The following is a 72,089-nucleotide window of genomic DNA, read 5'->3' as shown; positions in this document are numbered from 1 at the left end:
AAGGGCCTCCCAGTCTCTTTTCCAGCGATGAAAGTCTCGCCTGATGCCAGTGAACTTGGGGAGGGGGGTTGGCTTTAGCCTAATGGCTGTTGGGTAGCTGATGGAAGCTGCACTTACACTTCTTTCAACATCTTCTTTAGCTTTTGCTCCAATGAACCATGCTTTTCTGGACATTAACTTGGGAATGATGCTTTCAAGCTCCCTCACACGCAGTTGGAAGTCTTTCTGCTCGGCGGGAGGGGCCCAACACTTCCACTGTGTGTGCAGCTCCTTTGCTCTCTTAATCAATCTTTCCATGTAATCAAACAAAAAGTCAAAGGCCTCTTTGCTTCCATCAGGTTCAAGGGACATCACAGTCTTTACTTTCTTCTCTGCAGCCTCTACTGCCATCGTCACTTCTTCTTCTCCGAAGTTAGCCCAGAGTGTCCTTTGAATGAGGTCCCTCAGCTCTTTCAGTTTCATCTCACACCCGTCCGCAGTTTTCACAATATCGGCCTTTTGCTGTTCGCTCAAACCGGGAACTTCATCAGGGTCCTCCTCCAGCTCCATCTCTGCAAGGTACTGGGTCTCCACATCCTCATTTGCTTCCATGACTTTGCTGGACTCAATTATAAGGGTCTTGAAACTGTCTCTGAGCTCCTCTTCAGACATTATGGCATGCATCCGGACAATGTTGTTGGCCAGCCTGGAGAATTGCCGCTTTGCAGACATCCTCTTGGCTTTGAGCTGCTCCAATGACTGTGAGTCGGCCATCTTCCCTTCCCACCAGGATTCAATTGGCGTGAGCTGATACTCAGCGTGTTACCAGGCCTCTGGATTTCCAGGCCTGGTCAGTTGCTGTTCAGGATACTCCGGTCTGCACACCGGTTTTTCACTGTCAAGTGGCCCACACTTTTGTGGGGTTAAACTGCAGCTCCCCACTTGAAAGGCGCTTGGACAAAAGGACTTGAACTGGACTTCACTCAGTGATCATGACTGGGTTTTTTTCCTTGTCTTTGTTTTATTTTTGATCATCTTCAGCCAAACACAGCCAACAGCCAACACAGGTGAAAAACCTTAAAATAAACACAAATAGATGGTCAAACTCTAAACCATAATTAAGCAATATAACCCAAAATCAAATACTTAATTTTTAAATACTAAGTCAGGATGACTTAGCCAAATAGCTTTCAACCCTGGTAAGTACACACAAACATTTTTCCCGATTTCTTTTTTAGCTTTTACTTTTTTAAAACACACCACATAATTTACCACAATTTCACTATAATGTTTAGCATAACCATAACCCATATCAATTTTACATATTAATTTCCAAAGCCACCCAGATGTGAGCTGTAGCCCCATATTCAAATGTCCAAAGGCTCACCGGCTCCTTCTTTTGTTTCGTTTACCAAGCTTTCCGCTGCAGTCCTGCCCTTTGGAAATGCTGCCTTGTCCAAATCATAGCAGGGTACCGTGAGCTCCAAACCTCTCCCTCTTAATTAACCCCACCTGGTGCTCTCAACAGCCTGCCTCCTTCTGTGTGGCTGAGACACACCCAGGCAGAGAGGGTGCGGCTGGAAGGGTTTTTGTGAACAACAACCTCAAACTCCACACCAGGTCTACAGAGCAGTATGCATCATTGCACGACTGTATGGATGTCAGGCATGGACTATATACAGCCATCATCTGAGAAGCCTGGAGACCTTCCAAGTGAGATGCCTCCAGAAGATCCTTGGCATCACATGGAAGGACAAAGTGACGCACACAAAGAAGTGATGGAGAGGGCAAGCAGCCGTTGCGTGGAGTCCATCATGGCCCAACGTCAACTCAGGTGATGGGGCACGTCATTCGAATGCCCAGCCATAGACTCACACGCAGAATCCTCTATGGTCAGTTACACTGGTTCTGGTGGGCAGAAGAAACAGTTCAAAGACCAAATGAAGACCACTGTCAAGTTATGTCAATGTTCCACCCAGTTCTTGCTTAAACTTGAAAAAAGCCTGGTCTGAAGAATGCAAACTCCAACCTTCATTTAGTTTTCCTTTAATTGGGTTTACATTCCTTTTAGGTCCCAATTAAGGTTGTAATGTTGATTGTATTTCAGGTTGAAAACCTTTAAACAAGTACAGAAAATAAAGAATGTAAAAATAGACATCTGTCCCATCGTACTTCACACTAAACGTTTGTGTATTATTGTAATTCAAAATAAACATTTGTCTGGTCTGATATTTCAAAATAAACATTTATCTAAATTGACATACCGTATTTATTCTAATTATCGCCCATATTCTAATAATCGCCCAGTGTGTGTTAGCGATGACATAAATAAAAAACATTGATACCTCTAATTATCGCCCATGCTGCTAAAAATACCCCCCCCCCCCCCCCAAAAAAAACTTACGTTTTCCTCTGCGACCGCATGCCGACATCTTTGCGCAAGTTTAAATATGACTGATTTGACAGCACGTCGAATGTCCCTTTTAAATTGTTTTTCTCCATAAACTATATATTTGCTGGGTATTTCAATACCTCCCCCGACTGTCCATGTTCCTTGGCTGGCTCCTTTTGCCAGTAACTTACAGCCTCAATTCGCGTTCTTTGTTGTTGAAGTTGTGATGTACACGGATCGTCTGGCGCTTCAGCCTGCTTGCTTTCTGCGACTTGGATTTTGTTCTCTTCATCGCTATATTATAATACAATTACACTCGTCACTCCGCTACAATATCCTCAAACAATTACTATCGGGGCGTGCACTCGAACAAGACGATCGCGATAACATGACGTGCACAACATGTGATGTGCGACGGTAACGTGTCGCATCGATGGAGCGTCAACTGACGCACCCTGCTGTTAGAGGTAGATCTAAACAGCCGCTGTTCTAGTGTTAAGAACACCAGTGAGATGCAGGTATTGCATACTACATAAGGAAAATATACATATTTTCGCCCATTTCAGTGCCCCTTGGCGATCGGACTAAAAGTGTTCTCTATTAATCGCCCACCCCCCTGTTGGACATGAACCTTCTCTATATGGTACTTAAACTTTGAAACAAGTACTCAAACTTCACATTTCAACTTAATTTGACCATTCAAATCGATAGTTACTCAACAATCAATACATGTCCATTTCATACCAGTTGCGTCTTGACCGTGAGCTGAGTGATGTTTTGTTGTCAAGTCAAGTTTATTTGTATAGCCCTAAATCACAAGCAGTGTCAAAGGGCTTCACATAGATAAAAATTGACAATTATTCTGAAAGTATCCCCTGATCTTAAGCTCCCAAAAGGGCAGGGGAAAACTCACAAAAACCCTACCAGGGGAAAGTGAGAAACCTTGAGAAGGGACCACAGATGAACGGATCCCCCTTTCAGGGTCATCAGGCTGCAATAGATGCAGAGATGGCACAAATAATACATATTATGAAAATAAATGAAAAGTGGATGTCCAAGTCAAAGCGAAGAGCCGCCGGAGGTGCCCTCGATTGTCCTGGTAGTGTCTTTGAGGAGGGTGAGCTGCAGTACCTTCATCCTGAATTGGTCCACGAGAATCCAGATAGCCGCTGTCAGCTTTGGTGCCACCTAACCAACTCCTCAGCCGGGGAGGGGTGGGGGGAGGGTGGGTGGGGAGAGTGAGCGAAAACAAACTCCAGCCGAATCGGCCACTACAGGTTAATTAAAGGCCATATCATAAAAATGTGTCTTTAAACGTGTCTTAAATGTTTCTAGTGAGGTAGCAGTTCTAATATCCATTGGTAGGGCATTCCAAAGCTCTGGAACCCGAATAAAAAATGCTCTAGACCAGGGGTCACCAACATGGTGCCCGCGGGCACCAGGTCGCCCGTGAGGACCGCATGAGTCGCCCGCAGGACTGTTCTAAAATTAGCTCAAATAGCGGCACTTGTCAGTGAGCTGCATCTATTTATTTTACAGTCAAATCTCGGTTTTTGAACGTCCCAGTCCTCGAAAAAATCGGAATTCGAACAAAAAATTCGAGATTTTTTTTGCTTCGGTTGTTGAACAAAATTCGGAGGTCGAACCTCGCAAGATGAGCCGGGAGGACCCGAGAAAACCCAACCACGCGGCCCAGATGCCGACTGACTCCGTTGTTGTTGTATTTTCGTTACTTTGAGGATTATATAACCCCTAATCATGCCTCCAAAGAAAGCACGTGGGAGCAATAAAGCCATCCTAAAACACAAAGACGCTCCTAAAGCAATGCGACAGTGAACGCCCGGCGCGCTGCGGTTGCGCGATCGGACCAAATTAAGCTCCCTGCGCACTGCGGGCCACTTAAATTTTGGAAAGTCCATTAGGACTTTAAAAATATTTGCTAAATTTTAGCGACCGCTCTGTCACAATAATGCGACCAGCGCGGTGCAGTTGCGGGGTCGGCGGCGCGCTACGGTTGCGCGTTCGGCGGTGCGCTGCAGTTGCGCGATCGGACAAAATTAAGCTCCATGCGCACTGAGGGTCCACTTAAATTTTGGAAAGTACATCAGGACTTTAAAAATATTTTCTAAAATTCAGCAATGGCTTGGTCACAATAATGCGACCAGCGCGGTACGGGTTGCGCGGTCGGCGGCACACTACGGTTGCGCGTTCGGCGGTGCGCTGCAGTTGCGCGATCGAACAAAATTAAGCTCCCTGCGCACTTAGGTCCACTTAAATTTTGGAAAGTACATCAGGACTGTAAAAATATTTTTTAAATTTCAGCGACGGCTTGGTCACAATAATGTGACCAGCGCGGTACAGTTGGGCGGTGGGCCACGCGCTACGGTCTCGCGTTCAGCGGTGTGCTGCAGTTGCGCGATTGGACAAATATGCGCAAATGAAAAAATGCTTTAAAAAAGCGTGTTTATTTTTGTCTTGAAACGGATTCATTTATTTTCCATTATTTGTGATGGGAAAAATTCGGCCGATTCGCTTCTCGAACCACCTTCTGGAACAAATTGTGGTCGAAAACCAAGGTTTGACTGCATTTTTGCTATTCTTGTTAAAATCACACTTACATGTGAACTGGAAATGACAATAATAACACATAGTGAAAGCCAAATTGAGCAAATTGGCTATTTCAGAAGTGTGTGTCAAACTGGTAGCCCTTTGCCTTAATCAGTACTCAGGAAGTAGCTCTCGGTTTAAGAAAGGTTGGTGACCCCTGCTCTAGACCCTGCAGACATTTTCTTGGCCCTCGGTGTCACTAAAAGACAAGCGTTTTGCGAGCGAAGGTTACGAGACGGAACATAAGGAACAACTAGGTCGACGAGATATGAAGGCGCTAAGCCATGCAGTGATTTATAAGTTAATAGAAGAACCTTGAAGTCACATCTTAAATGGACCGGGAGCCAATGTAAGTTGGCTAATATTGGGGTAATGTGATCAAATTTTCTTGTCCGTGAGAGCAGCCTCGCAGCAGCATTTTGTACTAACTGTAGACTTTTGATGCTGGACTTAGGAAGACCAGAGAATAATGCATTACAGTAGTCCAGGCGCGACGTGACGAACGCATGTATAATAGTTTCTGCATCACCGGTCGAGAGGATCGGACGAGTCTTAGCAATATTACGAAGGTGAAAAAACGCAATTCTGGTTATATTCTTAATGTGCTTTTGAAAGGAGAGCGTTTGGTCAAATATTACCCCGAGATTAGTTACAGTATCGCTCTGAGTGATAGTACGGTTATCTATAGTTATAGTGGTTTCCTTAAATAAGTGTTGATAACGAGTTGGACCAATTATCAACATCTCAGTTTTATCTGGGTTAAGACGAAGGAAGTTGAGAGACATCCATTGCTTGATCTCCGCAAGGCACGCCTCAAGATTACAACAGTCCCGCGGATCTGTCATCGATAACGGCATATATAATTGGGTGTCATCTGCGTAACATTGAAAACTAATATTATATTTACGTATTATGTCCCCGAGCGGAATCATATAAATATTAAATAGAATTGGTCCGAGTACCGATCCCTGTGGGACACCACACGTAACATTATAGAGCTCAGAGGACGTATTGCCATGGACCACTCTGTGCGTCCTCTCTGATAGATAGGAATAGAACCAGCCTAGTGCTGACCCTGAACTACCAACACAATTTTTAAGATGCCCTAATAAAATATCGAAGTCTACAGTGTCGAAGGCAGCACTAAGATCGAGTAGTAACAATACAGATGAAGTGTTGTCTGTTCCAGTGCTACCAAACATTTCTCCTTTGTTCACTGCTCTCCATGCCATGCAGGCTACAGGACAGGAAGTATATAGGTAGTTCCAGGGTTCAAGGGTTGGACTGCATTGTCTGACAGTTTAATCTTTTGCTGCCCCCTGCAGGTTGGGAGGTTTGGAGCTGCAAGTTGCCTGTTTGAGTGCCTGTTTGAGTGAATGTGGCCTCTGAGTTGACACAACAACCACCCTGAAGAGATGCCAGATAAACCCCTCTTCACCGGAGGAACTCGCTTCCTGCCGAGACCTCTGGCGTTCCCATTCCTCACAGGGAGTGGATCATATGGAGGAACAGCGCACACATCTTCGTGCAGCAAAGCGTCCGAAGAGGCATGCCCACCAAGCCACCCCTGCTCCCCCCAGCACCTCCTTCACATGCCCGGTCTGTAACCGCACCTGTGGATCCAGGATCGGACTGTTCAAACATCAGGAGACTCACAAATAAAAGAAGATGGTCATCATCATATCGATGGACAACCATAAAGCAAGTGTGTGTGTGTGTGTGTGTGCATGTGTGTGTGCGGTATTGAGTATGCTTTATTTTGTTTTTGTCTGTCTGTAGTTGTTGATATGTGCAAAGGGCTGTTATTATACGTAATGTGTTTGTGTTCAATAAATGTTTAAAAAAAAACTTTAATAGTAATGGGGATGTCAAAGCTTAAGAGCGAAATGTGAATGTGACGCGCAGGGTTAAGTAGTGCCGCTCTTGCTACGGGGCAGGCAGCACACTCTGTCATGACTCGTCACCGGGTGCTTTAATATGTCTGTTACCATGGTTTCTGTTCGCGTCGCCCTTCCCCTCCTGTGTTACCTCACAATCAATGGAATTACAGTCACCTGCCTCTTGTTACCTGTTGTGTATTTAAGTCCTGTCGGCCCCTCACTCCCTGTCGGATCATTGATGTCTTCACGTCTGATGTCTTTAAATGTCAGTAAAGTTATGTTTGCCAGTTCCTGTCTGTCTGTTCCCCCTCATCTTCCCTTCCAACTCCCTTTTTCCTCAATAAACCCTGGTCCAAGCTGCAGATGGTCGCCCTGCTCCATTCGATCTGCGACAGAATCATCCGACCACATCAGCGACCAGCACCTGGACCAACCTCCTCCAACAGCTCCCGCCGCGACGCCGGATCCATGTCCGTCTTCCGGCGCTTGTTACAGCGCCATCGGCTCCGCTGCCGACGTCGGACTTCGCTACAGCGACACCGGCTCAGCTGCCGCCATCGGAGTCCCTCCCGGCACCATCGGCTCCGCGGCCGCCATCGGAGTCCCTCCCGGCACCATCGGCTCCGCGGCCGCCATCGGACTTCGCTCCCACGACGCCAGACCCGCGGCCGCCATCGGAGTGCCTCCCGGCGGCATCAGACTTGCGGTCGCCATCGGGCTCCACCCCAGCGTTGCCAGACTTCAAGCCAGCTGCGCCGGACCCGCGATCGTCCCTGGCCCCACTCCCACTGCTGCAGCGCATGGTGACTCTTGCCGCTGCGCACAGTTCCGCCTTCCGAATGCCGCTGATCGCGGTCCGGACTTCAAAATGCCGCCGATTGCGGCTCTGACTTTCCGTGTTTCCGCCGAACCCGGTTCCGTTCCCCGAGTTTCCGCCGAGTGCGGTTCTGTCCCCGAGTTGCCACCGTTTGCGGTTCTGTCCCGGGGTTGCCGCCGTTTGTGGTTCTGTCCCCGACTTGCTGCCGTTTGCGGTTCTGTCCCCGAGTTGCCGCCGTTTGTGGTTCTGTCCCCCGAGTTGCCGCCGTTTGCGGTTCTGTACCCGGAGTTGCCGCTGATTGCGGTTCTGTACCCCAAGTTGCCGCCGATTGCGGTTTTGTCCCCCGAGTAGCCGCCGATTGCAGTTCTGTCCTTCGAGTTGCCGCCAATTGCGGTTCTGTCCCCCGAGTCGCTGCCGATTGCAGTTCTATCGCCTGAGTTGCCGCCGATTGCGATTCTGTCCCCCGCCACAGACAAGTGAGGTCAATTGGACTGGTGCGCTTCCCCCCCCCGCCCACCTGCTCGCCACGTGGGGGTTTCGGTTTTTGGGACGTCGGGAGCCGTCCCTTGTGGGGGGGGTGTACTGTCACGACTTGTCACCGGGTGCTTTAATATGTCTGTTACCATGGTTTCTGTTCACGTTGCCCCTCCTCTCCTGTGTTGCCTCACAATCAATGTAATTACAGTCACCTGCCTCTTGTTACCTGTTGAGTATTTAAGTCCTGTCTTCCCCTCACTCAGATCATTGATGTCTTCACGTCTGATGTCTTTTGTCTCGCGTCTCTGTCGGTTAGTTCGGTTTCTGTTGGCCAGACCGTCGGTCAGGCAGTAAAGTTATGTTAGTTTGCCAGTTCCTGTCTGTCTGTTCCCCTCATCCTGATGAGTTCATGAAATTTTTTGCTCAAAAGATTGAAATCATTAGAGATGAGATCAAGAATACCATTCCAATGGCTCAGTCGAGACCGCCGATTACCGGCGCTTATGATCATGCAATAACCTTCTCAAATTTTAAAATCGTGTCCCTTGAAAGGCTTACACAATTGGTTAGTGCGGCTAAACAAACAACCTGTTTAGTCGACCTGCTTCCAGCCAAACGACTTAAAGAATTATTTCAAATTTTAGGACCGCCCATCATTAATCTGTCTGTCTCCTCTGGGATAGTGCCAACAGCCTTTAAAACCGCTATCATTAAATCGTTACTTAAGCGACCAAATCTTGACCCGGACTGTCTCAGCAATTATAAGCCAGTTTCAAACCTCCCATTCATAGCAAAACTTCTTGAAAAAGTAGTAGCGCAGCAGCTTATTGATTACATGGTCGCCAATAATCGATATGAATATTTTCAGTCTGGTTTTAGAGCTAATTGTACTGATCTCCCTGTGCGTTATGTTGGATTCAGAGCGTCTTGCTCCATTTATTTCTATTCAGTGTTAAACACGAGTGAAACTGCAAGTGAAACAACAAACACACTTAGTTTCTTCTATGAGTATTCTTCTTATCTTATAAACAATAATTAAGTTATCCAATAAAACAATCATAACTTACAGCCGTTGATTCCGTGAGCATAAGGAGAGGAGAAAGATTCGCTTAGATGACACGAGTAACGCTAACGTCTCTCAACTCATCAGTTGTCAAGTAATTTCAACAAAAACATGCGCAGCTTCCGGTGCATTTCAAAATACATTTCCGGTTTGCCTCCGAACGACAAATAACCATTGTGTATGCTTCTTTACATAGAAAACATTTCTTACATCATGAAAACAATTCTGAGGGCAGAACACTCCCCGTCTGGCATGTAATGCCACTAACCTTTGAAACTACTTTCCTTTTTTTCAGTCCACTTTTAATCCGCCTTTTCCATGAGAAGGACCACTTCAGAAATGAGCCGCAGGTAAGTTTTCGAGGTGCCTTGGGATGATGTCCTCACCTCAACCTTCCGGACCTTTCCATCGCTGCTCTTGGAGGTGGATATGAGCTACCTTTGCATCCGGCCTGTACGTGTGAGATTGAAGGGGAGCCTTTTTCTTGAGAAGCTGAATGGGAGGGGTGTTTGTGATTGGGTGGGGGTTTGTGACAGGGGGCAACGTTATAGGTGTCAAAGTTGGCTGGAAGAGAGTCGCATATAATTTGAGAAACAATAGCTCAGCCAAAGTTATCTGAAAGCGAGAGACGCATGTAATTTGGCAAACATTACTTTAGAGGATCAAGGGGGTTTTGTTGAGAAAATCACACTGTTACAAGTCACAAGTTATCTCTAATGTAATTTGACAAACAATAGTGGAGTCGGCATTACTGGGTCCAAGGATATGCGGTAGAGACTGTTTGAACCGTTTAATTTTGGAGGGAGACAGACGAAGGCCTCTGTTTTTTATGAAGGCTGTCTAAGTTTAAAACATATCCTGATTTTTTTTAAAAAAAAAACACGTGATACACAGAGGTGTGGTTTGAGAGAAGGGCCGGACCTGTTGTTCGTATATTTACGCGAGAGTATCGTGCTGATAGTTCATAGAAAAAAGAGCTAAAGCTGTGGTGTTAAACTGCAAACCTGAAGCTCAAATCATGATAGCAGAAACGCCGGTCAGTATCCATCTTTGCCGCAGAGGCCCCGATGGTTTGCTAGATGCCCCTAGGAAGAAACAAATGTATCTAAGACGTATGCAACAAAGGCCTACAAAAACTTGAGCGGAGCTGGCAGCTAACACCAGAGACTCTATGGGGATTTAAATTTTTTTACGAGACTGGTGAGTTGTCTTTCTTTATGAGAAACCAAGAGAGCTCTGGATCAAACAACAACAACAACTATGAGCAGACCGGCGCGTATGGTTCGTTGAACTCGAATGACTGGGCTGTCTTAAATCAACTCTTGCCAGAGGTTTTGACTGAATTTCTCAAGGAATACGGGTTAGAAGGTGAGCTGAATGCAACTTGGATTTCAAAAATCACAGCCGGCGGGAGATGTTTTTTCCGGCTGAAAGTTTCTCCTCAAACTGTTGATGGGGCAGAAGATGGAGAGCTAATCGATTTAATGTTTCTAAAACTTAAAGTGTTCAACAGTGAATGCGGCCTTTTCCAGACAATTTTGAATATACCATTGACAGAATGGTATGAAAAGATGCAAGCTTATGGTGAGAGTATTACGGGGCTTTTTCTATCAAGCCGTGTCTGGACAAATGTCGTCAGAGTGAAACGTAAACTGGCTTGAGATTAACCCTTACTAAAAAATTAAGTTTAAACCCCTGGCCCTCTTCAACACACAAGACTCTGTTCCTCCTCCTACCCCCTCCTAGCCTCCATCTTTTTCTCACCTGCAGTCAGTGAAAGCTGGGGGGTGATAGTCATTAGCATAACTATCTAAATTGTATATGAGCAGGCCTCCAGACGTCTCTTTCACACACGCACAAGGGAGAAAGAAGATGGCTCAGAAAATGCTTGCCAGAAGACTTTTACCGCGTTTTGTGCCTATGGAACATGGGCCTGACATCACATTCTGGTCCACCCCTGACAACTCTGATGCCGAGCCAGATGATGCTGACGAGATGAACGCAGCTTTCGTCGCGTCGCCACGAGCGACCGCGGCTGCTGAACAACTGGAACCAACACCAGCGCGGTCTGAGACATGGGCGGAAAGGTTTGAGATTCTTCCACTACCTACACCCGACCCGAGCGAATGCATGTCACCGATCTGCCTCGACGATCTGCAACCCGATTCTCTCTATGGAGCTTTGTCATCAACTTTTGACGTGTTTGAAACCCCTGAAACCTCGGGGCAGCAACAGCAGGAGGAGCAGCAGAGGCCACAACAGCATGAACCGTGGTCCTCGTCACGAGCCATCGAATTGTTTGATGACGCCTGCGCACGCTATCCTGAAAATGGCATGGATTTGCCCAGCTTGTCTGCTGCTGACATTAGAGTCTTACTCGGAGAGGCAGAAACGCACCTGCCCAGTGATTTTGAGGAGGGTGATGACCCTCAGCTGGCCCTTGAGTTTGGGGTCGTTCCTTTGATGAGCTCGACGCCTGGGAAAATCAACACACAGCAGGGCTCAGAGTATAATATGAGTGTCGAGCCGCTTAAATGGTTTGTGATTGAAGACTACACGCGCCTGAAGCTGATGGTGGTTCATCTTTTGTATGATGCGTTGATTAAGCATGCTAAATCTAAGTGTGACGGATGTGCTCTTGATGATCTCAGCCAGATGCATCATACGTGCCTGTATGTTGAGGATCGAAACTTTTATTTCTACGCGAATTATGAAGCAGTGACGGCTGAGTTGCGTAATGCTGACTTCCTCCACACGTTGTCGACAATGTTTTTCTATTTTAAAACCTCTGCATCCCTTATAAACATTCGCAATTCTGTTTCTGCCATTCTACATGACCTAGCTCACGAGTGCAAGATCTTTACACGGCTCCGTGCGATAAAACAAGAAGCGCGTGACACTGTTCTGAGTAGCAACGAAGTCGCTCTATTATTTAGAACGTTTGGAAAAACACAATGGGAGGTTTTGTGAAAAAAATGTGGAGACAATTGAAGGCTTTCCTAACAGTACTTTTAGATTTAACAGGGGGGCATCTAAAAAAGTTTAAAACTCTAATAGGGTCCAAAGTAACACCATCTATGTTATCTTCATTCATGCGTTATGTTAATACTTAGGATTTATAGAAAAACATTTTTTTTTACCATGTTTTTATTTTTACCATGTTTTATACTTGTTTCTGTTTATTAGTAATGTTTTTTTAAGAACTAGTTTGATTTTTTTCTGTAATAAACTATTGTGACCGGGAAAGTGACTGTTTCTCTGTGTTTATTCAATGGCGAGAGATGTCTTCAGAGACTCTATTATTGTGCTAAGAATCCTGCTAGTTTTGGGGGGAGAGACACGCCTACACAGAAGAAAAAAAAGCCAAATCGAAAGCGAGAGTCCGCCCAAAGCAGCAGTGCGTTCGGACCTCTCATCTCGCGCGTTTACTAACTTCTCGACTTAATTCCCCGCTAAAAATTTGAAATAATGCCCACGCTGGAAGACCTGTCCAAGGAAAACTTCAAAAGGTTTGTTAAGGCTCTGGTGGACCGCCGCGGTAACATAAAGGTGGCGAAAAACAAGGTGCAAGATAAGAACTTTATGGACGTAACCGAGGTGCTGGTGTCCACTTTCACCGAGGACAAAGCTCCAGCCGTGGTCTCCGAATTGCTCATCTCCATTAAGTGCGCCGTCGAGGCCGAAAACCTCGGTGAATAATCGGCGTGTGAGTCAGTGTGCGTGTGTGAGGACAAAGGGGGGCAGCTAAAGAAGTTTAAAACTCTAATGGGGTCCAAAGTAACACCTGATTTTTTTCCTGTAATAAACTATTGTGACCGGAAAAGTGACTGTCTCTCTGTGTTTATTCAATTCAAAATTGCGATATCATACCTGTTTGTTTTATTAACAGCGTCACAATCTTATATCCGTCAGAACTTACCTAACAATGGGTGGGGTGAGATGTCTTGAAAAGCTCTATTATTGTGCTAAGAATCCAGCTAGTTTTGGGGGAGAGAGACGCCTACATAGAGCAGCGATTATTAGCTGTAAAAACACTAACATTAAAAAAGTAAAAGCTTTTTTATCCGATCAGGACGCGTACACTTTACACAAACCAGACAGAATAACTTTTCCTAGAAATAAAGTTTTTGTTCGAGGTCCTATGAGACAATTCCAAGCAGATTTATGCGATATGCAATCACTAGCACGCTACAACGATGGATATAAATATTTACGAACCGTAATCGATATCTTCTCGAAACGTGCATATGTACGCGTTTTGAAAGCTAAAACAGGTACACAGGTCACCAAAACATTTGAAGATATCCTAGCAGTTAGCGGTTCACCATTACGCCTTCAAACAGATAAAGGGGCAGAGTTTTTTAACAAACATTTTCAGAAATTAATGCGAAAGCACAATATTACACATTTTTCCACCGTCTCAGACACTAAAGCGCAAACGATCGAAAGGTTCAACAAAACGTTAAAAACGCGGATGTGGAGGTATTTCACAGCTAAGAACACACAACGATACGTGGATGTAATTCAGGATTTTATTGTCAGTTATAACGACAGTTTTCACAGCAGTATAAAAATGACACCTAACGCTGTAAACGAAGAGAATAAGAATATCGTTTTCACTAACCTCTACGCAAAAAATCCTTTTCGACGGGGGTACAAGTTCCGGTTCGCATCGTGTGACACTGTGCGAATTTCCAAAATAAAAGGGAATTTTGAAAAAGGTTATTTACAAAGTAACACGGATGAAATTTTCAGAATAAGACAGCGTCTCCACCGCGTTCCTTCCGTCTATAAAATATCGGACTTGGATGGTATGCCTGTAGAAGGCAGCTTTTACGAAGCGGAATTACAGAAAGTAAAAATAAAAAAAAATAAAATTTTTTGCATACAGAAAATTCTTAAATCACGCACCGTGTCAGGTAAAAGCGAGTCCCTCCTCCACTGGGTGGGCTGGCCAGCCAAATTCGACAGTTGGGTACGCACAAAGAGTATTAAAAACATCTGACGATCTCTAGAACGGCCATTCTGTGGAAATTACAAGATGGGTGAACACCAGAGAGAATTCTACGTCACATTAGCGTCAAACGCCAGTGTACATCTTTTTAGCCAAAATACGCTCACAGAATTCAAAACGGAACTGGCTCAACATATCGATTTAAAAGGTTCGTGGGAGGTCGGTTTATGTGGGATTTCATACATCAACTCAATACCCACCATTCCTGACAAAAAACGGAACTTCTACCTAAAACAACCTAAAAATCCGCCCCCTAGAGGTGATACGTTTCAAGACGACTCAGAAACTCGACATATGCTTAAAACAAAGGGAGGTGTTTATCAAAATCATGACTCGTTAGCTTTGGACATTCAAACTCTATTAACTAAAGCGAGTAACAAAAAGATTGACGTCCGATTTGATCAACACAAACAGAAGTTCATGTTTTCGGGCGAGGAAGGATTGAGAATTATGTTCAAGAGCCCCCTGGCGTACATTGTCGGAATGAATCCCGAGCATTGGCTGTCACTCAAACCGGAAGGCGTAAACGCACAACGTCCTGCCGACAGACGAGCCGGATCATATTTCATGTTCATCTACACTGATATCATACATCATCAGACAGTTGGTGACGCGTACGCCCCAATGCTTCGAACTCTGCCTCGGGAAGGTGACTATGGTGACGTTGTAAACAAAACTTTTAATCCGGTTTACTATTTAGATGTGTGCAGAAGCCATATTGAAACCATTTCGGTTTACCTGCGATCAGACCAGAACAACCCGCTAGATTTCGAATACGGGAAGGTCATTCTCACTCTGCATTTTAGATCGAAATAATAATAAATTTAAAAAATAAATAAATAAATAAAAATAAATAAAATGACGTCATCGTCAATGCATCCTGATTTGTATCGTTTTGTTGATTATTATGAAACACAAGCGGGGGGCTCGTTTCAAGGTTACGCAGGGGCGCCTATGCAGTACGGACGAGGGATAGGGTCTATTTTTGCAAAATTATTTCGTTTCGTGATGCCTTTGTTTAAAAACGGGTTTAACTTGGCGAAGCCGCATCTTCAAGCCGCCGCTAAAAACATAGCAACGGATGTAGCGGGGCGCGTCATTCAAAGAATCCATCAGAAACAAGGCCCCGAGCAAGAAGGTTCCGGGCTTGCTGTATTGTCACGTGGGTGGGTCCATCCTGGGGGGCGGAGAAAAAGGAGCGTTAAAAGGAAAAGACGCTCCACCGGTCTCAGACCAGTCGTTAAAAAAAAAGTGAACTAGACGCAAGACAGATATTTTCTCTTAAAAAAATGGCCCTTCTACATTTTAAAAGTCAAGAGGCGACGTTATCAAGTCTTGATCTCTTTACGGCCCCTTTGACCCAATTCTCCATAGAAGATAGCTCATATGTCTAATTCCAGCCTTTGTCCGCGATTGTGGACCAGGGGCCCATAGAGTTTTTTATACCCGGGGACGCCTCAAAATATTTAGATTTATCCGACACTTTACTACATCTCCGTGCAAAGGTGACACGTAGGGATGGGACAAATATTCCACCTCAAGAACAAGTTGGCATCGTGAATTTTCCTATAAACACAATTTTTAGTCAATTAGATATTTCGTTGGGTGGACGGCTAATCTCACAATCTAGTGCCACGCACGCCTACAGATCCATCATCGAGCTGCTGTTAAACTTTTCAAACGATTCTTTGGAGTCACAATTCACAGCAGGAATGTTCGCAAAAGAGAGTAGGGTGTTAGAGATTTGTTCACTCAAACAATATCTTGCAAGAACCACACGGAGACAAGTAAGTCCTTTTTGACACCTGCAGGTGGAGAGTTCACTCACTCCAGAATGAAGTCTGAACCCTTGTTCCTGCGAGGGGATATTTATTAAGAGAAACAGAGTGGGGGTTGAGAGTAGGCAAATGGCCGAAGCCCCTGGCTGATCAAAGCACAGAGTGGGGGACAGAGTAGACAAATGGTCGAAGCCCCTGACTGATCAAAGCACAGCAGGGGGTCCTTCACGATGTTGTGTGAACAAAACACTTTGGTTGCTTCCTCTGCAGCTAGTCAATCAGTTCAAAAGATCTTAGCACTTTGTTCTACTACTTTTGTTAAGACAGGACAAGCGAGTTTAATTATTACAGGTTACATTCCAACATAATCATAGGATCAAACTAACCTGAAAACCCTAACATAGGGGGCGTCTGGACGCCATTTCTTTCGTAGAGGGCGTGGCTAACGCCGGTTTTGTGCGTCGCGCACAACAGATTGCCGGCTCACGTGAATTTCATTTTATGGGACCGCTTCATGGAGATATTTTCTTCTCCGAACGCCATCTATTGAATAATGTGGATCTGCGTCTAAAGTTAACTAGAGCTTCTGATGATTTCTGTCTCATGAGCGCTCCAGACAGCGATTCGTGTCTCAAAATACTAGGAGCATCCTTATTTGTGAAAAAAGTATCAATTTCACCGGCTGTAGCAATAGGTCACGCCGCCGCATTACAGAAAGGTAACGCACTTTATCCATTAACCAGAATCAATATGAAGACCTTCAGTATACCACAAAACTTGCGAATTTGTCATCAGGATAATCTCTTCCTCGGACATATCCCCAAGCAAATTGTAATCGCTCTAGTAAACCACAACAGTTTCATGGGACGGAGAGATTTAAACCCGTTTAATTTTTTGCATTATAACATAGAGTATTTAGCTCTCAGCCACGAAGGTCGACAGATACCTGGCAAAGCTTTTCAGCCCAATTTCGAAGCTGGGATATGTACACGTGAATTTCATAATTTATACACAGCAACAGGGCGTTTTCTGAAAGACCTACCTCTTTGTATCGATCAACAGGATTTTAGTCAGGGCTACTCACTTTTTGTTTTCAATTTAAGTCAGGTAGACGATTCTGGTGCGTTAACGCCGATTAATAGCGGGGTCCTGAGACTCGATTTGCGCTTCAGAACCCCAATACCACACACAGCCACTCTTATTGTATACGCTGCATACGATTCGCTTATCGAGATTAATGCTAAGAGGGAAGTATTGATGGACTATTATTAACGCTATGAACGGTCGTGAATTGGACATGATTATGACCCGGATGCAGAGAACCTTATTTGGAGGTGTTTTCGCATCGGATGAGTTAGCTGATGTCAGAGACCCGCCTCCAAAATATTACATCGTCAACACGCATCCAAGGCATCTACCCGGAGAGCACTGGCTGGCTTTGACTTTAGAAGCGAACGGTTCGGCCACATTCTTCGATCCTTTTGGTCTGCCACCGGACAGCCCGTACTACCCATCGAGTATATACAGATTTCTGAAGAAGCATTCTAAACGGGTCGACTATCAGAACGGGCAGTTGCAACACGAGCTCACAGACACCTGCGGTCAACATTGTGTGTATTATCTAAGTCAACGTGGGCGGGGCCTCACCTATCGCGAAGTGCTGACTCATTACAATTCGGATCCTCTCCATAACGACGCCATGGTTAGTGAGTTTGTCAAAAAATGTCGAAGGCCAGACCGGATGTGCGGCGGGCAAACATCATGTTCATTGCATAAATTTAAAAAATGTCATTGTCTGAAACCGTGTTAATGTTTTATAAAAATCTCTTTTATTCAATAAACATTGTTAAAGAGAGTTACAGAGTCATGTGTTTTTTTTTCACTAACAACAATAGAGTATCATCTAATAACTAACCCATTTTAGTATCGGCGATGTCCTTTTTCTTTTATTCATCACTCTTACATCTTCTACATAAGAAACATCCCCATCTTCAGCTGTAGCGTATTTCAAACGTTTAAAATCTGTGCGAGCCAAGGGGTTGGAGATGCTTGTTTCCGGCAAGTTTAATCGGACTAGCGTCCGAAGAAATTCACTCCATCCTACCGGTTTCTCGTTGATTTTTTTTCCCACTCGCACACAAATGTCTCAACAGATCGCTCATATGGGAGCCTTTGATAGTTTTTCCTCTAAAAACAAATTCACTTAACGGCGTCCAGCTTACATCTTCTGCCGACAGTCTTTTCAGCACATAGTTGGCATTGCGTCGGAAACGTGGACCTATGGCATCCAAGATATCCTTATAGCGTCTACCTGTCACCTCGATTGTGGTCTCATCTCCGGTCTTTCTTTCACCCCCCTCATTGGCTTCGTTGCGAATCGTAATAGGAATTTGCTCGGAGTCTTTTTGTTTGACCAGCCCTAAGTAACGCTGCATTAAGGTCTGATCAATTTTGATCTTTTCATATTGATTTAAATTTTTATTATCCAAAACCTGTTTCATCTCTTCATCCAAAGAATGCTCTGCTGTATCACGGATGGTCGGAGCGGGTCGATTCAGCCTCTCGAACTGATAAGGTGAAATCAGGAACATTTTCTGAGCCGTTTTCAAACTCATTTTATGATTTGCTCATAAAGCCACTAATGACACTTCCGAGAACAGGTGCGAAAGCGGCCAGTAATGGTAATATAAAACCACCTTTCTGAACTAACACAGCTCTTTTCTTCTTCAAAGTATTTTTCTTATCAGCCAAAAAGCGGATATTTTTCTTTTGCTTTTTAAGTCTCTTGTAAAGTTTTGATTTTAAGGGTACATGTCCTTTAAGAAGATTTAGAGCAATCTCACATAACGCTTTCACCAAACTACTAGGGCCTCTGAGTAGCAAATGCTTATGTTTGGCCGGTTTGGATGTAAACAGAGATTTGAGTAACGGTGCGTTTGTTTTTAAAAGCTTCGTCATTGTTTTATTGTTTGGGTATATAAACGACAGGCCACTGGTTATGTCGTACACCTGTACGTAGTCTATATTGTTCTGGGCATGAAGGTGTCAAATCTACCAGTAAATACCCATGCGGCTCTCTTGTAGCATCTTCAAAGCATTCCAGGAAAAACTTCCGGTTGCTGGGAGAAATTTGATTCGCCAGGACACTCACCTGCAGTTTATCGCGGGGGTTTTTGAACAAAATCAAATAATTACTGTTTAAACTAATAGTACGGCTAAATTTGCCCTGATGGAATACATTCTGCGTTAGCATTATAACGCTTAAATTTTTATGATGTCTATATTGGGTGAATATTCGGACCACTTCGGGGTTATCCGAAGCTTGGAAGATGACGTCATCCAAAATCAGTAGATGGTGCTGCTGTGGCGGGAACAGCTTCTCGTCATCAAAAGATTCAGGCAGCCCCTTGATAAAAACAATGTCTTTATTCAGGTTTTTGAGCTCATCGTACATTGGTTGATATGAAGTATAAACCCAGACAATATTATCAGGTTTTTTTCTTAGAACATGTTCAGGATTTTGCAATACATTTTTTACAAAGAAAGTCTTGCCACAACCTGAAGGCCCTGCTACTAAAGATGAAAAAGGAAGTTCTAATCTGGGGTCGAATTCAATCTGATTAAAAGCCATTTCCACACACAGACACACGTATGGATAGATAGAAATATCAGTAGCCAAACGGTTCAGTGGTGCCTCGCTCTAGCAGCCTTCTTTTATCGTACACCACACGAAGCCGCTTGGAAAATGACATGTTTCTGAGATGAAACCCTCTCTTATCGCGAACGATATTATGTTGAGGAGCGTATAGCACATCTGAGGTTGCACCTGCTGTATCGAGGTACCCTTGAACCAAACTGAGCATGCTATCGAGATTGATGCTGTGACCGCTTTCGTGACTTTGTGTGATGCCCTTTACCTTCATGACCGTCTGAGATGATCCTCGTGTTTTGTAAGCGTATGTTTTGGGGCCGGCTGAGACAAATTCTAAAATGCTGTCGAAAGCTCATATGTCAAATCACCCAGATAATCACCTAGAGGGAGAACACTTTCACCTGGCTTCACAGTGTACACGAGGCTGTCTGTATCTGTGTAAAGGACACGCCTCTGTAAAATTTCTAAATAGCTGTACATTTTTAGGCGTGCATAGGCTGTTGTGAAACACGCTGCAGCCACGTTTGATGTTTTTGAGGCGGGGATCTCATTGTTTATGTTGATACAATACTGCACAATTGAGAGCTTCTCATTGATAAAATGGAAGAATTTCACATTGTACAGACCTGAAAACAGAAGTTCAAAAAAATCCTCTGATTTTGTCACAATTTTTGTGTTTGTCATGTTGTCACGTTGCGCGAGTTTTCCCCACAGATTGTTAAGACAGAGTTTTGACACTTGCCTTTTGCCAGGGTTTACAGCAATTTTGGAAGGGTCGAGTTGGATACCCTGATGAATGGCATACCCTTCTATGTATCTTTCTCTGTCAGCCTGGTTGACCACGTGAGCCGGATAACCTGAAGATTCCTGTTTACCTTTTAGAAATGTTCGCATGTAATCACGGAAAATTGTGTCGCTCGTTCTTGTGTAATGCCACACTTCTGTAATTTCTGCAACCGTGTACCCGAGATCGAGTGCCTTAACAAATTCAGGGGTTGTCCAAACACCTGTCAACAATCTTTGCTCATCACTATGTGTACACGCCGTCTGTTGGTTGTTACACTCGGCGCATGTACGGCACAGTGTGAATACGAGTTTACCTTTAGCTGTTTTGAACGGTAGAACGGGAAAATGTAAACCACGGGGTGGGTTGACTGTGGCGCTGATGAAACCAAAATACGACCTAGGGTCTTTAAAATCACCGTGGATAATCGTTGGATGACCGATAGGGTAGGCGCCTGTACTGTTGATGAATATAATGACGTCACATCAACATACAACACACGCTCGTCTGGCTCTGCCGTGTATTTTAAAAGGAATGCGTTTGTTCGGCCCCCGAAAAGAGCCTACCTCGGTTTGAGCGGTGTAGGAAATTTGGTTTTTTTAAGGAATTCCTTCACCTCTATGTCCATCTTTTTCATTTGCAACCATTCATGCTCCCACATAATTACAAGGTACACATCCTGTCTAAGCTGTAGATCCTGAATTTTCTTTTGTGTTTTATCAAACCTCTCCTGAAAAGGGCGTTTGGTTGTCGGGCATATTTTAGAGAGGTCGAAGCATTCTGCGCAGCCGTGGTGATAACAACCAAAATACTCAAACACTATTTTTACGCCCCCGATTTCACAATAACCATCTACAAAGTAGTTGTCTATCCTAACTTCACCACCGTTCAATGCATGTCTAATTTGGATATTTTGGCTGTGCATGATCCATTGCATGTACTGAATAGAATCGTGCGAGAAAGCTTTGTGCTGACGCATATAGTTGTCTGATGGTGTAATGGCTAGTGTTTGAGGGGTTAGAAAATTAGCTCGAAAAACTTTCATGCACGCCGACGCAATTGTTACCGCATTGAATGGATCTGTTCCGGTGGCCTCGAAAAACTCACTCCTGAATTTTTCACACCCTTGCATTAGGAGATCAACATCATTCTCGCAGTAGGCTATTGCCTGTTTAGCAAAATCAAACACATTGCTAGCTTCTTTGGCATACCACTCGTCAAACTTTGATCGTTGGGAGGGTGACATTCGCTCGGTGCCGTAGTACGTGGGGTCAGGGTGCGACCCTACGTAGTTTAGATGCTCTAAAGAGCTGAATTTGTGTGGGAAGTAACCCTTTGATTTGTCTTCAAACCCCAGGGCCTTAGGCATTGCACTTAGAGGCATCGTCAAGAATGAGAGAGAGTCTATGAATCGTGATTTTGTGTCTAAATCGACAAATGATAGAACTTTACTCCCTTGCATCAGAATGTCAAGTTTGAGACCTAATTCAAGCATTCTCCTTATCAGTATGTATGAATCAAAACCTCTCGCATTATGTGCAACAAACGTAGTTTGTTTAAACCGTGGCCTTCGGAAAAATCTGAGAAATTCATCAACACAATCTGTGCCATACCAATGCTTCGCCAGTCTATTCGATTCGCAGCAGATGAGAAAAGGTTTGTGTAAACCGTCTGCGTCTACATAGGTTTCGAAATCGTAGTAGACTACATTTTTGCACGGTGGTTGAGGTTTGATGGGCTGAATGTAGCACATGTGGGGGTTCAGCAAGGCGTCATCTTGATTTAAGATCTCATCACACACTGTGCATTTTTTAACGGGGCAACGATGTTTAGCACCGGTACCATCAGCTTTCACATAATAGTGAAGACCACACTCCAAGCATTTTTTATATGAAGTGCAGTTGCTCACACGATTCATTGATCGAGACTCTTTATGTTTGATAAAGCATTCCTCATTACGACAAGATTTGTTACAGTCGGGGCAGATGACAGGTTTAAACCATCGCTGTTTACAGCATGGATCAAGACAAACGCCACAGTGTCCTGCACACTGGTGCTGTTGCCAATTCTCATGCCCTTTGTAACAATACCTGCAAAAGAATGCGTGGCCGACAAATGCCTCAATCGCTTTCACGCCGTAATAATGGCCCTCAAGGTTTAAGACAAATAAAGTGTCGTTATCTGTTTTGGGGTAACGCGTGTCGAAAAAGGTCATGGGGCGGCAGTCCTCTTTTCGATACATTACAGTTATTTTCCGTTTCAAACCACATCTTAAAAATGGCGCCAGCAAACCAAAATGGCGACAGTCAAAGATGGCGCCGTCACGACTGGCGCGATCTTGATGCCCCCAACCCGCTAAAGAATTTATGACCCCCAATAAAAAACGCCATAAATCTCAACATCAATAGATCATAAATGACCCCCTAACTCATTTACATATGAATAGACATCAAAGCCTGGTGCATTGAAATATTCTCTCATGGAATCTAATATTCTTTGTGCCACCCCAATCATGCGTTCCCACACACCTCTCGTGTGGGAAGCGTGTGGTGGGTTGAACTCCCACGTGCAGTCTTTGCTGTGGAGATAATTCAAAATCTTGTTCTGCTTTTCATGTGAGGGCCTCATCCCTAGTTCAGCACTAGCAGCCACAAAATTTGTCCCTCTGTCTGACCTGAGCTGCTTTGCTGGGCCCCTGACGGCAAAGAATCTCCATAGCGCATTTATGCAAATGGCAGTTTCCATCGATTCAATAATTTCAATGTGTACTCCTCTGGTGCACATGCATGTGAACAGAATGGCCCATCTTTTGCTGTGTGTTGGGTCACCACTGTCCACGGTCCATAGTCCACCTGCCTTGATGGCTCCCTTTGTGAATTGTCGCCCCTGGTGCTTTACCTCTGCATGATGGTGTTCCACAAGCAGCCTGGTGACCTGGTTTTGCTTCGGGAGGATGATTGGGTGTTTTATCTCTGAGTCGAGAGAAGCATGCCTGAGGCGCCCTCCGACCCGCAGCAGGCCCTCACACATGTAGGGGTCCAGATCTGACTTGAGTTAGAGACTTCTTTGTGTGCTTTAAGAGCAGCGTATTCATCTGGATATGCATCTCTTTGGACAGTCTCTAGTATGAGTCTCTTGGCTGCTGCAAGCTCCTCAGGAGTGCGAGGTCCGCTGCACTGATGCCAGCCTTTGCATGCATGCTGTGGTGTGTCTGTTGAGTCTGAGGTGGAGATTGACTTGTGAGAACGCATCTGATGTATCAGAAAGGAAACGGCTCTCAGCAAGGAGCTCCATTTTGAAAAATGCTGGAATCTTGAAGCGATAAGTGGCTTGGTTTCGATGTGCGTAAGTAAAGCTGTCACTTAAGGTCTAACCTCCACATCTTTTCCAGGCTCTATCAGATCGAACTGAATCTACGTGTCCAGCTTAGGAGACTTGTGAAGAAAGTCGGGTCCTACGAACCACATTGTGTCCATCAGCTGTGATGCAGGTACTGACCTGGTGGCTAAGTCAGCAGGGTTATGTTCCGATGGCACATAATGCCACTGCTCATTGTTTGGCGAATACGATGCACACAATTGTGCACGTACACAAAGAAGCGCCTTGAGTCGTTTTAGATGTATCCGAGGACCACCTTGCTGTCGGAGTAGAATTTCACAGCGTCTGGTTTGTGGTCCAGTTCACTAAAGATCAACTCTGCCAGCTCAACAGCCAGGACGGCACCACAGAGCTCGAGTCGTGGGATCGTAGCCTCCGGCTGGAGTGACAGTCTAGCCTTTCCCATCACAAATCCCACTTTGCAATGGCCCTCCTTACTGACTGCTCTTAAGTACGCAATCACCCCTATGGCCCAGTTAGATGCATCACAAAAAACACACAGTTCGGTGTACCTTGGCTCCGAGAGTGACATTGAAACATAGCAGCGGGGCACATGGAGGCTGCTCAGCTCTTTGAGTGATGATTCCCATGTTTCCCACATGCTCGCCTTTTCGTCAGGGAGTCGAGTGTCCCAATCCTGGACCCCACTGGACAGCTCTCGAAGCAGCAGCCTGCCTTTGATGGTCACCGGGGTGGCCAGACCCAGCGGGTCGAAGACGCTGTTGACAACTTTCTTAGCAGCACGCCGTAGTCCATAGATGGCTACTGCAGGCGATGGGCGGTTGCCGAAGACGTGTACCCGCATGCGGTACTCGAACCTCTTTAGACAGGTCATTGTCTTTGTGCCACAGAAATCTGAGGTAATCTCTGTGCTCATTCCTCACCAGGAATCTATAAAACATCTGCTGGATGTCCGCAGTGACAGCAATGAGATCTTTCCTGAAACGCAGCAGCACGCCAAGCAGCGTGTTATTCAGGTCGGGCCCTGTGAGAAGCACTGAGTTGAGGGAGAGGCCGTTCAGTTGGGCGCTTGAGTCAAACACAACCTGTATTTGCCCAGGCTTCTGGGGGTGGTACACACCAAAAAAGGGCAGGTACCAGCATTCTTTTGTGTCGTCAATGGATGAGGCAATCGCTGCATGATTGTTTTCAAAAAGCTTTTCCATGAAAGAGGAAAACTGCTCTTTCATCTCAGCGTTTTTTCTCAAAGTGCGCCGTAGAGAACTGAGACGAGACAGGGCTTGCGCTCTGTTATTTGGGAGCCAAGGTCAAGGTGACTTAAATGGTAGGGGAGCTACCCAGTTATTGCTTTCATCCTGGGCGACTTCTTTTTCCATAATTTTCGAGAAGAATTCGTCCTCAAAGGACACGGCACACTTGTTGTCGCTGTCTGTTCGTTGGAAAACAGTCTGCCCGAGCTGATCCTCGACTGGCAATGCTTTCAATGTATCAATGTAGTGTGGCTATGCTTGTCCTCCCCGCCGTAGCATGGTTTCTCTTTCACACAGATGCTGTTTTGGCAAGGAATGAGAAGTGACGGACGTCCATTTTGAAGCACATGAGTTTTGAAGACGCTCAGGGTTGGCTTGTGGGCGTTGTCCAGGCAGACTCCGCTTATAATGACCCAGCCTAAGTCCAGGCGCTGGGCAAAAGGTGCGTTATGAGGACCGTTGACTTGATCTCTCACTTTGTGTGCATGTATCATATCTCTCCCCAACAGGATCATCATCTCTGCATCAGGATGCAGCTTGGGAATGAGAGGAGCAAGATGTTTCAGGTGCGCATGTGTGAGGGTTACCTCTGGAGTTGGAATCTCAGATTTGTTATTCATTATTTCATTGCACTCAATGAGAGGTGGAAGGTCTAGGCACACACCTCCGTTCACTGCTTCGATCTGAAAGCCCGCCGCCTTCCTGCCGATCATCTCTGTGGAGCCGGCGCAGGTCTTCATTAGGTAAGGGGAGAGGCTGCTCTTGACTTTGAAAAGGTGGAAAAATTCAGCGGGCCAGTGAGCGGTTGCTCTGATCGTCAAGTATGATATGCATCTTGACAGAGCGATCTGGCTGTCCCCGAGGGAAGACGCGCACCAGGCACACCTTTGAGCATGAACGTGGGAGGTTGCCCTTGCCACAAACTTTAGTGCATCGTGACGTCATTTCGAGTGGGGAATTGCCTTGTGCCACTGTGTCTATTTGCGGAAGGGCCGATTGATCGGGAGGCAGGCAGAGAGGTGTCTGGGTGCATCGCAGAGCTGTGTCTTTGGCTGTCACACTCACCACATTTCAATGATGCCTGACAATCCTTGGCAAGGTGGTTTGGGGCGCAGCATTTAAAGCAGCGTTTATGTTCTTTAAGAATGTCTTTTCTTTCCTGTAATGTTTTTGCTCTAAATGATCTGCATTTTTCCAATGGGTGTGTTTTCTTGTGCACAGGGCAATAACGAGCCGGATCATTGTTTTCCTTTCCATCGTCCGTAGAGTTTAAGGTGTTTGCATCAGTGGTACCAGACACGTATGTTTTGCGCACAGATACAGCAGTCTTAAATTCACTTCGCTTGAATGGAGCTTTCTCACCTTGGCCGTACGGCTGGCTACTGATGGACAGGCTGAAATTTGGGTCGTTTCGAGCCTTGGCTTGGCCATACACAAAGTCCACAAAAAACGAAACGGGAGGGAAAGATGTCCTGTAGCGCTCCTTGTACTTTGAGCCTAGACCGAGCCATTTCTCCTGCAGGCCTGAAGGTAACTTCTCCACAATAGGCTTTATCCCACGAGGCGTGTCGAGGTATGCAAGGCCAGGAAGATATCCATCGTTTTTGGCTGCTAATAGCTCCATGAGGAGATCACTGAGCAATCTTAGCTTCGTGTTGTCTCTAGCAGACAGACGGGGAAAATCGTCCACTCTTTTGAACAGGGCATTTTCAATTATTTCTGGTGCGCCATAGCATTCATGCAGTCTATCCCAGGACAGTTGTAGAGCAGCTTTGGGCTTGGTGACATAAACAGCACAGATCCTCTTTACATGTTCAGACGAGTCTTTACCGAGCCTCTTCACCAAGAGGTACAGCTCCTCACTATATGATAAACCTGAGCCTTGTGTTGCATTTAGGAATGAGGACTGCCATGCCCTAAAATTCTCTGGCATGTCATCAAATTTTGTGAGGCCAGTAGTCACTAATTCTAGGCGAGCAAGAAACTTGGCAAAGTCTATGATGTGTGGAGGGCTGGCATGAGGAGGAGAATACCTTGTTGCATATGTGGACTGTCAGGTGGCTTTGGGGCAGATGTGTGCCTTGCTGCATGTAAAGGCTGAGTAGGGGTTCCGATGTCACTCTGAAGAGGCCTGAGGTTATCACGCAAAGGCCTGAAGTCATCCATGCGTGGTGATGTCGTAGGTGTGGGTGATGACTGTCGTAGGAGGCTGTACTCACAAGGTCTGACTGCACCATGAAATGGGAGGCCATAATACGGAGTGTTGATTGCCTCTTGGAACTGCTCCTTTTCCTCACATTCCTCATTCACTGATGGTCTGCAGACGTTGTGTGAGGACCTCTCCTCAGCTGCCGCAGGTGGTGGACTATGTGTGGGTTCGCGGCGCCAGACTCTACTGTAGGCTACAAGGGACTGCGCGTTGAGCTGTGTTTGGCTTTGCACATAATCTTCAGTGCGTTTTTGAGCCACATGTGCTGGCAAATGACATTTTATGCTTAGCACATCTTCATTTCCTGTAGCTGCAGCTGCTTCCAATACTTCTGCTCTCACCCGTGCCACTTCTGCTTCCTTTTCAATTTCTAATTCTTCTAAATCTATGTCTAGCCTAGCTCGTTGCCTTTTAATTTCCAACTGCTTCCTTGAATAGGCTACCTTGGTTGCCGCTGCTTCAGCCGAAGCTCTAGCTCTGGCAGCTGCCTCTAGAACGGAATTGTAGGATGACGAGCGCTTGGAGTGAGCACTAGCTCTCGATCGACTGTGGACTGATGACTTGGAAGATGAAGGTTGACGTGAATTCTCTTCAAAGTCCACCGTCTCCATGTCGATAACACTGGATACATCTTTGGCGGCCATTTTTGAATCTTTCGTTGTTTCCTCAACTCACTGTGGTACGGCTTTTCACTGTACTGATCTCCCTGTGCGTTATGTACTTCATGTATGTTGTCACAGTTCACCAGCCAGCCAAACTCATGTATAGAACACTTGAGCCAGGATTCAGAGCGTCTTGCTCCCTTTATTTCTATTCAGTGTTAAACACAACGAGTGAAACTGCAAGTGAAACAACAAACACACTTAGTTTCTTCTATGAGTATTCTTCTTATCTTATAAACAATAATTAAGTTATCCAATAAAACAATGATAATTTACAGCCGTTAATTCCGTGGGCATAAGGAGAGGAGAAAGATTCGCTTAGATGATTAGCTTAGAAGCCAAAATACGTCATCTGATGGCGCCGCGGATGGCTGCCACGGTGAGTCGCTCTCTGTTTCTTTGTCTTATTTTGTGTGTTTTCTGCGTCTTCTGCTGTCCATCCCGGATCACTTTTACTAGAGAAGCACTGTTAAACATCGGTCAGTCTTCTTCTGGTATTTTCTCTCCTGTTTTCTCTGATTCAGACTGTTTGTCGGAGATTTTAGCCGGAGCGGCGGTGCTATACAAGCTAGCGCGACGGCGGCGACGCGGAAAACGAGCCGGAGCCCTCGTAAAGCTGAGGCAGAGAGGGTTCCGTTCTGCCCTACCGTCAATTCATCTGGCGAATGTCCGCTCCCTGGCGAACAAGATGGACGAACTGCTGCTCCTCACTTCAAGGAACACGGACTTCAGCAGATCCGCCGCGCTGTGTTTTGTTGAAACGTGGCTTAGCGAACGAACCCCCCACCACGCCATGGAGTTAGCTGGGTTTCGGCTAACGCGTGCAGATCGCAGCGCGGAGCTCTCCGGAAAATCAAAGGGAGGGGTCTCTGTTTCTACATTAATGAACGTTGGTGTACTGATGTCATGGTGTTGAAAGAGTTTTGCAGCCCTCTCCTACAAACACTTTTCATAAACTGCCGGCCGTTCTATTCACCACGGGAGTTCTCCTCGATCGTCATGGCGGCTGTTTACATCCCACCACACGCACGTGCGAGTGAAGCCACGCAGATGCTGGCTGACCAGGTGACAGACATGGAGAAACTTCTACCAAATTCACTAATCATTGTTCTGGGTGATCTTAACAGGGCGAACCTCGCACACGAACTCCCCAGATACAGACAGCACATAACGTGTCCCACCAGAGGGGCACAGACACTGGACCACTGCTACACCGTAATTAAGGATGCATACCACTCTGTGGCTCGTGCAGCTTTAGGACTCTCGGACCACTGTCTAGTTCATCTGATCCCTGCCTACAGACAGAAACTAAAAACTTCTAAGCCTGTGGTGAGGACTGTCAGGAAGTGGACAGTGGAGTCAAGGCAGAACCTCCAAGCCTGCTTTGACTGCACCGATTGGAGAGTTTTCGAAGCTGCAGATTCAGACTTGCATGAACTCACTGACACTGTCACATCATACATCAGTTTTTGTGAGGATCTGTGTGTGCAGACTAAAACCTTCTGCACGTACAACAACGACAAACCTTGGTTTACACCGAACCTTAGGAGGCTGCGCAAAGTCAAGGAGGAGGCCTACAGGAGCGGCGACCGGGACCTGTTCAAGCAGACCAGAAACACACTGAACCGAGAGGTCAGGAAAGCCAGGAGGTGTTACGGGGAGAGCCTGGAGAGACACCTCTCTGCCAATCCTGATCCCTCAACAGTGTGGAAAGGCCTGCAGAGCATCACGGGCTTCAAGAAACGAACCCCCCGTCCTGTGGAGAGCCCAAGGCTCGCTAACCAGCTAAACAGGTTCTACTGCAGGTTTGATCGGTCCTCCCACACAACGGGACTTCCTGCAGCACGATCCACATACTCACCTCCCCCCACAACTGCTCTGTCCACACCTCCATCACCGTGGTCACCGACTCTCTCTCTTGCAGAGGCCGCGCCCGCACTCCAGATTCGCGAGGAGGAAGTGCGCCAGATGTTCCGAAGACAAAAGATCAGGAAGGCACCGGGCCCAGACGGCGTGTCACCTTCGTGCTTGAAAGTTTGCGCTGAGCAGCTGGCGCCCACCTTTGCACGGATCTTCAATCGTTCCCTGGAGCTGTGTGAGGTGCCCGCGTGCTTCAAGAGCTCCACCATCGTTCCAGTGGCCAAGAAGCCCGCCATCACAGGTCTGAATGACTATAGACCTGTTGCACTGACATCTGTGGTCATGAAATCTTTCGAGAGGTTAATGCTGAACCACCTGAAGGATGTCACGGGCCCCCTGCTGGACCCCCTCCAGTTTGCCTACCGGGCAAACAGGTCGGTGGATGATGCGGTCAACATGGGACTGCACTACATCCTGCAACACCTGGACACCCCAGGAAAGTACGCCAGGATCCTGTTTGTGGACTTCAGCTCGGCGTTCAACACCATCGCTCCTGACATCCTCCAACAGAAGCTCATCCAGCTCGCGGTGCCTGCCTCCACCTGTCAGTGGATCACCAGCTTCCTGACCAACAGGAGACAGCGTGTGAGGCTGGGGAGCATCACATCTGACACTCTGACTACCAACACTGGAGCCCCTCAGGGGTGCGTCCTCTCCCCACTGCTCTTCTCCCTCTACACCAACGATTTCTCCGCAAGTGGCTCTTCTGTGAAGCTCCTGAAGTATGCAGACGACACCACTCTCATCGGACTAATCCAGAACGGTGATGAGACTGCGTACAGACAGGAGGTGGAGCGGCTGGTCCACTGGTGCAGCCAAAACCACCTGGACCTGAACCCGCTCAAGACCGTGGAGATGACAGTGGACTTCAGGCGAGGCCCTTCACCACTTTCACCCCTCACTATCCGCAGTAATACTATTCTCTCATCAGACACCTTCAAGTTCCTGGGAACCACAATCTCTCGGGACCTGAAATGGACCGGCCACATAGACTCTGTCCGGAAGAAGGCCCAGCAGAGGCTGTACTTCCTGAGACAGCTGAAGAAGTTCAACCTGCCGCGGGAGCTGCTGAAAACCTTCTACACTGCCATCATCCAGTCTGTCCTCTGCACCTCCATCACTGTCTGGTTTGGATCGGCCTCCAAACAAGACAAGCACAGACTGCAACGGACAATAAGGACTGCAGAAAAGATAATTGGAATCAACCTCCCATCTATTCAAGACTTGTACCTGACCAGGACCAGGAAACGTGCAAGTAACATCTCAACAGACCCTTCGCACCCAGGTTGCAGCCTGTTTGAACTACTCCCCTCCGGACGCCGTTATAGAGCTCTGTACACTAAAACCAGCAGACACAGAGACAGCTTCTTCCCCCAGGCTGTCGCTCTGATGAACTCACACCACTCTTAGAGTCTCAGAGTCATTACTGTGCAATAACATCCTGCTTTCCACACCTTTTTTGTTTACACTGTTTGTACTATGTGTCCTCTCTGCATCCATTGCAGCCTGGTCATCCTAGAAGAGGGACCCACCCATCTGTGGACTTTTCTCAAGGTTTCTCATTTCCCATAGCTGGAGTTTTGAGTTTTTCCTTGCCCTCTTGGGAGTTTAAGATCTGGGGATGTTTGAGAATATCTTTCGTTCTTCACATGTGCTGAGTGTTGTTGTTAGTCACCTAAATGTTGAACAGAGGCTGTGATTTACCGAAGTCAAATTCCTTGTTTGGCACGCTCAAACATGGCGAATAAAAAAACTCTTGAATCTTGAATCTTGAATGACGCGAGTAACGCGAACGTCTCTCAACTCATCAGTTGTCAAGTCACTTCAACAAAAACATGCGCAGCTTCCGGTGCATTTCAAAATACATTTCCGGTTTGCTTCCGAACGACAAATAACCATTGTGTATGCTTCTTTACATAGAAAACATTTCTTACATCATGATGACAATGGATTCAAACACTTCATCGGCTCATGTTACTACTCGATCTTAGTGCTGCCTTCGACACTGTAGACTTCGATATTTAGGGCGTCTTAAAAGTTGTGTTGGTATTTCAGGGTCAGCACTCGGCTGGTTCTATTCCTATCTATCAGACAGGACGCACTGAGTGGTCCATGGCAATACGTCCTCTGAGCTCTATAATGTTACGTGTGGTGTCCCACAGGGATCGGTACTTGGATCAATTCTATTTAATATTTGTATGATTCCGCTTGGGGACATAATAAGTAAATATAATATTTGTTTTCAATGTTACGTGGATGACACCCAATTATATATGCCGTTATCGATGACAGATCCGCGGGACTGTTATAATCTTGAGGCGTGCCTTGCGGAGATCAAGCAATGGATGTCTCTCAACTTCCTTCGTCTTAACCCAGTGTAGTATTCTGTACTCACGCTAGGTACAAAATGTAAAAGTACGACGACATGCAAAACATCTTTTAATGAAGATTGCGGGAGGAGGAAAACATGCTGCATTCAGGAAGGCGTATGCTTCCAACATCCGGCTACGTCACTACGTGCTGCGTCATCTTAATGCTACGGACCAATCAGGCAAGACATTTGGTAGATACCCAATACGATAGGCTAACGTTACTGGACTGGCAGTCCGAACATATTCTAAGAGGATATTAGATCCCCCTTCTTAAATGTAAACAAATGTATTTCAGAATACAGTCCTTGTAGGACAAACAGTATACCAGCACACATAACCGATTGCTCTGAACATCACAGGTTAATCACATAGGCTAACTGTATAGCAAAATCAAAACTCAAGTTATATGCATTAATTAAACAGAACAGTGCACATGTTTGTCAAGTATCACTTAGCTTGTTCAATATCAGTGCATGCATATCAACAAATGCTTAGTAGTATACCTCATCACAAATGAATCTGGAACTATTTTACATTCAAAGCACTCAAAAGAACAGTGACAAGATTTTTTTTTTCCGAAGGGCAGCGATCCCCTTTTACATAGTATTACAAGTCCAGAACCCGTCTGGGCTTGACTTCCCGTCCATACCGTGTCTGGTAGGGAACAGTGTGAGGGACAGCCTCAGCTGCCTCTGAGGTGAGGGTAGCAATGCTGGGATCCAAGTCATTGTCCATGTTGTGTGTCTCTTTTGTTTCCAGGAGGTGACATCTATTTCGCCAATACTCATGTCCTTCAGCTGTGCGGACGTGGTATAATCTGTCAGTACCAGCTGGCTGGATAACGGTTGCTGGTTTCCAACAGCCACGCTCTTGCATTCTGATGCTTTGGCCCTCCTGCAGCGGTGACAGTGGTTTCGAAGATCTGTCGTAGTATCGTTTCTGATGCTGCTGCTGGTGTATTCTCCTGGCGTAAATCTCTGTATGGTTGACCACCTTGGGCTGGAGTTGCTGGTGGGTGCTGGGGAGGACTGAGCGTAAGCGTCGGCTCATAAGCAGCTGAGCTGGTGATCGGAGATTATCCACTGGGGTGTTTCGATACTCCAGGAGGCTCAAATAGGGGTGTCGAGGATCAGCTTTGGCCTTTTCCATGAGAGATTTACAGATGGAAACAGATTTCTCTGCAAGACCATTGCTCTGTAGAAAGAACGGTGAGCTTGTGAGGTGGGTGGACTCCCAGGCATTTGCGAAGGCCTCAAACTCTTTGCACTTGTACTGGGGTCCATTGCCCGATACTATAGTCTCTGGTACTCCGTGCCGGGCAAAGGCAGCTTTCATCTTGTGTATCACAGCAGAGGATGTTTAACTTGTCCAGCTCGAAGTATCTGCTGTAGTAGTCCACGGTGACTATGTAGTCGTCATTGTTCCAGGTGAAGAGGTCACCGGTGACTGTTTGCCATGGCCTGCCTGGGATTTTGTGGTTGATCAGGTGCTCTTTTGTGTTGGATGGTCTGTGCTCTAGACAGATGGGGCACTTTCCCACCATGTCCTCAATCTGTTTGTTCATCCCAGGCCAAAAGAGAATGTGACGCGCTCTCTGCTTGCACTTCTCTATGCCCATGTGACATGAATGCACCCGAGACAGCATCGTGCGCAGTGAGGTAGGTATGATGATTTTCTCACCTTTGAAGAGGATGACGTTCATCTGGGAGAGTTCATCTCGGTGGTTCCAGTAATCGGCTATGCTCTGAGGGCATCTTCTCCTCTCCTCAGGCCAGCCGTTCTGGATAGTGTCTCTTAGCGCCATGAGCTGAGTGTCTTTTCCAGTCTCGGCTCTGACCTGTTTCAGTCTGGCATCGGTGACTGGCAGGTTACTGTAGACTGTGTGAACCTGCATATCCATGCCTTCCCGCAGGCTGTCGTCCTTGTCAGACAGGGACTTCCTGGAGAGGGTGTTCGCCACAGGAATGTCTTTGCCTGGACGGTGGATGATGTTGAAGTCGTACCTCTGTAGCTCCTCTGTAGTCTTGGAGGCGCTGCGTTGAGAGGTTTCCGCATGATAGACTCCAATGGCTTGTGGTCACTTTCGATAATGACGTGGCAGTCATACACGTACTGGTCTTCCGACTGATTGCATGAACAGTTTGTGGGAATGTGTTGCCGCTAGCCATGGTTTTCAGCTGTGCCTGTGCCATATCATGCAACCTGGCAATGTCTATTGCTCTCTCTAGCGTTAGGGTGGAGCCTACATTCAGTAGCTTCTCTCTGATTTTGGGTGAGTAAATTCCAAAAACGAACCGGTCTCTCAGCATCTCCTCTCTATTTGCATAATTGCAATCTTGCACAAGCAGTCTCAACTCTGTCAAAAACTGTTCTAGTGGCTCATTTGCTGCCTGTTTCCTCTCGGAAAATGTGTAACGTGCAAAAATCTCATTCTTTTTCGGCATAACATATGCTTCAAAGCCATCATAGTATGTTTTCAGTACCTTCCGTTCACGTTCTGTGAGTGTCCAAGTGTAGTAGATATCTCTACCTTTGTCACCGACCCAGAGAAATAGGTAGCTGCACCACTCTTCCTCTTCTTTCGCCTTGAACGGACCAGAAAACATCAAAGAAACGCGGAGTTTGAACTTGCGCCATGCTTCGGGCAGATTGCTCGCATCCCAGTCCATGACTGGTGCAGGGACTCCAGCGATGTCCATCTTGTCCTTTCTTCTCTTCTATTATCTTCTTGTTTTACTCTTACACCATGTAGTATTCTGTACTCACACTAGGTACAAAATGTATGAGGACGACGACATGCAAAACTAATCTTTTAATGAAGATTGCGGGAGCAGGAAAACATGCTGCATTCAGGAAGGCGTATGCTTCCAACATCCGGCTACGTCACTACGTGCTGCGTCAGTTTAATGCTACGGACCAATCAGGCAAGACATTTGGTAGATACCCAATACGATAGGGTAACGTTATTGGACTGGCAGTCCGAACATATTCTAAGAGAATATTACGCCCAGATAAAACTGAGATGTTGATAATTGGTCCAACTCGTTATCAACACTTATTTAAGGAAACCACTATAACTATAGATAACCGTACTATCACTCAGAGCGATACTGTAACGAATCTGGGGGTAATATTTGACCAAACGCGCTCCTTTCAAAAGCACATTAAGAATATAACGAGAATTGCGCTTTTTCACCTTCGTAATATAGCTAAGATTCGTCCGATCCTCTCGACCGGTGATACGGAAACTATTATACATGCGTTCATCACGTCGCGCCTGGACTACTGTAATGCATTATTCTCTGGTCTTCCTAAGTCCAGCATCAAAAGTCTACAGTTAGTACAAAATGCTGCTGCAAGGCTGCTCTCACGGGCAAGAAAATTTGATCACATTACCCCAATATTAGCCAACTTACATTGGCTCCCGGTCCATTTAAGATGTGACTTCAAGGACTTCTATTAACCTATAAATCACTGCATGGCTTAGCGCCTTCATATCTCGTCGACCTAGTTGTTCCTCATGTTCTGTCTCGTGACCTCCGTTCGCAAAACGCTAGTCTTTTAGTGACACCGAGGGCCAAGAAAATGTCTGCAGGCTCTAGAGCATTTTCTATTTGGGCTCCAGAGCTTTGGAATGCCCTACCAATGGATATTAGAACTGCTACCTCACTAGAAACATTTAAGACACGTTTAAAGACACATTTCTATGATATGGCCTTTAATTAACCTGTAGTGGCCGATTCGGCTGGAGTTTGTTTTCGCTCCTTCTCCCCCCTCCCCCCACCCCTCCCCGGCTGGGGAGGTGGTTAGGTGGCACCCAAGCTGACAGTGGCTATCTGGATTCTCGTGGACCAATTCAGGATGAGGGAACTGCAGCTTACCCTCCTCGAAGACACTGCCAGGACAATCGAGGGCATCTCCGGCAGCTCTTCGCTTTGACTTGGACATCCAATTTTTCATTGATTTTCATATTATGTATTTTATGTGCCCTCTCTGCATCCATTGTTGCCTGGTGATCCTGAAAGGGGGATCTTTCCATCTGTGGTCCCTTCTCAAGGTTTCTCACTTTCCCCTGGTAGTTTTTTTTTTTAGTTTTTCCTTGCCCTTTTGGGAGCTTAAGATCAGGGGATGCTTTGAGAATAATTGTCAATTTTTTGTCTATGTGAAGCCCTTTGAGACTGCTTGTGATTTAGGGCTATACAAATAAACTTGACTTGACTTCAATCTTCCCTTCCCACTCCCTTTTTCCTCAATAAACCCTGGTCCAAGCTGCAGATGGTCGCCCTGCTCCATTCGATCCGTGACACACTCAAATGTCCAGGGTCCAGACTATGTACTTATGGTGGACTTCATGCAAAACACTACCGCTCTTTGTCCGTATGGCATCGCCATAATCAATGAAAACTGAATACTTCGCAGTGGTACTTCACCGTATGTATTCAAAAATTATTTTTTCACCACCCCAAAGATCGGTGGACTCCTCCTTTACCACAGTGAGAGAGCAAATTCCGGGAGCCGCCCCTGTCTAAAAATACTGAAATGACCGTGCGGCATATGTCTGCGTGTTTGCGGTTTAGACCAGTGCCATTGTTCATTCTCAGTTTCCCGCTCAAAAGGGTCCGATCAACTCACAACTCCTTTCTCGGTTTGACAAGGTGGTATGAATGCAGCAACATGGCAGCCGCAATATGGCAACGGTCCAGTGACACACTTTGCCATCCATCACAATTCCACTTTGTCTTCCATATGAACTAAATGCATAATTAAAGTAATACATGTGATTTTTTTTCTTTGATGGCGCCGCTTGACATGCAGCCTGTTACAGCAGCTCTGACCTTTCTTCCCTTCTTTTAGTGTTTTTCTATGTGTTATAGTGATTTTTTTGTTGTTTTCTCCTTCTCACATTATTGATTAGGCTAGTGCACAGCTATGGATGTTCACATTGTAACATTCATAGTTTGTTTCTTACTGATTTTGGAACTTTTTGGTGCGGCGTCGGGTGAGCCATCCATTCTCGGCTCTGTTGTCTACACCCGCAATAAGCTGTTAGCCTGGCGCTATACACCCCTTCCCTGCGGGTTGAGGCCGGAGATCCCCAAGGAGATACGGCCGCGGAGAAGAGGATGCCAAGCCGGAGTAAAGTACAGGCAGTGGAAGAGACGGTATAAACCGTGCTTGCCGTCGGTCATCATGGGGAATGTGAGATCTCTTCAAAGCAAGATGGAAGAGCTAATGGCGCTAGCCCGGACGCAGAGGGAATATCGCAAATGCAGTCTCGTGTTTCACGAAGACATGGCTGAACGATCTCTCGCTCGACTCACATCTCTCCCTGGACTGTTTTCGAGTGGTGCGGGCTGACAGGAGTGCTATGGAGAGCGGTAAGACGAGAGGAGGGAGACTCGCTGTGTTTGTGAACGATAGATGGTGTCATCCTGGACACGTCAGTGTTAAGGAGCAACTCTGCTCCAGTGACTTGGAGCGGTTGGTGGTTAGCATGCGACCATACTACCTCCCGAGGGAGTTTTCACATGTTATTGCCATAACTGTGTAGGTCCTTCCCTCAGCTGTCGCTGCTACTGCTACGAACCGGATCCACTCTATCGTTTCTAAGCTTCAGGCTCAACACACCCAATCTCTCCTCCTCATCTCAGGAGATTTCAATCATGCTTCCCTGGCCTCTTCCCTCCCCACCTTTACGCAATATGTCGACTGCCCCACCAGAAACAATAGAACTTTGGACCTGTTGTATGCTAATGTCAAGGATGCATACACCTCATACCCCCCTCCCCCCACTTGGTCGCTCGGATCACAACTTTGTCCATCTGATTCCAGACTACACCCCTGTGGTAAAACAGCGTCCACCTGAGAGGAGGTCTGTGATATTGTGGTATGAGGAATCTACTGCCAGGCTCAGAGACTGCTTTGAGAGTACAGACTGGGATGCTCTCTGTCGCCCCCATGGCAGTGACATTGACAGCGTGACTCACTGCATTACGGACTACATTAATTTCTGTGTGGAGACCACTGTGCCCTGCAAGTTGGTCCGGTGTTTTCCCAACAACAAACCCTGGGTGTCGTCCGAGATAAAGGCTCTGTTTAATGAGAAGAAGAGAGCCTTTGGTTCGAGGGACGTGGTGAAGCTGCGTAGAGTCCAGAGGGAACTCCGGCTGAAGATCAGGAAGGGGAAGGAGAACTACGGGAAGAGGCTGGAGAAGCAAATGGGGCTTAACAACGGCAGAAACATCTGGAGGAGTCTGCAATCCATCTCGGGCCATGGTAAAGGGGTTAATCGGAAACCAGCTGATGGGGACAAGGACCGGGCGGATGGACTCAATCTGTTCTTCAACAGATTTGATTCCGCCTCCCCCCAACCCCTTCACCCCGCTCCGCACCTCAGTCTGCCACCTTCAACACTCCAGCCCCTCCACCAGCTCACCAACCCCCTCTCACCGCCCCGAAGTCACTCTTCAGTCTTCACTCCATCACCCCAGTCTTCTAACACCCCCCTCTCTTTTACAGATCTTTAGGTGAGGAGTCACCTCAGAAAGATCAAGGCAGGGAAGGCCCCGGGCCCAGACAGCATCTGGCCGAGGCTGCTCAGGGACTGTGCGGACCAGCTGAGTGGCGTGGTCATGTACCTGTTCAACCTGAGCCTGAACAAAGTCCCAGCCCTGTGGAAGACCTCCTGCGTGGTCCCCATACCGAAGGTGCCGCGCCACAAGGAGCCTAACCACTTCAGGCCTATTACCTTGACTTCCCACCTGATGAAAACTATGGAGAGGCTCATCCTGGGTCACCTTCGTTCACTGGTGGGAGCGCAGCTGGACCCCCTGCAGTTTGCTTACCGGCCTGGTGTTGGGATGGACAATGCGGTGATTTATTTATTGCACAGAACACTGCTTCAACTGGAGGACATCGGGAGCACTGGGAGGATCATGTTCTTCGATTTCTCCAGCGCTTTTAACACCATCCAGCCGTCACTGCTCAGGGTGAAGATGGAGAAGGCAGGTGTGGACCAGCGCCTGGCTGCATGGACAACAGACTTCCTCACCGACAGGCCACAGTATGTGAGGTTACATCGCTGTGAGTCCGACGTGGTGGGCTGCAGCACAGGTGTCTCCCAGGGTATGGTGCTCTTTCCTTTCCTTTTCACCCTGTACACTTTGTACCCTACCCACGACACTGCACACTGCCACATCCAGAAGTTCCCCGACGACACAGCCATTGTTGGATATGTTTCGGAGGGAAACGATCTGGAATACAGGACGGTGATCAAGGACTTTGTCAGCTGGTGTGAGCTCAACCAGCTTCGGCTGAACACCAGCAAGATGAAGGAGATTATTGTGAGCTTCGGGAGGACAGCACCCATCTTCACTCCGGTGAACATCCAGGGATCGGACATTGAGGTAGTGGAGAACTACATATTCCTGGGTGTTCGCCTTAACAACAAACTGGACTGATCGCACCTACGCCCCGTACAAAAAGGGCCAGAGTCACCTCCACCTGCTGAGGAGACTGAGGTCCTTCGGTGTGTGCAGGGCTCTCCTCCAGACCTTCTATGACTCTGTGGTGGCCTCAGCCATCCTCTACGCTGTGGTCTGCTGGGGTGGGGGCAGTTCTGACCGGGACAGGGGGAGACTGAATAAGATGGTCAGAAGAGCGAGCCCTGTCCTGGGCTGTCCCCTAGACTCCGTTGAGGTTGAGGGTGAGAGGAGGACATTGATTAAGCTTAAGTCCATCATGGATAACACCTCTCACCCCCTCCATGACATTGTGCGGTCCCTGAGCAGCTCCTTTAGCAGCAGACTTTTACACCCACGGTGTAGGAAGGGACAGTTCCGCAGGTCCTGCATTCCCTCTGCTGTCAGACTTTACAACACGCGTGGCACCTGATAAAATTGTGTTTCGTCTCTGCTAGCGGCACTTGTATTTGTCCTTGTCTGTTATTTATCCTTTTTTGAAATTTTGGCACTTGTATTCTTGCACTCGTATGCGCTGCTGTGACAAGCAAATTTCCCTGTTATGGGATGAATAAAGTTCTATCATCATCATCATCATAATAAACTGCGTATTTTGGTTGGTGTCAAAAGGGAGACAAAGACAACCGTTGCTAAAAAGTTCTGCATGTCCGTGGACCGATGTAAGGAGCCCTGAGATTGGTTTTAAATAAGCTTACTGAGCTTGCCGTCTTCACATCGACCTTGTGAAGTGGACGCGAGGGCCACTCTTCTTAACCAACTTCAAAAAGTCTGAACTACTTTCTGGCTGCAATCGGTTGGCACATAACGTAGCGCCTGACTATGGTTTGAGTTGTGCTTCTTTCTTTCTTTCTTTCTTTCTTTCTTTCTTTCTTTCTTTCTTTCTTTCTTTCTTTCTTTCTTTCTTTCTTTCTTTCTTTCTTTCTTTCTTTCCTTCCTCCCTCCCTCCCTCCCTCCTGTCCGTCTGTCTTTCTTTCTTTCTTTCTTTCTTTCTTTCTTTCTTTCTTTCTTTCTTTCTTTCTTTCTTTCTTTCTTTCAGAATCAAGAATTAAGCATCAGCTTTATTGGCCAAGTTTGTGCATGCCAAACAAGGAATTTGACTCCGGTTGATCTCAGCCTCTGTACAACATTTAAGTGACTAACAACATTCAGGTGACTAACAACATTTAAGTGGCAAGAACAGGATATTATTGCCCAGTGATGTCTCTGAGACTCTATGAGTGGTAAGAGTTCATCAGAGCAAAAACCTGGGAAAAGAAGCTGTGTCTGTGTCTGCTGGTTTTGGTGTACAGCACCAAATGCCGTCATGTAATGCCGTCCGAAAGGGAGTAGTTCGAACAGACTGTGGCCTGAGTGAGAAGGGTCTGTAGAGATGTTACTTGCACGTTTCCTGGTCCTGGACAGGTACAAGTGTCCGTTGCAGTCTGTGCTTGTCTTGTTTGTTGGCCGATCCAAACCAGACAGTGATGGAGGTTAGGGTACCTCCAAAAAGGTTAAGAACCACTGGACTAGATGATGGCAGTGTAGAAAGTCTTCAGCAGCTCCTGTGGCAGGTTGAACCTCCTGAGCTGTCTCAGAAAGTACAGCCTCTGCTGGCCTTCTTCCGGACAGAGTCTATGTGGTCACTCCATTTCAGGTCCCGAGATATTGTGGATCCCAGAAACTTGAAAGTGTCTGTGGAGGGAATAGCATTACTGAGGACAGTGAAGGGTGGAAGTGGTGAACGGTCCCTCCTGAAGTCCATTGTCATCTCCACTTTCTTTCTTTCTTTCTTTCTTTCTTTCTTTCTTTCTTTCTTTCTTTCTTTCTTTCTTTCTTTCTTTCTTTCTTTCTTTCTTTCTTTCTTTCTTTCTTTCTTTCTTTCTTTCTTTCTTTCTTGTTTTTGTCACACACGCACACCGTCAATGCGGAAATCGAACTCATAGAGATGGCACAAAGAAGGCTCCACCCCTACATCATCAGCGACCCCCAGATCGCGCTTATTTGCATACGTGAGTCACTACCTGTCACGTCAATGTTCGCCCTACGCTCTCTGTCTGCGACCAATCACAAATTCTCAACGAGAATCGTTCCCGCACGCACATCTTTTGCGTCTTCATTTCATATGTACACTTCCTGCTTGAGAGAGCGCATTTAATTTGAAGGAGTGTGCATTTACTTTGAAGGAGCGCTTCCGGTGTTGGGAACCATTTAATCGTTTCCCACAATGCTTTGTGTCCACGTCCGCTTCTTCCTGTTTATTGTGAGCGTCTCCGCCGGCAACCTTAAGCTTCTCATTTGACGTTTTTGTGCTTGGTAAGTTTCCAACACGCTAAATATCGTTATAGTCGCACGGCCCGCTGCTCTTGGCGTCTTTTGGGCTCGCTTGACTAGCCGCCGCAAACCAAAAATGCGGCAAGGGGAGAAAAAAAATCCTTCCGCCGTTTTTCTCGTCACTGCCGCCGAGCCTGACCGAGCCCTCGAACTTCATTGAGAAAGGATACGTTTTGCTCGCGCCTTTCGCTACGGCGACAACGTCGATGTTTCCCACATGGTGGGAATTTGACCGCGTTTCCGAAATGTTCGGCGCTCGAGCTAGCCGTGAATAAGTTGGCAAAAAGAGCGATTTGAATAATGCATGCGCCGCTCGCCAGCTTTATGGTGACGTCACGGCGGATGGCGATCACTCGCTCTTCGTGACGTCACGGCGGATGGCGATCACTCGCTCCTCGATTGCTTTTCAGGACACTTGATGACAAGTGTGTCGTTTGGCCTCTTGGCCATTGGACTCGTCCGAGCGCAAAGAACGTGACAAAGGTTTCACGCTGGAAAGCTGTGAATAGGCTGGCGGCACCCGAACGGAGAAAACATTTGACCCGAGTGTCGGATGAGAAGCCTCTATATGAGCAGGAAATATTCCACAGCCACCCAGACCAAGCCGGTCGGCTTCAGTGAAATCCCTAAACGAGGCGATTGTACGAGGCAAGCCTCCTTGTTTGTGGCGATGTTTTGGGCGGTCAGTTCATTTTTTGAGTATATGTCCCGCCTTCCCTCTGGGTTTCAGCTGCTGGGATCGCAGGGCTCGCAGCCTTATGATGGATGACTCCGAAGCACAGCTGACCGTGTCGGAGGCGGATGCTCTGGGCGCAGACTTCATCACGGTGGAGTTGGACACGCAGCCCATCGAGTACGTGGTCAAGTGGGCTGAGGTGGGCTCCAAGTTCACCATCTCATGCGTCAAGAAGGACTCGGACGACCCATCGGAGCTGAGCAGCGAGCAGCTCAAGATAGAGACGGATGAGGCCTTTTTCGCGCCCTACGAGGAGGTGTACCCCTGCGAGGTGACTGAGCAAAGCGTGGAGATTAAGATGGAGTCAGACGACGACGACGATGATGATGAGGAGCAGCACCAGATCCTGGTAGAGGTGGGCGGCCAGCCAGACGGTGAGGCCGACTCGGACCGTGGTGACATAGAACCCGACGAGCGGCGCTATCGCTGCGGCTACTGCGGCAAGTGCTACAGCCATGCGTCCAGCCTGTACCGCCATCAACAGACGCACGCTGCCAAGGTGGTCGCCACGCCGGCGCCCGCCGCCGCCAAGCGTGCCCTGGAGCCTGCACAGCAGGATGCGCGATACGCCTGCCAGCACTGCGGCATGACTTTCAAGGGCAGCAGGTGGGTTGTTTCTTACATTGACTCCCGAATATGTCCGCGGCTCATTCTTTCTTTATGGTCTATTGCCATTTTTGTTACCGAGGAAAGTCAAAGAAGCCAACAGCCCCACTTTGACCCTGTTTGAGCTCATCATGTTTCCAATTACATGACATGTTGAATGTTGCCCATACATTGCAGCCTGGTGGTGCTGGGAGTGCGAGTGACAGTTGGCTTGGATCTCTGACCGAGGCCCAAGTGAGAGGGTGACAGTTGCAGCCATTTCGACAGTCTGGTTGTCGTCCGTTTTGCACGTCTCTCTCTTTCTCGTAACGTCGCTTCGGCACTCTGCCTCATTTGCACAAGGGGTGTTGATGCTCACTTGAAATTGCTTGACAACTTTCTGGTCCATCTGCACAATTCTCCTGTCGCTGCGACTGCACCACTCGTTGCGTCCTGGTGCTCTGCACAAACGGAGGTGTTTGTGTCCTAAAATTATCTTTTTGTTGGTATGTCTCGGCTGGGCGATTATGGCAAAAGAGTCAGGGTTGTCTCCAATAAGATTGACTTATGATGAATAAAACTGATTCTTGACTGATTTCAAAAGTAGGCCTTTTGTCAGCCAGCCTAGCATGTCAGCGGCCATCGCTGTCCCTGCACGTTAAAGACTTCATTCTTTCATCTGTCAAGTCGATCGCCCAACGTTGATGCATTGTGAAAAGCATCTCCCCGATGGCAGTACCTTATTTGTTCTATTTTTGCAAGTCTTGGGACTTGCTTGGCGGACTCGAGACCTCAGCTATCATACTTCGTACCAAATCACGTGGAATTGCGTGCTGGTGTGACAGTAAAAATGACGTCCACGCACAACTGCTGTCCACTCAGGCAGCGTCTATGCCACATGCTTGCTCCCCAAGCACCACGCTGCCTTGGGGCCACCTTCTGGCCACTTTCCCAGCGTAGGAACTCAACACAGCCCTAGCTCGGCACATGGGTGGCAGGAATCCCAGATGGAAGAGGCGACAATCGACCGGCCCGCTGTGCGGCTGAGTGCAGCTGCGTCGACTCGTCCCTTTTTCCGTACTTGGCCACCGGAAATGACTCCCTTTCCCACATCGCTATGAGAGGGTTCTCCGATTGTCGGCAGTGGACTTGAAACTGCTTGCGTAATAGTGAGAGCGTGTCCAAAATTTGTTGGACTAAATCCGAGCTTTGCGCTGGATGTCTTGGGATTTGTCTCAGGCTTTCCGCCTTGTTGCCTTTGGAGTGAGTCGTGCTGCAGCAGTAGTTCCTCCTTCCTGGTAATCCCTTCATCGATTTTTGTTCAGAGCCATTGTTGCACTCAAAATTAGCCAAAATTTCTGTTAGTATCTTTCACTTTGTGGGCTCCTCCACCACAAAAACAGACGGCTGATCTTGCAAAAGAAGATATTGGCAAAACGGCGGTGAAGTTTCTTTGCTGCGGTCTTGATGTGTGTGGTTGGGACTGCTCGTCATCAGTCCATTTGAACTAATGTCCCGCCGACTTCAGGATGCTGGGGAGTCACCTGCGGCTGCATGGCAAGAGGCGCATCCACCCGTGCAACATTTGCGGCAAGGAGTTCAACCACAGCTCCAGCTTGTCGCGACACCGCCTAATCCACAAGAAGGCCAAGGATGGCATCGCCGGCCACACTGCGCCCGCCCGCTCGGCCTACCGCCCCTCGCCCAAGGGCAAAAGGGCCAAGCGGCGGAGGCCGCCGGCGGGCATCATGCAGGCGCCAGGCCCAGATGACAAGTTCTACGCCTGCCCGCAGTGCGAGATGAGCTTTCGCAGCTCCGCCGCACTCTCCAAGCATCAGGTGAGCCCCGTCTTTGCCGCCGCAAACTTTCCACGGGACCTGGCGCAAGGCATCATGCACTTTTTGTCGGCAGCTTTTCTCCGCCTTTACACAAAAGTCCAACTCGGGCCAGTTTTTGCCAAAATTGCAGTTGGCGGCTCGAGAGTGGTAGCTCATGGCTATTGACCAGCGCAAATGCTGGCGTGCTGCTGCGATGGCCAGGCCGCCATTTCAAATGAACCATTTGAAAGCCGCCACTTATAAAAAAACCCTCTTGAATTCAGCTTCTGTTTGTTGCAGTTTTTTGGGGCTTTTTGGACTTGAAGCATGGAACAAAGTGAAAGTGTCTTTGTGAAAGGGGAACTTGAGTCCAAAATGTTGTTTGCAATATGTTTAGGGTTAGGGTACAACACCGCCTTAGTCGTACATTTGTCCGTTATAATGACAATAAATGCATTCAATTTGTGGCGACTGTAGAGTCACAGCAAATGAAACAAAATGCACCTGTCGCATGGGGATTTCTTCAAAAGAGCCTCATATTTCACTGGGAAATATACATGTCATCGGCCAAATCCCGAGCGACAAGCCGACACAGATCGCAAATATACTTGGAATTTAACTTTCTGACATGACATATTGCAAGTTGAGCCCACGGTGGTCTGGAGCAGAATCTGTTCCATGCTGCCCGCCATTGTGAGCGATAGGTGGCAAAATACAGCCACGCTTGATCTTCGGCTGAGCCCACAGCAGCTGACAGACAGTGAGTGGCAAAATGGTCGCCTTCCAAGATGGACCCAAACAGTTGCATCTTGCCGCGTCGTGAGATTCAGCAGAGTATGCGGCGTGTTGTCAAGAAAACTTTTGACTGGACTTGCCCTGTGATCATTTAGCAGGTGATCCTGCCTCAAAAGACAGGCAGCCCAAAAAAGAAAGCAAACCAAGCAAAATGCCACACAGATTTGGGTGCATCCAACTTTTGTGCTGGTGCATCAAACAAAGTGGGGAGAGGAAAAAAGGAGCGTGGAGCCCCCCGCTTGAACAGCCCAAGATAATTGTGCCTTTGAAAGAAAAAAGTCAAGCGAGCGAACTGCTGAGTAAGTCAGGCTGACGCCGTGTGCACTCTGCATGACAAATGTCGCTCGTGTGATCCCTTTGCATATAATTCCCGTGGAAAGTTTCCAAGGTGGCGGGTGGACTTCAAGTCTCCCGGAGATTGGGTGTAAATGTTGGGCAACTTTGCCGCTGCGCAGGTGACTCACGTGAAGGAGCTTCTGGACAGCTACGCGCAGCCCGGCAAGGAGAACCTGGCTGAGAGCTCATCCGACCTAAAGATCCGGCTCAAGCTGTGCTCCCGCGACAAGCCCAACTTCTACACGCTCTGCAAGAAGAACCGGCGGCGGCGGCGGCGGCCTAAACAAGGCCTCGACGACGCTCAGGACGAGGAAGATGGCGCTGGTGCACCGGAGGCTCACGGCTGTGGCCTTTGCGGCAAACGCTTCAGCCACACCTCCAGCTTGGCGCGCCATCAGCTGAGCCACCAGGTGGTGGCGGCGGCGGATGGCGGCCAGCGCGCCAAGACCAAGACCAAGACCTTCACCTGCGCCGCCTGCAACAAGACCTTCATGCACTCGTCCAGTTTCTCTCGCCACAAGAAGGCGCACCTGGGCGCTGCCAAGAGGGCCATCTTGGACGAGACGGCGCCCATCGAGTCCGACTCCGACTGACTGCCGGAAGTGACTTGCGCTTGGGCGGGACGGCAAGTGTACATAGCGGACGTGGTCAAAAGGTCGCTCTCGCCCCCTCATCGGCCCACACACCCTCCCCCACCCCAAGAAGAACCAGAGGACGCTCCAGTCTAACCTCTACGGTCTCTGCGTGATGAAATGGGATGGAACACGCCATTGCCGCCGCCATGTTTCCGCGCCACGTCTGCCCGCCTCATCTCTGAGTGATCCGATTGGCCGCTTGATCCGTTTGTTGAGTCCATGTTGTGGTATGCATGAAGCTGCACGGCCATCATTGTAGTTTTGGATGAGGGGAGTGAGGCGCAAGGCCGGCGTATATAGGATTTTGAAATGATGACGTCAAAGGTATTTAAATGTCATTTGCACCCTTAAGAAGGCAGGTGATCACTGTAGTAAGGGCGCCCTCGTCAGCAGCAGGAAAAGACAAAATGTTTACACGACAGTTCCATTTGAGGTAAAGATTTGGCTAATTACTGATCATTGATTGGTCCGTTTGAACAGCAGAGAACGTGTGGCGTGTTGATGACGTTGTGAATGCTGACAGGCGTCCAGGCTGAAAGTTTGTTTGAAAAAGAAAACAGATCGTCGTTCACCTTTAGCCTCCATGTTGTATTGCATCAGTGTCGTGTTTGCTCATTAGCACAAAGCCTTGATGTGTTCATTTTGTAATAAATCTGGAAAATAATGCCTTACTCCTGCATGTGTGTGATGTGCTAGTGTAAGTAGCGATTTTTAAGACTGCAGGGCAAGCGGAGTAAAGTGTGTGGGACATTTACGGTGTGAATTCTAAAAATTAAGTCAATTCGGTGCAGAAATTTGCTATTAGCCGTTGGGTTCAGCCGAGTTGCAGTTGGTCGCCGTCTCTTTAAATTGAATGTTGGCAGTGGGAAAGAGACCTCTGGTGGACACATCGATGTCTGCAACAATCCGTCATGAATCCCAGCGATCCGATTTCAAAATACGTTTGTAAAGGCTTGTCGATTCCATTGAATCGTAAATGTAATATTTAATATTTCAATATTTATATCTATCCTACGCATCCGTTTTGTCTAGGCACAGGCACGCGAATTTTAACGTCGCAAATCCCTTGAGTCAATTTCGCAACGAATTGTGGGTAATATGCTTGAGATTAGGGGCCGTGGATGCGGTCTCGGGAGAATTTGCACACCCGACGCACGCTCACCCTCATTGGGAACGCGCATTTGAGGGGGCAAGAGTGTGTAAGTGAATATTTGGACAGTGCGTGGGTATTTTTCTAACACGGTGTTGTGCCAAAGTAGTTGCCCCCGTGAAAATCTGTATCCCCTGTCGCGGGAGCGCGCACGCCTTGAGTGGAAAGCGGAAACCGATGCCGTACGGCGACATCACTAGTTTGTTTTCAATAAATACATGAACACACGTTTGCGTCAGTTAATTTCCACTTTTAGAAAGTTTTTAGTTTTTATTTCATTTCTTTAAATTCATCCGCGTTCTGCCGTTGACATGAGGTGCGTTCAAAGACCAATCGTACAATCGAAACACTCAATTACTTCACCAAAAAGCAATGATAATTACGTGAGCTCTTTGCATAAACCATCATATAGAGTTCCTGTTACAATTTTTAGCCCCCCTCCCCACCACCTGTCACTTTGCTTGGGACAAAAGGACCCCTCAGAACTGAAATTCTTTCTCAATCATTCATTCAAATCAATCCACTCAAATCATTCTCGTTATTAATGACCCTGCGAGCGTTTTGACGTCTAATAGACACCTATTAGACGTCTATATGCTAACCAGACGTCTCGGCTAAAACACGTCTAAAACACGTCTAAAAGTGTAACAAAAATAAACGTCTATGCTTTAGACGTCTTTTAGACGTCTATATGTGAAAGTTTTTTTAGACGTTTATTGAGTAGACGTTTGAATGATGGCTAGTGATCATTTGAACATCTAGACGTCTATTCAACATTGAGGTTCTCTTCAATACATTTAACCGGTGATCCTTACCTTTGTGTAGTTCCAGGATGTTGTGAAAATGCATTTGATTCGTGATGGTCCAGGGTGTGAAAATTTACATTTTTAAATACAGAAATAGGTTTCAGTAACAGTGATACTCACTGTATTTTTTGGACTATAAATCGTGGTTTTTTTTCATAGTTTGAGGGGGGGGGGGGCGACTTATACTGAGGAGCGACTTATATGTGAATTTTTTCCCACATTTTCAAAATTTAAAAAAGAAAAAAAAAGAAACCACGATAAACGAACCGCGATGTAGCAAGGGATTACTGTAATTTGAACTGCAAGTGACGTCAGTGGCGCGGCAGTTGTTAATATAAAGGACAAAGGATTCGATCACGGGATGACGAAGGGCCCCACGTACTACCGGCATCATTAGCGGCTTTGTTTGTAAGTGACACAGAGGACGAAGAGTTTGAACGATTTAATGATTTGGAGTGATACAGAACGTTTGAAAAACTATTTTGGCTTTTACGCACGCCCGGTCCTACTCTACAGAGCTGTCTTTCACCTCCGTGGATGGAAGTCGGGGGCTGGCGCTCGGCCGGGTGGCTGTCCGGGGACGGTGGATGGGGCTCGGACATGGCTTTTACGCATGCCCGGTCCTATTCCATGGAGCTCCCTTCCACCTCCGTGGCTGGAAGTCGGGGGCCGGCGCTCGGCAGCTGGCTGTTCGGGGCCGGTGGATGAGGGTCAGACACTGCTCCTACGCACGCCCGGTCTTACTCTACGGAGATCCCAGCCACCTCCATGGCTGGAAGTGCCACTTCCGGGGATGGAAGTCCACGCCACGACACGCCTGGAAGTCCACGCCGGTGCTTGGGGCTGTGTGGCGGTGAACTATTTGTTATAGTTATTTGATATATTTTATTTCGTGTAGCAACTTGTATATATTTTTATCGTTACAGTTCAGTAGTTATTGGCTCGTTGAACTCGTGTTAACGCTACAATATAGTTATATACTAGATCTGTGGAATAACATGAGGCTGACATCAGCGGCACATGCACGGCGTTGTTGACAAAGGACGAGGAATTTGATCGAGGGATTTAATGATTTGGAGTGACACAGATGCTTTGATAATATTGTTGTTTATATGATACTTATTTGATATATACTTTATATATCGTTTATATGGGTCTGTGGAATATTTAGAACTGCAACTCACGACGAGTACGACGTCAGCGGCGCATACGCGGCATCGTTTACATAAAGGACGATCGATGGATTTAATGAATTGGAGTGACACAGATGGTTTGATAAACGTGTTATTTATGTAATAGTTATTTGAATGACTCTGAATGTTACGTCAGGCCCGTTCTCAGCTCTTTCTTTGTGTATATGTCACGTTAGCATACCGTATCGTTTAGCCTGTTGTTGCTGGTTCATGTCTGTTCTTGGTGTTCGATTTTGACAAATAAATTTGCCCCAAAAGTCCGATTTATAATCCGGTGCGACTTATATATGTTTTTTTTTTCACTTTATACTGCACATTTTATAGCTGGTGCGATTTATACTCCGGAGCGACTTTTAGCCCGAAAAATACGGTATGTTACTTGCAGATATAAATACACCTTTTGATGTTAAAATTAACCAAAACGACAATTGAACCTAAATATATACATTTTTTCAAACATCATCCAACCATCACAAATATAAATGTGAAATGTTTTTAAATCATGTTTAAAAATGTAAAACTATACATACAGTATTAAAAAATGGGGGCTATTTAATAGAACAAAACTACTACGTTCCAATATAAATATATACTTATGTTATGTAGGAGATATCAAACAAAACAACCAGCTTGGCAAAACACAACAATATAAACATCACTCTCTTTGCTACTCAGTGCTGGAGCCCATTTTAATTTTAAAGCCATTGCGGTCCTTGTTTCATCATCGGTGGCCTCTGTGCATGTCGCCAACAGCTTCTACAAAGATGAACTCGATGTACATCAGGCACCACCCTTTGTAGACCTTGGGATTACTCTGTAAAAGAAATATGAATATGGGGAAGAAAAACACGACTACCTGTAAAATAGTTTTTCCTTGATGCATCTCATGGCAGTCCCACATTTCGAACATTAAGCAATCGCACAGGAAAGAACAGGTTTTTTTTTCATTTACCAGGGATATCAGCAGTCTTTCTGAGGGCATTTTGCACGAATCACACGCATATTGAACGTTGTCATTTGTGTAGAGTCTACAACAGAAAAGAATGTCAACATTGAGCGCAGCCACTACATCGTAAGCCTTCACTGTTGTCTTTTTTTAATCTACAGTACAGATGTCAAACTAATCATACCGGTCCATGGTCTTGGAAACATGCAGGTCTTCAAATCAGCGGCCTCCTAACACAAGACTGTTTTGCAATCTGTATACAAGGAATTATGAACAGTGTCTCAGAAGAGTGGAATTAAGAGTAGAAAAAATAGAATTGAGGACTTTTTTTCTTGTAAATCAAGCAAAAAAGTAACTGAAAAGTCAATAACTTTGACAGTACAGCAATTAAACCAAACAGAACCCCACAGGTTCCATTTGTAAGCTATCAAGAGATAGCTTACAAATGGAACCTGTGGGGTGTTTGGGGGGACATCCAAAATTTTGACTAACCAATTCTAAGCTTAATCGTTCTGTCATTCAGTCTTGCATCCTGTTTGTCATTTATTTCCTTGGACATCATGTCAAAGGTCTCTAGATAAGTCATGGGCACCGTCCACTCTCCGCGTCACATTCTGAACGAGAGTTGAGGCTCCTCAGCCCAGGGATTGCCAGAGGGGGCTCCACGATGACCTTCAGAAGCTCTGAGAATAAAGAGAAATAGAAATAAAATACACACTTAAATTACTGCAGCTATGACCTCTTTTTAAATGACTAATGCCTACAAAAAAAAAACCTCTTACTTTTTCCTGTCATGGGCGTTTCACACTCACCTCCTAGCTGTTGAAGAATGAAGCAAATGTTAGCTGCAAGATTCAAATGAACCATTCTCCAATGATAAACTTTGCCCTGTTTGAAAAAAAAAATGGTGGCATTCTGTCTGTGCCTTTGAATGTAGTGCAAATTAATTTGGCTGTTGTACATATCCAATCACGTTATTTTAAAATAGTACTGATAAAATTGCTTGTTCTACAAGTTGTTATCCAAATGATAAAAATGTACAGGGTAAACCTGGGTTTTATTTTGCACTTTGACATCCGCCATGGTTTCCGGAGTGTGAAAGTCAAGGCAATGAATGACATGTCATAAATGCAAGTTGAAGATTGCAATTACAACATACACTTTTTGCACAGCCTATGCGCGACAGTAGCTAAGCATATATAAGTATATTCAAACTACCAATAACAGATCAATTTCCAAAGATAACACAAGGCAGTTGTGATTACTTCCACAATCAAGAATGAATCAGAAATCAGTCTGTACCTTGTGGAGTCCGGTCAGTTTTTAATACAGAATACTTATCTCCAGGCTTGGAGTCTGAAAAGGGGAAAGGGAAAAAGATGTCTGATTTGACAAATCACCCATTAACGGCTGTTAATAACATGACACAAAACAATTTTAACTTTTGAAGTGATTTGCCTTAGAGTTCCAAGGCCTGTTGAGCGCAAAACAAAGTTAGGTGCACATTTTAATGACATCAGAAGATAAACATCTACTTTTTCACGTGCCACTCCTTGAACTAAATCTGGAATCACAAATCCATGGGTAAAAAAGGGAAATTACATCTTTGCCATGCCATCATCCCAAAGCTCATCATCCCAAAGCTCATCCGGAATGAATAGTTTTGTAACATTTTTGTACTCTGCAAATAACCCCCCCACCCCGGAAAAACACGCTCACTCCAAGTACAGTGGAGCCTCGGTTTTCGAAAGTTCCGGTTCTCGAACAAATCGGTATTCGAACAAAAAATTTGAGATTTTTTTGCTTCGGATGTCGGACGAAATTCGGTTGTCGAACCTCGCGAGATGAGCCGAGAGGACCCGCATGCCAACTGACTCCGTTCGTTATTACGTTCTCGTTACTCTGAGGATTGCATCAACTCTAATCATGCCTCCAAAGGAATTAAGCGGGAGCAGTAAAGCCATCCTAAAACACAAAGACGCTCCTAAAGCAATGCGACACTGAGCGCCCGGCGCGCTGCGGTTGCGCGCTCGGACCAAATTAAGCTCCTTGCGCATGAGGTCCATTTAAATTTTGGAAAGTACATTAAGACTTTAAAAATATTTTCTAAATTTTAGCGACCGCTCTGTCAATAATGCGACCAGCGCGGTGCAGTTGCGCGGTCGGCGACGCGCTACGGTTGCGCGTTTGGTGGTGTGCTGCAGTTGCGCGATCGGACAAAAATGCGCAAATGAAAAAATGCTTAAAAAAGGTTGGGTTTGTTTTTGCTTGGAACAGATTAAATATTTTTCTATTATTTGTGATGGGAAAATATGATTCGGAATTCGAACGATTCACTTCTCGAACAGCCTTCTGGAACGGATTGTGTTAAAAAAAGTTGTTTATACGGGTCTACATTTCAAGCAACATAAAATGCCTTACATTAAAAATGTAAGATGAATAAGTTTTAACCACGTTTAAAAAGTAAAGGATGTTAACTTTACCAAACCACCCCCCAACAAACACAAACAAACAAACAAACAAACAAACAAAACAAACAAACAAACCAGTCGCAAAAACATTCTTGAAACATACAGAGCATGCTCTGTTCAAAATTATTACGTACCTAAATACAGCCCTTCTTTGTCTTGCAGAAAAGTAAGTTGGTTCGTTCTTTTTCTGAAGCAATGTCGACTTTCGCAACTTGAACAACGGGGCCCTCTCGGCGGTAGCGCTTCTTCCTTTTTGTGTTGGCTCGTGAGTGAACGACTCGTTCAAGAAGAACGAATCTTTTCAGTGAACGAGTGAACGAATCACTTCCTAAAGTGATTCGTTCTTTTTTTCCCTTTCATATAACTTCAACCAGTAGGTGTCAGTAATGCCCATTGAAGCTGCTGCCACCTCGTCGTAAAACAAAACGAAGAAGAAAATGAACGTAACTTCCGTGCTCATCCAGCCGGTGCAGCACCCATGCATTGAAGACGGCCGCGTCCAGCATCCAGGTGAATATCGGCCACCACCACTTCTTCCGGCACATGTTGATGCGATAGAGCCCGATGCTCTGGTCGGCGCGGTCCGTGCCGCTCATGCTGCGGTTGTACAGCTGGACAACAAATGGCTGGTCCACTGCCACCTTCTTCTTCTCCTTCGCTGACCAGCGTGACGCCTTCTGCAGAGGATGCTCGGCGGCAAGGGTGGAGGCGATGGTGACCACGGCGTTATCCTTCCACCGAGTGAGCGCAATCTTCTTTGCCGTGTTGTACACGACAGACAAGATTTGGTGTCTTCCAAAATATTCAATCATTGCCTCGTCCAGATCAACATTGCAGTCCATTGGATACGCCTCCCTGAACCGAGCGTTGAGGATGTCCATCATGGGACGCAGCTTTGTCATCCGGTCGCTGAGGTTCAGGTGCGCGTTGCCGGCGCAGTGAATGTAGCGGATGATCTCCTCGAACCTGTTACGTGATATGGCCCCAGCGACGGGGGCGCACTGGAGATCTTCATCTGTGCTCCAGTCGTGTCGGCGACTGGGGAGAGAGTGATAACCCGAGAGCACCAAGACCCCCAACACGCGCTTCAATTCTCCGATGGTGAGCTGGAAGTTGGAGTCAGTCACCTTGGTCTCTTGAACAAGATGAGGATATACATCAGAAAGGAAGAAGTCCAGCTTCTGATTTGCGCTCTTTCCGACGACAATTGTGGGGGCGGTAAGAGGTCTGGCGTCTGGGAATTTTGTCAGGCGCAGACTCCACACTGATGGGGGGAGCAATGAAGATTTCATCCACAGCTGCGTCTTCATCTTCACCTTCACCTTCGATTGCATTGAGCACATCCAGCACCGATTTTCTACCCATAGACGCCCATAGTCTATATATAGATGTTTTGCATAAAATAATACATGGAGGAAATACGTCAGGTCGAATCATCACTGCAATCACATCAGTCAATAACCATTATATGATAATTGTTTCCTAAAAGTTTCACCCCTCTATCTCGAGTCTATCATAATATCCCGGAGCTCACCTTTGATCATGTTCCATCGTGAATCGCAACCGTCCGGCTTCATTCACCTAGCACGACTGACTCATACACTGGGCAGATGTCCTTAAATAGGTCAAGTCAAGTCCTTAAATAGGTCAAGTCAAGTCCAAGTCAAGTCACCTTATTATTGCAATTTTACCCGCAGAATCTGATCTTAGTAGTGAAAAGACAAGATATCAGTTTCATCATCATATTCATTGCGTTAAAGCTATATATACACACCTATTTAGATAAATGAAAAGCACTTACCGTATTTGCCGGTGTATTAGTCGACCTTTTTCGATCCAAAATCGACCGAAAAAAATCGACCTCGACTTATACACCGAGTCATAAAATTTAACTTCGTATTCATCGCTTCAAATGTGATGGTAACCAAGGCCGTTTCTCATGCATCTCATTGTGCGTGGGTGTGCGTCCGTCAGGCTCATCAAACAGCGAGAAACTGAATCATTATAAAGCGTTCGTCGCATTAACACGCATCCTCAGCAACAATTTCAAATATTCTCACCTCAATAACGGACATCGAAAGCCAGGCAGCGACGATGACTGCTAGGGGGAAGTACTGGGTATTGAGCGAATGTGCGAGTCATCGCGCATCAAGCAACGACAATAACTACCGGTACGTAAACATTCAATGTCGTTGGCACTTAGAAAATATTCGCCAAACTTGGCCAGACTTCCAGGAGAAGAGGCCCAATTTTCACTTGTTCTGGCCGACCGGAGGAACCAGCCGAGGCGGACACTTTACGGCGGTTGAGTCGTTGGCACTTAGAAAATATTTGCCAAACTTGGCTGGACTTCCAGGGGAAGAGGCAGAATTTTCACTTGTGGTGGCCGACACGGGGAACCAGCCGAGGCGGACACTTTACGGCGGTTGAGTCGTTCGCACTTTGAAAATATTTGCCAAACTTGGCCAGACTTCCAGGGGAAGAGGCCGAATTTTCACTTGTGGTGGCCGACATGGGGAACCAGCCGAGGCGGACACTTTACGGCGGTTGAGTCGTTGGCACTTAGAAAATATTCGCCAAACTTGGCCAGACTTCCAGGGGAAGAGGCCGAATTTTCACTTGTTCTGGCCGACATGGGGAACCAGCCGAGGCGGACTCTTTATGGCGCAAGAGCGAGTGCGCGGCCCGCTGGAAGTCGAATGAGGCTCCTCGATTTCATCCGCGGTGCTTATAAAGTGCCGATCCGCTCGGCCGGAGCTATTTTCGGCCACCCGGCGCGTGCGCACGGCCTCCCGGCTGTGCCGGGCGGCGTGCGCGAGCTCGCCGGCTGCTGGAAGTTGAATGAGGCTCCGCGATCTCCTCCGCGGTGCTTATAAACAGCCGATCCGCTCGGCGGGAGCTATTTCCGGCCACTTGGCGCGTGCGCACGGCCTCCCGGATGTGCCGGGCGGCGTGCGCGAGCTCGCCGGCTGCTGGAAGTCGAATGAGGCTCTGCGATCTCCTCCGCGGTGCTTATAAAGAGCCGATTCGCTCGGCGGGAGCTATTTCCGGCCACTTGGCGCGTGTGCACGGCCTCCCGGTGGTGCCGGGCGGCGTGCGCAAGTGCGCTGGCCGCTGGAAGTCGAATGAGGCTCCGCGATCTCCTCCGCGGTGCTCATAAAGTGCCGATCCGCTCGGCTTGGAGCTATTTCCGGCCTCCCGGTGGTGCCGGGCGGCGTGCGCGAGCTCGCCGGCCGCTGGAAGTCGAATGAGGCTCCGCGATCTCCTCCGCAGTGCTTATAAACAGCCGATCCGCTCGGCTGGAGCTATTTCCGGCCACTGCGCATGCGCACGGCCTTCCGGAATTTGAACACATTTCGTTAATAAATTTCGCATATTTCTGATTGAATTTTGAAGTTTAATATAATGCAACAATTGAGCTCGACTTATACAAAGGATATATCATAAAATCGTAAATTTCCGTCGAATTTTAGGGGGTCGACTTATACACCAAGTCGACTTATACACCGGCAAATACGGTATCAACTGTGCTGAATATGATTTTAAAATTACTAGTGGATAGAAAAGGTAAACAAATCAACAACTTGGTCTTGACTTCTTCCAGAATGGTCACCTCAGACTGCACCTGGAGTGAATGACAGAAAGCGGAGAGAAAGAGGGAAAAAATGGAATCTTCACCTTGCTTCTACCAGTGTCACCGTCTTATGGATGGGTCTTTCCAGTTGGACAGGTTTGGAGGAGCGCTTTCCCTTCGCATCAAGGGTGGAGTCACTGATGAGCAACTTGACCTTTCATACCCTCCCATCCTTTCCTGGGTACACTTAAGTGACCTTTGCCATTTTCCACTTGTTATGCAGTGTAGTATCCTCTTGTAGTACAACATCATCCACCCTTGCGTTCCTGTGACTTTTGGTCTACTTCTGACTCTGCTGGAGGTTCAGGAGGTATTTTCTTCCATCTTGTCCAGAGGTGGTTGGCGAGTAGTTGAACTTGACGCCATCTCTTGCGGAGGTACAAATCTTCATTGGCAAATTTCCCAGGAGGTGGAGCGAGGATTGTGGACTTCAAGGTCAGTATGTGGTTCGGCGTCAGGGGCTCGGGACTGGACGAATCACTGAGACAGTCAGTGGTCAGAGGTCTCCTGTTCACAACTCCATGACTTCATACAGGAATGTTCTTAGAGAGCAGTCAAGCTGTGAGGATAACTGTTCTAGAATGGACGTCAAGACACTTCTGATGGTGCGGATTTGTCTTTCCCAGACACCACCCATGTGACTTGAAGCTGGGGTATTCATGATGAACTCACATCCCAGTTCCTTGAACTCTTCCTGATTCATCTCTTTCAAAGCTTCGGCAAACTCGTCTTGCTCCAACGAAGTTGGTTCCTTGATCACTTCTTAATTGGCGTACATTTCCACGAATAGCGATGAATGAACGCAGAGCGTTAATGAATGCATCTGTGGACAGGTCGTCGAGCATTTCAATGTGAATAGCTCTGGAACACATGCAGGTAAGTATAAAACCATAGCGTTTAAGCTCTTTCCTTCCTTCCTTTACGTAAAATGGTCCAAAGCAGTCCATCCCGCAGGAAGTGAATGGAGGAGCCGTCTCCATCCGGTCTTCCGGGAGGTCCGCCATTCTTTGTTGCTCAGTGCATCTCCTGAACTTCTGGCACTTAGTGCACTTATAGATGTGGGAAGATACTGCTTTACTGCAGCCTAGTATCCATATGCCATTAGATCGGAGGGCATTCATGGTCATCCCTCGTCCCTTGTGAAGTACTCTCTCATGATAATGCTTGACAAGTAACATTGATACATGATTGTCCTTTGGAAGGATCGCTGGATGTTTCACTTGTGGATGTAAGGTGGCATGAGTTAAGCGGCCTCCAACTCTGAGAACGCCTTGGTCATCCAGGAAAGGACCCAACCAATGCAACTTACTGGCCTTGCCCTTGACTGGTGTCTCCTTGTGACTCTGGAGTAGCGGTATTTCTTGCGAGAATGCTGCTTCGTGAACCATCTTGATTATGGTCAGCCCAGCTTCTCTCCTTTCCTCCAAACTGGTTGCTTCATAGGACCTTGGCTGGAGACCTTTAACTTCCTTCACATGGCGTTTGAGTCTGGTGATAGCTTTCACCATTCTGGACCAAACAGAGAACTTGTGCAATCGATTCAGCACCGACCTGACTTCTTTCGCCTGGGTGTCGAGAACTTGGACTTTCTTAAATTCTGGGTCGTCGCTTGCAATCTCTCCCACCTTGACTTCTCCACTTGGTAACTCCTTCTGCCAAAGACGATCTGGGCCTGTGAACCAGTTGGAGGATAGTAGCTGCTCTGCTGTGAGACTTCTTGAGGCGTGGTCGGCTGGATTGTCTTCTGAAATCAAATGGGCCCTTACTGTTTTTGTCGTACCATTCAAAGAACTTTGCACGCTCGGAGGGTGACATAAGCTCAACGTCATAGTACGCAGGCTCAGGGTAACGCCCTATGTAGTTCAGATGGTCTAATGAGCTGAATTTATGAGGAAAGTACCCTTTTGATTTATCGTCAAACCCAAGGGCCTTTGGGATCGCACTTAACGACATGGTCAAAAATGAGAGCGAGTCAATGTATCGCGATTTCAGATCTAAATCGACAAAAGAGAGAACCTTACTCCCTTGCATTAGAATGTCTAATTTGATACCTAGATCGATCATTCTGTTGAGCAAACTGTAGGACTAAAACCTCTAGCATTACGTGCGATGAATGTCGAACATTTAAAACGAGGATTTCGAAAAAAAAACTAACAAAACCATCGACGCAATCGGTCCTGTCCCAATTCTTCTCCAGACTAATTGATTTACAGCACACAAGATAAGGCTTGAGTGAGCCATCTGCATCTACATGCGTTTCAAAATCGTAGTAGATTACATTTTTGCAAGGTGCCTCAGGGTTTTTAGGCTGAATGTAACACAGGTGGGGATTTAGTATTGTATCACCATCTTGACTCAAGGCATCGCCACACACCGTACATTTTTTAACAAGTCAGCGGTGATTAGCACCGTTACCATCAGGTTTCACATAATATTGCAGACCACATTGCATGCATTTTTTATATGTGTTACAATTGCTTATGAGGTTTGTAGATCTTTTTGCCTACCGTGGCTCTTTATGCTTAATAAAGCATTCCTCATTCTAGCAAGTCTTATTGCAATCCGGGCATATTACACGCTTAGATGGCTGTTGTTTACAACGTACGTCAAGACATACATGACAATGTCCTGCACAGCGGTGATGTTCCCAGTTCTCATGCCCCTTGTAACAGTGTCGACAAAAGAACGTGTAATGACCCTCGATTAAAAGGATAAACAAAGTATCGTCGGCTGATTTGGGGTAATGCGTCTCAAAAAAAGTCATAGGCCTGCAGTCTTCTTTTCGGAACATTACCACTATCTGCCTTTTGAGGACTTTTTCAAATTTGTGTACATCATCCAAACTTACAGCTGTATGACAATTCAAGCCTACACTCTCGTGTAAAAGATGTGTGTGGCCTGTTTTGGTGTTATCGAGCCGTTTAACAGATGCGTTAGTGAGAGAGCAAAGCATAGATAGTTGTCTTTGTTATGAGATATGTACAAGTGTCGTTTTTTTCTCCTTAATATTTCTACATTGGTGGAACGTACTTGTTTGCACTACATACCTCCACGCAATGGTGTGACTATTTGAACCACTAGTTCTAAGCTTTCACCGAGCAAAACTTCTGTGTTAGACTGCGCTAAACGTTCAATCATGATATTTGCCTCTTCCCTTTTAAAGTTTATGTCGGTCATTTTTCGATAAAAGTGCTTTTTCATTACTGCCCACAATCTCAATCTGAATCACATCACCAGGTTGCGCCAGCCTATCTACCTCCTGCAAAACATCATTGATGTTATTTTCAATGTGCATGTAAAAGGATACATAATCAGTGCTACCCGTTTGCATGGGCGTGTTTACACGTCTCCTTACCTCAATATTATTGAATGTAATGTACTGTATGTTAATCACTACAGTGCCACCTTCCTGAACAAGCCCCTGAACTCTTCTTGGAGGTCGCAAATTAACATCATTGCTTACATGCATATCTGGCGGTGTGTTGTGGTCGATAGCCATTGCCACAGAATGATTGTCGGGTTCATAACACCAATCAACAGGACTAATGCACATCGGCTGTATATTTAGCTCGTTGATGTCTATCAGTTGAACTGGAATGTCGGGACTGAAACGTTCTCTGTTATCATTCGTGTGGCTGTTTAATTCGGCTACAATGTTTAACAATTGCGACGAAATGCGTGTAGGACTTTGACTACCATCATTTGAGCTTCGATTATTCAGACCCTCTATGACACTTAGTAAATGGCCAGGTACGCTAGGGCTGAGGGCTCTTTGTTCCCCCGACACCACCGCATTTACATCCTCAAGAACAGTTAGCAGGTGTGATGTTAATTCTAATATATGCGTATCAGCCGATAGCAGTTCAAAATCATTGGTGATTGTTAATAATTCTTGATCTATTTCAGGGGTATCGCATCTCTGCTCAGTGTGTGACTCACAACATGTTTCCGCTGTTTCAAAATCTAAGTCACCAATGTTCCTTATGACGTCTGCCTCACTTGGCGAGAGGTTAGCGCGATCCATTATATCTCCTCCTCGTCCTCCTCCTCCTCCCTCTTTGAATGCCTCGGCCGTGTAACGACGCTTAGCTGGAAGTAGTTATTTAAAATCAGTAAAACCGTCATAATACCAAAGATAGTTGGTCGTATGATAACATAGAAAGAGAAAAAATTTAACTTTTTAATTTAACTCTAACTTTGTTCGCCGACTCGTGAGGGTGGTTCACGCCTTTGATTGCAGATAAAGCATCCACCAATTCTGTGTCCGTAACCGCTTCCGGTCCCACCTCTCTGTCCGTGTCAACTTCTTTCCGGTCTGCTTGGCATGTGAATTGAATGGTCTCAGTGGTAGCACGTGACTCTGATGAGGTTGGCTCCGCCTGTTCTGGTATTTCAAAACATCGTCCAGAGACACCTTCTAGCGTCTGTGTTTCGGAATAAGCTTCTGTCGGCGGCCCATTTTTTCTAATGGCTGCGGCTACGAGATCTGTTACATACATAAAATAAATCACAAACTAGTAGCATTTATATTAGCGACCATAGATGAACGCCTGACTAGTAGTATGATTGCGTTAAATAAACTCCGTTGAAGTCGTCATCGAAGAGTGCATGAACATCGGCAAAAACGATGATATCTGCATGACAATACATAAACATTACATCGTGTTTTACAAATAACCGTAATGTATAAGAGTTGTATTATTATTATTATTATTATTATTATTATTATACTGATAAAATAGTAACATTACTCACCTTTAACCATCTCGAAACGCTCTTCGACACACTCTGATTCAGGCGATTGCAGGCTCGTGACGGCTTGAGCTCTCAAAGGCCGTTCGCGGCTATTTAACCGTTAAAGGGGGTACACCTCTGCCTTTGCAAAAAACACCCCTCTCCTGTGCCTCTGCTCTGTCTCCCATCATAGTTTATAACCTCAAGGACATATGCCCGAACTAAACACCCTCCCGCATGTCATTTTTGTTTGGATGTGAAACAAAGACAGTCCTATACCTCAGTGTTTCCCAACCACTGTGCCGCGGCACACTGGTGTGCCGTGAGAGACGTTCAGCTGTGCCGTGGGATTGTCCAATATTAATTACGGAGCGCATTGTAAACAGGATCGCCAAACCACTGGTCAGTTCGCGCAAGGCCTGGTCAGCCACTTGCTAATCGTGCATGTGTGGAGAATCGGAGAATCTTGAGATTTCATATTGTGTCGATCTGATTGCATTGCATCGGCACATATTCAGTTTACGTGTGTGTTGCCGTGTGCTTTTGCTAACAGTGACAGACACTATGACGGTTGTGGTGCGTTTGTGGTTCAATGGAAATCAGAGCATGCAGTTCAACCGGAGAACCTGAATTGGTTATTTTTCACATACGTAAAATAAGCAGTCAAGTCGAGATTCCTCGACTGTGATAGCCACTCAGCTGCTGTCAGAACAGCAGAGCGTCTTTAAAAGTGACTTTGTTCTTATTGTTACAATATTTATAGACCTAGTCTAAAACAGTAAACAAAATCACGTTGATTCTTTTATTTTAATCACAATCACTTTAAATAGTTTATTTCTTACACCGTCTAAAACCTTTTTAAAAAACTGTCACTTTTATTTAAAAAAAGGAATACAATTTAAAGAATATTTAGTATTTATTTCTATTAAATTATTCGACTCTCCATACATATATAGGAATAGGACTGTACGTGTTTCGTTGTAATATAACAGATTTTAATATAGGAGCTTAACAGATTTTTGTTGGCGGTGTGCCGCGAGAGTTTTTCCAATGAAAAGGTGTGCCGTGATTGAAAAAAGGTTGGGAAACACTGCTATACCTAATTGGATGTGAAAAACTTAACCTAAGACTCCTATAGATTAAATTACATATCTTTCTGATAGTTTGCATGATTCATTAACCGTAAATCACCTTAATTAACACCTGGTCTTTTGATCTAAGTCACACACATTCTAAATAATACTCCTACACGACCCTTTCTAAAATAAGAGGAATTTTTTAAAAAAGGGCATCATGTATTGAAACCTTTGATATACATCACACACACACACACACACACACACACACACACACACACACACACACACACACACACACACACACACACACACACACACGCACACACACACATGCCATACCACAGATAACATTAACATCCGCTCTTTTGAACATTAACATCCGCTCTTTTGTCACACACGCACGCACGCACGCACGCACGCACACACGCACACACACACACACACACACACACACACACACACACAGGAACCCATCATACGTATATAGTATACTATAACAACAAATCATGCCTTTGATATCGATGATTCATTAACCGTAAATCACCTTGTTAAAACCTTTGATATATATATCACACACATTTTAAATAATATTTTTTGACATTATACACTTTGATATGAGTGATTCATTAACCGTAAATCATATTTTTATGACATTATACACCGTTTGATGTGTAAGCCATCAATCAAAATTTTGACAGCTTGACCTTTGACCCCATCAATCAAATTTTGTCATTAAGTGCCCATTCCATCTCTCTCTGACACGGCTGTCTGCTGGGTTTTGTGTGAAACTATTTTCCGTTAGGCATTAACAAGAATTGTGATTGAACTCAACCAACCTGTGTAAGTCTAAATTTTGTTTCGGTGTCTTAGCCTTTTCCTAAAACTGAAGAAATAAAACGAGCACGCGGTGAGTAAATTGGATAACAGGTCATTGGCTATGGCTTTTGCCGGGAGGCGCGGATAGCACGCTTCCCAAATTGTGGACCAAAATTCCAACATCAGCTTGGTGTACAGGTTGATAATGCGGGCCTTCCCCTTCCTGGCATAATACTCTCGCAAGAGCTTCCAAGCTTTTCTTCCATTGTCCGGTGCATAATTAATAAATGAAATAATTAATGAAAGGCTTTTGTCATCCAAAAACTGTATTAACTCAGCATAAGCATCGGCGTTCTTCTTGCCGTTGGCTGCCCTCTCTTCTTCGCTGTTTGGTTCTTCCAGAATAATTTTCTTTAATCCTAATAAGTGCCAATGTCCAACCATTTTGATCTCCCACAGCTCGTACTTTGTTTCATCTCCGTCGAGCATGAGTCGAGGCAGCCTGCTTGCTGCTCGAGCCTCCATGATGCTCTCTGGTAGCCGTTAGCACGCAGTCCGTTGCGACTTTCTCTTGGCTTAAAACACTCTTCTCCGAGTTGCTCCTGGGCCTATAACCTGTTGAGCTTGGCGCCGTTGTACTGTGTGACTCGAAGAAAGAGTGCGTTGGAGACAAGAGACACTTTCCTTTTAGGGCTCTTCTTAGCTGCATTTTATTCCAAAACTATTTACACATGTTCTCGAGGTTTCTTTCCCACTCACATTTGGCACACTTGCACCCCCTCAATGTCACACACATCACTGCATCTGAGTACACAAACTAGGCTTCATCTTATCAACCCAACCCAACACATTGCGTTTCCATGTAGTGTTTTTCCCCTTTTCATGACATTTACTTTGATACAGCAAAATGCAGGTCGCAATGGCAAATTCGTGCTACCACATAAAAAGCTGTCACAGTCACAATAATGCGCTCGGCACGCTGCGGTTGCGCGGTTGGACGGAAATGCCGACAAATCATCCTCTCCCGCCTGGATGTAAGCTCCAATTTTGGAATATTGACGGCTCTGTCACATTAATGCGACCAGCACGCTGCAGTTGCGCTGTCGGACGAAAGCTCCAATTTTGGAATATTTTCTACTTGTCTCAGCGACAGCGCTGTTGCACAAATGCGTCCGGCGCACTGCGGTTGCGCGATCGGACCGAATTTAGCTTCCGGCGCACTGAGGTCCACTCATATTTTGGAAAGTACATGAGGACTTTAGAAATATTTTCAAAATTTCAGCGACGGCTCTGTCGCAATAATGCGACCGGCGCGCTGCAGTTACGCGGTCGGCGGCGTGCTGCGGTTGCGCGGTCGGCGGCGCGCTGCGGTTGCGCGATTGGACCAGCTCAGTGGCCTAGTAGTAGAGTGTCCGCCCTGAGACTGGAAGGTTGTGGGTTCAAACCCCGGCCGGGTCATACCAAAGACTATAAAAATGGGACCCATTGCCTCCCTGCTTGGCACTCAGCATTAAGGGTTGGAATTGGGGGGTTAGATCACCAAATGATTCCCGAGCGCGGCACCGCTGCTGCTCACTGCTCCCCTCTCCCCCAGGGGATGGATCAAAATCACCGAATTGGGTCCAAAATTTTGACCGGGGGGCCGAACCCGGAGCAGGTGGATGTAGTATTTGTGTGAAGTCATAGAAATGACATGTAAAGGTCATTGCATAAAAGGTTGTTACTTTTAGTAGGTAGTAAAGCATGGATATTCCAAAAAAGCTAGACTCTAGCGCGTTGCGGTTTCGCGGTCGGACGGCAATGCCAAAAAATCATCCTCTCTTGTCTGGATGTAAGCTCCAATTTTGGAATATGTTCTACATGTGTCAGCGACGGCGCTGTTACACAAATGCAAAACAGGTGTTGTGCTCGATTTGGTTCCCCCGTGAGATTTTGTTCCCCCTGCCGCGGGAGCGCGCACAGCTTGTTTGGAAAGCGAAAAACCGATGCCGTACGGCGTCGTACGGCGTCAGCACTATGTTGTTTTCAATAAAAACATGAAGAACTCACGTTTGCGTCAGTCAATTTTAATTTTTATAAGGGATTATTGTCATTTGATGTCTTTAAATTCATCCGCGTTCTGCCATTGAAGCGGGGTGCATTCAAAGACCAGTCGTAAAGACGGAACACTCACTCACTTCACCAAAAAGCAAGGATATAATTACGTGAGCTCTTTGCATAAACCTCGATGCAAAGAAACTCCTCCTTTTGGGTACCGTTACATGCTACAAGGAGTATATATTACAAAGGAGACTTTATTCTTAATTGTAATCATCATTCATCCATCCATTTTATTACTCAGGTATTTTCAAAGCAAATTAATATTGTTGCATTTATTAATTTGCTTTAAAATGACAGCGCAATATAATTAAAAGCTGACACTCTAGCAATGTCAAACGTGTTAGTTTAAGAAAAAGCCAAGATTGTGATCAAATCTTTCATAACGACAATGATTTGAGTGAATTGATTTGAATGAATAATTGAGAAGACATTTCAGTTCTGAAGGCTCCTTTTGTCCCAAGCAAAGTGAAAGTTGGTGGGATAAAAATTGTAACAGGAACGCTATAAAAAATGTCAAGCCGTGAATATTTGTGCCCCCCTCCCATTTTGAGAACGGTGAGTCCTGGACATCGACTGGCTTTTTTTCTGTCTTCCTGGGGGTCTGCTCAGGTAGTGTGGCAAATTTGAACAAGTTCCCTCATTCCTGGCCCAAGTTACAGGGGGGGAACAAATCCTCACGGGGCACCCGTGAGGATTTGTTCCCCCCCCTTATTTTGAGAACGGTGAGTCCTAGACTCCAGCTGTTTTTTTTCTGTCTTCCTGGGGGTCTGCTCAGGTAGTGTGGCAAATTTGAACAGGTTCCCTCATTCCTGGCCCAAGTTACAGGGGGGGGAACAAATCCTCACGGGTGCCCCGTGAGGATATGTTCCCCCCCCTTATTTTGAGAACGGTGAGTCCTAGACTCCAGCTGTTTTTTTTCTGTCTTCCTGGGGGTCTGCTCAGGTAGTGTGGCAAATTTGAACAGGTTCCCTCATTCCTGGCCCAAGTTACAGGGGGGGAACAAATCCTCACGGGTGCCCCGTGAGGATATGTTCCCCCCCCTTATTTTGAGAACGGTGAGTCCTAGACTCCAGCTGTTTTTTTTCTGTCTTCCTGGGGGTCTGCTCAGGTAGTGTGGCAAATTTGAACAGGTTCCCTCATTCCTGGCCCAAGTTACAGGGGGGGAACAAATCCTCACGGGGCACCCGTGAGGATTTGTTCCCCCCCCTTATTTTGAGAACGGTGAGTCCTAGACTCCAGCTGTTTTTTTTCTGTCTTCCTGGGGGTCTGCTCAGGTAGTGTGGCAAATTTGAACAGGTTCCCTCATTCCTAGCCCAAGTTACAGGGGGGGAACATATCCTCACGGGTGCCCGGTGAGGATATGTCCCCGCCCCCCCTCATTTTGAGAACGGTGAGTCCGAGACTCCAACTGTTTTTTTCTGATGATTTGTGCAGTGATACTGTTATTAATGCACTTTATCAATGTCTTTGGCCTTATTTTGGTCAAACAACTTTGTTTCGTTATCATATAACATACATAAAAAATAATGACTTTAAACTTTATTAAAAAACATTATCTATTTGTTTATTTATTTATTTAACATCCAATATTGTAAAGTTATCAGTGCACAAATCATTTATTTACATTTACACCGTTTTAAATGGGGGGGGGAACATATTCTCACAGGGCACCCGTGAGGATATGTTTCCCTCCCTGTAACTTGGGCTACAGACTCAAGGTCTGTCTGTATTAGTACTGTTTATTGAATTATATCTTGCAAAATTATCAATGAAGTTAAGACGTTGAATATCTTAATATTGTTGTCGGGCCAATTAGTGGCCCAACAACGTTATTAAGAGATTATAACTGGCATAACTCAATTGGCATTAATTTTGTTCTTTACACATTTTATTGAAATTATTGAAGTTGTCAAAGTTGTTTGACCCAAATAAGGCCAAAGACGTTGATAAAGTGCATTAATAACAGTATCACTGCACAAATCATTAGAAAAAAAACAGCTGAGGATATGTTCCCCCCCTGTAACTTGGGCTAGGAATGAGGGAACCTGTTCAGATTTGCCACACTACCTGAGCAGACCCCCAGGAAGACAGAAAAAAATCAGCTGGAGTCTAGGACTCACCGTTCTCAAAATAAGGGGGGGGAACATATCCTCACGGGGCACCCGTGAGGATTTGTTCCCCCCCTGTAACTTGGGCCAGGAATGAGGGAACCTGTTCAGATTTGCCACACTACCTGAGCAGACCCCCAGGAAGACAGAAAAAAATCAGCTGGAGTCTAGGACTCACCGTTCTCAAAATAAGGGGGGGGAACATATCCTCACGGGGCACCCGTGAGGATTTGTTCCCCCCCTGTAACTTGGGCCAGGAATGAGGGAACCTGTTCAGATTTGCCACACTACCTGAGCAGACCCCCAGGAAGACAGAAAAAAATCAGCTGGAGTCTAGGACTCACCGTTCTCAAAATAAGGGGGGGGGAACATATCCTCACGGGGCACCCGTGAGGATTTGTTCCCCCCCTGTAACTTGGGCCAGGAATGAGGGAACCTGTTCAAATTTGCCACACTTCCTGAGCAGACCCCCAGGAAGACAGAAAAAAAACAGCTGGAGTCTAGGACTCACCGTTCTCAAAATAAGGGGGGGGAACATATCCTCACGGGGCACCCGTGAGGATTTGTTCCCCCCCTGTAACTTGGGCCAGGAATGAGGGAACCTGTTCAAATTTGCCACACTACCTGAGCAGACCCCCAGGAAGGCAGAAAAAAAACAGCTGGAGTCTAGGACTCACCGTTCTCAAAATAAGGGGGGGGAACAAATCCTCACGGGTGCCCCGTGAGGATTTGTTCCCCCCCTGTAACTTGGGCCAGGAATGAGGGAACCTGTTCAAATTTGCCACACTACCTGAGCAGACCCCCAGGAAGACAGAAAAAAAACAGCTGGAGTCTAGGACTCACCGTTCTCAAAATAAGGGGGGGGAACATATCCTCACGGGGCACCCGTGAGGATTTGTTCCCCCCCTGTAACTTGGGCCAGGAATGAGGGAACCTGTTCAAATTTGCCACACTACCTGAGCAGACCCCCAGGAAGACAGAAAAAAAACAGCTGGAGTCTAGGACTCACCGTTCTCAAAATAAGGGGGGGGAACATATCCTCACGGGGCACCCGTGAGGATTTGTTCCCCCCCTGTAACTTGGGCCAGGAATGAGGGAACCTGTTCAAATTTGCCACACTACCTGAGCAGACCCCCAGGAAGACAGAAAAAAAACAGCTGGAGTCTAGGACTCACCGTTCTCAAAATAAGGGGGGGGAACAAATCCTCACGGGTGCCCCGTGAGGATTTGTTCCCCCCCTGTAACTTGGGCCAGGAATGAGGGAACTTGTTCAAATTTGCCACACTACCTGAGCAGACCCCCAGGAAGACAGAAAAAAAGCCAGTCGATGTCCAGGACTCACCGTTCTCAAAATGGGAGGGGGGCACAAATATTCACGGCTTGACATTTTTTATAGCGTTCCTGTTACAATTTTTATCCCACCACCTTTCACTTTGCTTGGGACAAAAGGAGCCTTCAGAACTGAAATGTCTTCTCAATTATTCATTCAAATCAATTCACTCAAATCATTGTCGTTATGAAAGATTTGATCACAATCTTGGCTTTTTCTTAAACTAACACGTTTGACATTGCTAGAGTGTCAGCTTTTAATTATATTGCGCTGTCATTTTAAAGCAAATTAATAAATGCAACAATATTAATTTGCTTTGAAAATACCTGAGTAATCAAATGGATGGATGAATGATGATTACAATTAAGAATAAAGTCTCCTTTGTAATATATACTCCTTGTAGCATGTAACGGTACCCAAAAGGAGGAGTTTCTTTGCATCGAGGTTTATGCAAAGTGCTCACGTAATTATATCCTTGCTTTTTGGTGAAGTGAGTGAGTGTTCCGTCTTTACGACTGGTCTTTGAATGCACCCCGCTTCAATGGCAGAACGCGGATGAATTTAAAGACATCAAATGACAATAATCCCTTATAAAAATTAAAATTGACTGACGCAAACGTGAGTTCTTCATGTTTTTATTGAAAACAACATAGTGCTGACGCCGTACGACGCCGTACGGCATCGGTTTTTCGCTTTCCAAACAAGCTGTGCGCGCTCCCGCGGCAGGGGGAACAAAATCTCACGGGGGAACCAAATCGAGCACAACACCGGCGCACTGCAGTTGCGCGATCGGACCGAATTAAACTTCCTGCTCACTGAGGTCCACTGAAATTTTGGAAAGTACATCAGGACTTTAAAAATATGTTCTAAATTTGAGCGACGGCTGTACAATAATGGGACCGGCGCGCTGCAGTTGCGCGGTCCGCGGCACGCTGCAATTGCGCATTTGGCGACGCGCTGTGGTTGTGCAATCGGACCGAAATGAAGAAAAATTAACCTCCTGCGCACGGAGGTCCACTCAAATTTTGGAAGGTAAATCCAGACTTTTGGAATATTTACTAAATGTTAGCGACGGCGATGTAACAATAATGCGTCTGGCGCGCTGCGGTAGCGTGGTCGGACGGTAAATCACGCTCGACCGCCTGGAAGTAAGCTGCAATTTTTAAATATTTTCTACCTGTCAGCGACGGCGCTGTTACATTAATGCCTCCGGCGCGCTGCGGTTGCGCGATCGGACTAAATTAAGCTTCCTGCGCACGGAGGTCCACTCAAATTTTGGAACGTACAGCACGACTTTTAAAATATTTTTTATATTTCAGCAACGACTCTGTTGCAATGATGCGACCGGCTCGTTGCAGTTGCGCGATCGGACCGAAATGACGAAAAATAAACCTTCTGCGCACGGAGGTCCACTGAAATTTTGGAAAGTAAATCCCGACTTTTGGAATATTTACTAAATTGTAGCGACGGCGGTGTAACAATAATGCGTCCGGCGCACTGCGTTTGCGCGGTCGGACGGAAATCCCGACAAATCATCCTCTCCCGCCTGGATGTAAGCTCCAATTTTTAAATATTTTCTAGTTGTGTCAGCGGTGGCGCTGTTACACTAATGCGTCCGGCGCACTGCCGTTGCGCGATCGGACCGAATTAAGCTTCCTGCGCACTGAGGTCCACTCAAATTTTGGAAAGTATATCAGGACTTTTAAAATATTTTCTAAATTTCAGCGACGGCTCTGTCACAATGATGCGTCCAGCGCGCTGCAGTTGCGCGGTCTGAGGCGCGCTGCGGTTGCGCAGTCGCGGCGCGCTGCGGTTGCGTGATCTTACCGAAATGCGGAAAAATAAATCACCTGCGCACAAAGGTCCACTCAAATTTTGGAAAGTACATCCCGACTTTGTGAATATTTGCTAAGTTTCAATAACGGCACTGTTACAATAATGCGTCCGGCGCGCTGCGGTTGCGCGGCCATACGGAAATGACGAAAAATGAGCCTTTCCAGCCCGGAGATCTTCTCCAAATTTGTAATGTTTTCTATTTGTGTCAGCGACGGCGCTGTTACAATAATAGGTCTGGCTCGCTGCGGTTGCGCGGTCAGGCAAGATGGAAAAAAAATCAGCTCCCCTGTTGGGTTTGCAGCTTCGATAGTCCATTTCCCTTCAGACACAACACGACACGATGGTGGCGTTTGGGATTCACTTCTTTATTGTTCCTCGCACACTCTCATTATAACACCTGCGCTTCTTGGCGCGCTTCGTTATATTCACTTCCTACTTCTTGTTGCCGCAAACAAGATAAAAACTAACGTAAACTGTCTACAGTACAAAAAAGAGAAAACGTCACGTCACTGCAGTAAACTCAAAATACGGCATAAGACACGGAACAAATAACACAATGACATATATAATAATAATATAATGAGAGCACAAATAACTCAACATCCCCGCGCACGGAGTCCCACTCAAATTTGGGAATATTTTACAAGTTTCAGGGACTGCGCTGTTACACTAACGCGTCCGGCGAACTGCGGTTGCGCGATCGGATCGAAATGACGAAAAATAAACCTCCTGTGCACGGAGGTTTTAGAAATTTTAGAAAGTACATGTTGGGTCTATCAAGATTTACAAAGAATTTCACGGAGATAGAGACTTGTCTTCATCGGCCAACGACTCCTGCAGGAGGGCGCCCGAGACACACACACAGGGTGTGTGGCCCGAACCGTGCTCCAGCTACAGGCTAGCCCCCTTTTTATTGAAAAGATGCAATGGGTGGAGTTTAGACAAATGTTTGTTCACGGTAGAGTTTATCAGAACTCCAGCTCTCCATCTGGCTTT

General features: G+C 46.3%; 2 protein-coding genes across 3 annotated transcripts in view; one reads left to right on the top strand and one right to left on the bottom strand.

The window, feature by feature from the left end:
* LOC148393595 (uncharacterized) overlaps nucleotides 1–2,764 on the bottom strand; it is a 10,989-nt gene extending 8,225 nt beyond the window's left edge. Inside the window, exons 1-2 of the mRNA XM_088384781.1 lie at nucleotides 2,563–2,764; nucleotides 1–1,887 (exon numbers count right to left, since the gene is read on the bottom strand). The exon at nucleotides 1–1,887 is cut by the window's left edge and continues 8,225 nt beyond it. Coding sequence (XP_088240907.1) covers nucleotides 1–753 — 753 coding nt within the window. The 5' untranslated portion in view covers nucleotides 754–1,887; nucleotides 2,563–2,764. The remainder of the gene's footprint in view (nucleotides 1,888–2,562) is intronic.
* A 39,048-nt stretch (nucleotides 2,765–41,812) lies between these two features.
* Nucleotides 41,813–47,561, top strand: LOC148393594 (uncharacterized). Of its 2 annotated transcripts, XM_088385447.1 has the most exons (5): nucleotides 41,857–41,968; nucleotides 42,397–42,634; nucleotides 42,717–43,328; nucleotides 44,836–45,145; nucleotides 46,375–47,561. In XM_088385447.1, the coding sequence occupies exons 2-5, from the start codon at nucleotides 42,540–42,542 to the stop codon at nucleotides 46,846–46,848; spliced, it is 1,491 nt and encodes a 496-aa protein (XP_088241573.1). In that variant the 5' UTR covers nucleotides 41,857–41,968; nucleotides 42,397–42,539; the 3' UTR covers nucleotides 46,849–47,561. The 2 variants fall into 2 exon arrangements, with proteins under 2 accessions (XP_088241574.1, XP_088241573.1); XM_088385448.1 differs by lacking the exon at nucleotides 42,397–42,634 and having other exon boundaries at nucleotides 41,813–41,968.
* Nucleotides 47,562–72,089: the final 24,528 nt, after the last annotated feature.

This window comes from Syngnathus floridae, chromosome 9 (genome assembly GCF_059516105.1).
Source record: "Syngnathus floridae isolate MCC-2025c chromosome 9, RoL_Sflo_1.0, whole genome shotgun sequence".
NCBI lineage: Eukaryota > Metazoa > Chordata > Actinopteri > Syngnathiformes > Syngnathidae > Syngnathus > Syngnathus floridae.
Note: the sequence above shows the minus strand (reverse complement) of the source record. Positions and strands in the feature narration are given on the sequence as shown.

What these genes read in the sequence shown, in the direction of transcription:
- LOC148393594 (XM_088385447.1), top strand. Translation starts at nt 42,540, where the DNA reads ATGAGAAGCCTCTATATGAGCAGGAAATATTCCACAGCCACCCAGACC. An exon ending in AAACGAGGCGATTGTACGAG is followed by an intron (nt 42,635 to 42,716) that starts GCAAGCCTCCTT and finishes TCTGGGTTTCAG; the next exon opens with CTGCTGGGATCGCAGGGCTC. An exon ending in ATGACTTTCAAGGGCAGCAG is followed by an intron (nt 43,329 to 44,835) that starts GTGGGTTGTTTC and finishes CGCCGACTTCAG; the next exon opens with GATGCTGGGGAGTCACCTGC.